Here is a 70,000-nt window from a genome sequence, read left to right as displayed (position 1 = left end):
GTATTGATACTATTACTTAAGTAAAACATTTGAGTTCTTTTTCAACCACTGGCCTTGAGTTTGGGACTTGCCCATTGGTGTGCCTTGGGCACAAAAAGTAATAAGAAAAAACATTGCTGTAGGCCATACATACAGCAGTACACTTCGATCAGTGGCTACTATAGGCTACTACTATCCTTTGCACTCAAAAAGATATCCCTAAACGTGTTGAGCACAGCTCAATGACTGCACCTTATTTTTAACCTTGTACTTGTGTTTCTGACAACTTAGAAATTGTAGCTGTAAAGTGAGACGTCAAACGGTAACGCGATCGACGTTAGGTGTTACACACCGTGATCTTCAACTTTTTTTTTCTAACCACGGGCAATTCTGAATATAATGCTCATAGTTTGAGTTACATACTCTGCATTTTCCCCCGGGCCTGACCCTCACCCCCCAACCTGCCCTATCGTATCAGGTTAGGAGTTACTGGAGCAGGGAGGTGACAGCTGGAAATGGTTTGGGGGGGGTGGGTGGGGGGGGGTGGTCCTGGGATAGTTTGTTTTCAGACTAGGCTTCGGGGGGAATGAGCAGGGAGAACGTGGATGACGGGACGCGTGGTACGTTTTAGCCGTCGGTTCGATGGTGCTGCTCTCCTCCTCTTGGTGCTAATAACTTTACTGCGAACCATGTCACAGCGAACATTTTGCAGCACACAGAATGTCAGGTTGGCTCCGAGGGATCACCCCCCCGTGAGCAGGCTGTGCCGTCCTGGCATGCCAGCAATGTGCCACTATCTGAGCCAGTTAGACACTGTGTGCTTTGAATTTTCCTGGAGCACTTTGACCCTTCGTGGGCTTAATTTCCTGGTCCGTTGTGTTTCTACACTGTACGTCTGCAGTGCAGAACTGGGGGTCTGGCACAACTAGGCTTTCTCACTTCACGCAATCCCTACTCAGATGGTGGTGGTGGTGGTGGTGGGGGTGCTTTTTTCCTTTCTTTATGACCAAATAAATCTGTCTGGTGCCAAAGAAAAAAAAAAAAGGGGATTAAAATTCCCCTTTCGCTGTCTTGAGGAGCCCAGCTGCACTGCACTGTTTGTTTTCCACAGCACCGTGCAGCTGCAGAGAGCGGTGCATTAGGAGAGGTAGGCCGAAGCTAAACAGAAATGACTTATTTTCGTTGGCACGTACGGTCCCCATTCACCGTGTGATAATTACATTGTGGAATTAGAGGATAAGAACAACAGTCTGGTTAACACCATTTTAATGTGGCCAAATATGCACTCTACTTAGATATTCCATACTGTAGGCACATTTCTAACCCTACAGTACATGCAACTCCCCCACGAGCTATTTCAGAGAACTAGCTATACCACTACACATTTAATGATGAGGTTCGACCTGTTGCATAAGCCTATTTACTCATGCTATATCTAATTTAAAATGTTTGCTTATCTCTCTGGCATCACACAGGGCTTGTGGGTCATTCTGCATAACCTGCCAGGAAGAGCGTTGTATGCATAAGGACGTGGAGAGAGGTGTTAAGTTAAGGTGAATCTTGGGACAGCTCGACTCCGGCAGGAATGCGGGGGAGCGAGTGAGACATGTCTGTGGGCAGTGTATTGTCTGTGGCAGTGTTGATGATTTCGTCGACTAAAACTATGACGAAAAATGTTTGTCGACTACCTTTTTTCACTGACGAAAACATAATAAGAACTAAATAAAAACTAGGCTACGATGACTAAAACTAAGACTAAATATATTGACAATTTCGTCGTCAAATAATAAATAAAAACTAGACTAAAATCCAGTCGAACTAAAAGAGAAGTCGTTTTATGTTTGGTTGGGCTCGGGTGTTGCGCTCTGAAAATAGCAGATCTACAAGCTCACATGTCATTTGTCCATGTGTGGTGCAGCCCTATGGAATGTATGGAATGCATAATAAAAACATATTTAAAATTGTGTTTTGATATATTAACCTTAGGAAGTATTAAGTTGGCTTTCAGTTAGCACATGCATTCCATAGGGCTGGACCACACGTGGACAAATGAATGACATCATCAACTTGCGACGGGCGTTGTCCCCCTTCAGTAAAAGATGAACTATTTCTATAGTAAATAGAACATTTTTAGTTACAGAGGGCAATTATAATGTATTAAGGCATATAAGGCTTATTCGCCAGTGATCCTCTTAATGAGCATTTGTCAGGAACAATTATATGAAGATAATGTTAGAAATGGGTGAAGTCAGTGGTTCTCAGCCTTTTCTGGATCAGGGCCCACTTGAAAATGTTGAAAGCATTGGCGGCCCACCCATCTGACAGATGCATTGTCAGAGCATGCCCACTTGCAATACCCTCGCGGCCCACCAGTAGGCCCCGGCCCACAGGTTGAGAACCACTGCCTTTAAGTGATTCATTCATTCATAAAGAAAAAGAAAATCCCATCTCTGCTGGTTCTCCTGCTGAAAAAGTGTGGGAAAAGCTGATCTATGGCAGTGATTCTCAACTTTTATAGGCCGTGCCCCTTGCCCCCCAAAATAATCATATTTGACCTGGGGACCAACTGGGGACCCCCCAAAATAATCATATTTGACCTGGGGACCCCCACCCTGACCAGCATTTGGAATTGTAGAAGTTGAGGCATTACATTTAGTTTGACTCGGTTCCAGTTCCACAAAGTAATATTGTGAAAATAGCTGATCTACGACGCCTCGCAACGCATATTTCTTTTTGCCTCTTTCTTATATTATTTGACAATTTGGCCAATGTTTGACCAGTTAGTTTGTTGATTACTTTTGATGCAGTAATGGTCTTTTTTCTTTTCTTTCTTTCTTCCTTTTTTTGAGGTCTTAAAAGCTCTCAAAAGTCCTTAAATTGTCACTTCACTGTCATCTGGGGACCCCCCAAAATCATGTGGGGAGCCACGTGGGTGTCCCGAACCACAGGTTGAGAACCGCTGCTCTCTGGCATCGGTTGGACTGTTCTGCTGTAGACAGTGATGGAAGAAGTACTCAGATTTGTTACTCAAGTACAGGTAGCAATAATACAATGTATATATATACTAGAGTTTCGGGGGGCTACGCCCCCCTCAACCCCAGCCGCGCACGGGGCCCAGCGTGGCCGTGTGTATATTGGGGGACCCAAATCGCCGGAGTGAAACTGTGGAAAAGTTTTTTTGAAAAAGGAAAAAATTTGAAGAAATAATATTTGTTATGTTTCAGGGGGTCCACAGGGGGTCCGCGGACCCCCTGATGGTCCACTGACCCCCCTGTGGAGTGTTGGGACGCGCGGGGACACCCCTGGAACATTGCGGACCATTTCGGTGTTTTTTTTTATTTCATGAAGGTGGTTGCTTGTTTCTGGCGCAGGCTGTGCAAACCTGGCAACCCAGCGCATGCTGCCGCACGTTTAAGTGGCGTAGCGTCATGAGGGTCAGTGGGGCCGTGGCTCGGTCAGTGAAGACCCTGTAGTGCGGATGATATGTGGCATAGAGGGGCAGATTGTAAATCCACAGAGGAAACATCCGTGGGCTACCATTGGTTCAGCGATGTGTGCGGTCGCCCTGCGGCCCCTCCTCCTCCACCAATGTGCAGTATTGAGAGCCCTGACGTCACAACAATTGGAGCGATGGGCACTGCACTGTGGTTGGTTAGGGTACACCTAGGGCCCAGGTAGAACCCAGTTAAAGCCTGCATGGGCAAACCCAGTTAGGACCCGCCTTGGTCCCACATAAACATGGCTAGTTGGGGCCCACCTAAGGGCCAGGTAGAAGCTACTTATAGCCTGCATGGGCATCGCAGTTGGGACTGAAGTGGATGGCGCTGACATTGCTGACATGGGGTCCATATGGTTTAGCCCACCTTGAAACCATATGGGAACTACGCTGGCATGCTGGCTGTAATGCAAACGCTGCATCATACCTGCAGTGTGTAGTTTGATGTTGTGTGTGTAGCAGATATACCTGCAGTGTGTAGATCAATGTCCATAGGAAAGTCAATGCCCAGCAGTGTTTTTTTTCCCCAGCAGAGTTTCTAGTGTCTCTGTGTCTCTCTGGAAGAGGTTGCACATGAACTCTGCAGCCGCACCGAGGCGCTCCAACACAAACACTCTGACATTAAGCTGCTTCACACAACAAACATCAGCACCACGCTGCTGTTTGTCCAAAAGACACAATATCTCCTCTCCCACCGACGTCATGTGTTCATTTATCGACAGCCGTACAGACTCCTTTTGACACATTTTACGTCGTTTATCCAGCTCTCACTGACTCTCCACATCGGGCTGTTATTTTGCTGCGATCAAGTCAACGATGTGAGAGATTAGCTATCACAGACGGACGGACAGGGGGTGAAACATAGTCTTGCGCCATGCCTTTCGGCCTGGCGGAGACAATAAAAAACCGAAAGTAAAGGAAATGGCCATTTCTGCAACAGAAGTAGTCAATAAAGTATGCTATGAAAACATCGGCCACATTGGCAAAGAATGTAAGAAAGAGGCAATCATGTAGAAAATAGCCGATCTCCAAGCTTACAAAGCCTCTCAACGTGAGGCGTTTCGAGCTTGTAGATCGGCTATTTTCACAATATTTACTTGTGGAACGGAGTCAAACAGAATGGGGGGGTCCCAGATCAAGTACGTGTATTTGGGGGGGGGGGGGGGGGGGGGGCGGCGTGAAAGGGTTGATAAACACTGCTCTAATCGGAGCGAAATTATCTGAAATTACTACATGACCATAATGCAGGCTAACATGCGTTGCACGGGGCGGTCCTGCCATTACGTTAGTTACTGTAGTTGCTGTGGAGCGACATAGTTCTCCAGAAGACACACACAAACATACACCATCTACAATGGACGAACTGAGCAGCAATATAGACATTCACCACACGAACGTGCATTGTTGACAAAGTGATTGCACAGCCGCTGCAGGCATGACAACCAGGTTAGCGTTAGCGACATGGCAGCTATCACAGCGCCCTGTCCGTCGTGCTGCAACTGCCTGTGATGGCTACAGCAGTAACAGCAAGCTGTCTGCGATGCCATTGTCTGGAGACTGCTGTTAGCGTGACACGACCAATGAGAGTGAGCGCTGTAGTTGTTGCTAAGATACGGTGGCGTCTCTGCCCCATAGCTTGTAGATCTCTCACACATGATTGGCGTAGGCTGCGTTGCCAGGTCTGACTTTGTGTCTAAGCAATGGTCGGCTTATTTTTGCGCGCCTTTGGGCTCGTTTGCATTGTGCGCACGGCAGCGCTTGTTTAGCGTACGTCAGCGCGACGTGGCAACGGACGTGGCAACGTGAAAGGTGATTGGCTGGTGAAAAGAAACACCCGACGTTACACCAGAAATGGTGCCTGGAGAAAATGGTGACCAAAAAAAAAGTTTGGAAAAAAAGGAAAAAAAACCCGCAGCGGCTGCGTGCTGTTGTGGTGATGAGGTCGTGCGCACGGTAAAGGGTACGAAGCTGGCTCCCCTTCCGTTTTGTCCGACATTTGGTGAGTAGAATTAATTATGTTGCGCGGTGGAAAAGCTGTAGTGAGCAGTGAGATGTCCCCTACGCGAGGTGTAAATTCAGCGCGGCCGGCGTGGCGAGTCAGTTGGCGAGATGTGGTCTGGCGGTGCGTTGTTTAGTCGATAACAGAGCTGTGGGGTGTGGACACCGAGGGTGCGGAAGTTGGTCGCCATTTATATAGTTAGATATGTAAATACTGTTACAAGTAAAACTCCTGCATTCAAAATTTTACTTGAGCAAAAGTAAAATGTATTGGCATCAAAATATACCTACGGTAACAAAGTAAAAGTACTCACTATGCAGAATGTTCCATTACACAAAGTTCTTGTTAATGTTTTAGAAGAATCATGAAAAAAATAGCAGATCTACAAGCTCACAGAACACGTTGCAATGCATTGTGGGTTTATAGCCTAAGTACAAAATAGGGCTTTAGTTGGTTAATGTTTGTTTTGTATTAATAATCTGAATCGGCAAAGTAACTACAGTAACTAAAGCTTTTCCAATTTTTGCAGTGGAGTAAATAGTACATTATTTGCAGCTGAGTTGTATAGTGGAGTAGACTTATAAATTATTTACATATGGAAATACTCAAGTAAAGTAAAAGTACCTCAAAATTGTACTGCAAGTTCAGTACTAGTAAATTGTACTTTCCACCACTGGCTGTAAAGGCTGACTGCAAAAGCAGTGGTGGAAAGTTACTTTTTACCATTGTGAGCTTGTAGATCTGCTATTTTCAAACATTAGTACTTTTACTTTTGGTACTTTAAGTATCTTAATGCCAATACTTTTGTACTTTTACTCAAGTAACATTTTGAACACAGGCCTTTTACTTGTAACGGAGTATTTTCATATTGTGGTATTGCTACTAGTAAAATATCTGAGTACTTCTTCCATCACTGTGCAAAAGTACAAGAAAAGAGTGTGACTGCCCAGCAGGTCTTGAGGAGTTCTCCCTCTGCTGAATACACTCACTCAATACCGCCTGACCTTGGAGTTGGAGTTGGCCAAAGAAGAGAGACAGTCTGAGCCCTACTCAATACTCTGACATATCCAATACTATTTTGCTCACAAGACTTTTTTTTTTCTCTTCTCCTTCTCCCTCCTCTGCCGGCACATCAATTTTGAGTACTCAGAGTTCTCTATGCCTCTCCTCCAATCAACCCAGCCTCCATTTCCCCGTGGAATATACTGCCAGCACATCAATTTAGTAAATAACAAACACGTTGCCCATTTCACCCCTCTGCATTTAATGATTACATTCAATGTCATTCTTACGTTCTGCCTGGAAAATTCTCTGCTCTGGATTTTTCCACCAGAAACAGAAAGTGTCTCTAGTTAAGGGAAAAACAAAAAAAATTCAAGTAGACATAACAATCCAGTAAAAACAAAAGTATACTTAAGTTAGAGTTAGTGATGATTTGTTACAGCCAAACATCATAGCCTCATCATCAGTGTCTCAAAGAGAAAATGAGTAAGTAACGCTACTAAATTTGACTTGTTTTTCCACAGCGTTCATCTCCTCCACACCCATATTTCACAGCTGTATAGACACAGTATCGGTACTCAGTAAGTACGAGTCAACTACTAGCAGAAGAACTGTTCTGTAATTCTAATGGAGCCAAGTTTTTATACACCAACACATAAAGATGATGACTTCCAGACCCAGCGCATTATTCCAACAGATTGTGTGCTGGACATGGTCTTTCAATACCTAGGAAAAAAATATAAGACTAATAATAAGTAATCCATGAGAGAGACGAACCCCCCTCCCCCCCATTTAACCCTTTAAGACCGGGAACGCATTTTAGATTTGAACCACTTTAACCATAATAGCAACCAAAATAGCAGATATACAAGCTCATAGCGCAGAACCGAGTGCCGCACTATGAGCTTGTAGATCTGCTAATTTTTTTTTATCATGAAAATTTTAGTTACAAATGTTCACTTAAAAAATATATATATATATTCAATGATTTGCACACATTTTCACGATTGTTTAAAAAGAATAGCAGATCTACAAGCTCATAGCGCAGCACTCGGTGCCGTGCTATGAGCTTGTAGATCTGCTATTTTTGAACAGCCAAATAAATCTTAAAATGAGACACAGATGGGTTCCCGGTCTTAATGGGATAAACTGGGAATAATATCTTCTCCTGTGTATTCGTAGAGACGAAAAGAAAAGAAGAAAAAAAAATGTGGACACTAAAAATATGCAAAGGACTTGTGGTGCAGTTTCCCAAGGCCAGAGAAAGGAAATAGACTGACAGTTTCTCCCTGACCTCTTCACTACCCCCCTCTAACCTTGTAACAACCCCCGTGGGGGATCCTGTCTCTATGTGTAAAACAGACAGTCAAAAAGCATCCTGGAAACTTTAGAGCTCCGAAAAAACAAGGGGACATGAGGAAGTCCAATAAGCTTGTATGTAGAGGGCTCAGTCAGGAGATAATCTGGAGGCCACACAGACCAGGCGCCAAGCCCATAGGACAAGCTCCCCTGCAAGCATGGGCTCCGGCCCTTTCCACAGAAGAGCAGTGTAGTCATTGTTGTCTTTGGAAAGTAAGCAGCTTTAGTGGGTCCAGTGGTGTGAAAGCCACCTCTCCTCTTGAGTGTCTGCTCCAGACCCGGTTGTTGACATACGGGGCAGGTGCAGCTGCTCTCTCTGACTGCAACACACACACACACACGCACACAAAACGCACAACACAACCACATGCAAAAGGCACAAACACTCACGGGCACACACACAAAAATACTGACACACATGCGCGCACGCATGCACAAGCGTTCGCGCACGCACGCATGCACACAGCTTGGATGTCACAAGACAGGGGTATATGGACAAAGACAAATCTGCCATTTTCTTTAATATCTCTGCAACAATCAGTAAGGCATTGCTGGGTTAACACAGGGGCCACAGAGATGAAAACAATGGCAGGATTCTTCTGGCTTGAAGATGGCTATGGGAAATGGCAGGGATGCCAATGCTGATAAGTGACTGAGGGGCTCGAGTTACTTCCAGCTGTCTGCAGCCATGCATGCCTCTGTGGAACGTATGGTTCACGCATAATGCAAACCATTTCATTCGCGGAACACTCATAAAAAAATCTGGCGGACATATTAAATAAAGTCAACAGCCTCTCACTTGCATAGGGTTTACATCACAGGAAAGCGCATCCAATCCTCCGAGGAGCAGTGCAATGCATCCCTCAGCTGAGAAAACACAGACTGTTAAAGGCACTGGACTCGTAACCGATCATGTTAACTGGATCAATAAAACCAATGGTTCGCAAAGTGGGGTCCGGGGACCCTGAGGGAGTTCCGGGGTGTGGGGGGGGGGGGGGGTCCCCAGCAAAATGAGAAACAGTTGAACAATTTAAGCCCCATTTTATACTTAATTTACACTATCAAAAATGACGTTGCATTGCAAGACGTTGTGAGATTATGCCACAGGCTGAAAACCCACCTCTTTAGGAAACACTACCCTGACCCTTCCTCTTAGCCTTGCCTACTTGTTGTCAATTATTTGTACGAGCTCTTGTTTTATTGGATCTTGTTTATTTGATACACTTATTTGTTTTAGCTCTTGCTCATTTGATTTTCCTATTTGTCTCATCTGTTTAAGAAAGTATAGGTAGCTGATATATTGCACTTTTACCTTAGCGCTTGATATACTCTTAGTTGCTTGTTTTAGAAGATAATGCACTTAAGACTTCTGGTGATTAATAGTTTTCTTGCATACCTATGTTAAATGCACTTATTGTAAGTCGCTTTGGATAAAAGCGTCTGCTAAATGACTGTAATGTAATGTAATTATAGATCTGCTATTTTTGCAAAGAGGTAAATTTCTCTATTCAATAGAAGTTAGAAGGACTGACTATTCAGATCATAGGTATCACTCCCCCTACAGTGCAGACAGTTGTAGAATTCTGTACTACATCTAATCAAACAACAACAATAATCTCTTATTGGGGGTCCCTGGCACAAAATGTTTTCAATGGGGGTTTTCTACGGCCTAATATGTATTCATATGGGAGTCCTTGACATTGACAAAATGTTTGAGAAGCACTGAATGAAACTAGTGATAGCAGAATGCCTGATGGACACAGCATCTGGACAGAGCCTGACTCTGGCATTGTGGATAGCAATTAGAGAGGTCGCTCAAGTCATAGCATCACTTAAATAGTTGTAGAAAGTAAATCATTATTCCTACTGTGAATTGGTGGATGTATATTGCCATATTTTGCTCTGTTAGTGTAGTGCAGTTGTACAGTACAACTGTACATTTTCGTGTGGTTTACATTTGTTCTATTTAAAGTGCAAGGCTTGCACGGTTTGTCGGCAAGAGGTAAATAGGAATGACTATAGCATATACTTCCTCACTGGCGACATGGAAAACAAGCGACACACTGCATTAGCATCACCTCAATACCATTGAGGGCCTCTTCCTGTCCATTTGGAAAATATAAGTATGTTTTCAAGAGGCCTCACATTCAGAAGGAGAGTGCTTTTGGCAGGGCTTTGAAGTTCTCAGCAATAATGCTCCTTAAAAGCATCTTCTGCGATACGGGAAAAGGCGAATGGCTATTTCAAAAGGCCTGCGTGAGCACTTCTTTAACAGCCATGTAAATTCAGAATTAGGCTATTTGAGGAGCCTTTCAATCATATTGCTGCAGTGTTTGGTAAAGCAGGATTGATGAGCCACGTTACGGTGTTGATATTTTATTCAATTTATGATGTGAACAAATATTATTAAAGAAATAAAGTTGACTGATTCATCGGTGTGGATCGTATGGTATTCAAAACGGTCAATATTATCGCTTTATGAGGACATCAGCACCTGTTGCTTCTCTTAGTACGTGTTTACAAGCTCACAGTGCGTCGCGATGTGACACATCCTGAGCTTATGGATGTGCTAAATTTTCGCAGCGCGACACCATCGTATGACAAATTATAAATAAAACAGGGCTTCAGTGGATAAGAAACGCCTACAGTTTGAATCACTGCACACAGTACACAATCAACAAAATTCCTGTCTTGAAAATAGGAACGTTTTGGAAAGGTACACTGTTTAAGCGTAACACAACACCAGAGAGAAGCAGAGGCGGGAATAAAATTTCAAAACATGGTCTTTTATTTTCCCTTCTCAAGCTCAGTTTAGTGTTTCAGTTACACCCTCCAGGCAGAAAAAAATTGTCATCTAATAGTGTGCTCACAGTCTTAAATGCCATATACGCCCATGCCCACCTGAAAAGGGGATCTTTCTGTGCAGAGAGAGAGAGAGAAGAAAAAAAAGGATATGAGGTTATTTTGGTGAGATGTGTGATTGCATGAGGCCACGAGGCACTCCCATCCAGAGTCAGCAATGATGACTGACTGAGGAGGTGATAGGAGGGAGGGAGGTTGGGATTAAGTACTGAGCTAATAGCAAAGAGGTGATGCAAAGCAGCTCAGCTCAAATCAGGTCCTGTCCTTCTTAGTTAAACAAAAGACAGGGGTTCCATTTAAAAGCTAGACTGTAGACTCTGCAGTGCTAATTAAATTTAACTTAAAACTGACCTGTACGGGTAAATTGACATTCCAGATTTTACTCCGCAGGGTGAAACACTTTTTTTAAACAATGTTACTTAGTGCTTGTTCAGTAAAATAAACTAAAGATAAAAATAGATGAAATAAAGTGGCATCATGCATTTATACCGGTGGAGGCTGTTCCAGAGTGTAGGGGCTTGATGGCCAAAGCTCGGTCACCCTTGGTCACCAACTTTGACAAAGAAACGATCAGTAAAGGCGTATCAGATGACCTCAGGTTACAAACTGGCATGTATGAGATTAGGAGCTCAGTTAGGTAAAACTAGGTGCCAGACCATGAGGAGCTTTATAAGTTAACAACATACACACTTATTGTGTTGGCAAACTGTCATCCAATATGGTTTAAAGTAAATAAATAAGTCATGATTTTATTTTGATTGTATCAGACCAGTAATACATAATGTGGCTAAAATCAATCACAACTTATGGGATGAAAGCATATCTTGATTCTGAAACCTGATTCTGATTCTGATTGTGGTGTGTGTGTGTGTGTGTGTGTGTGTGTGTGTGTGTGTGTGTGTGTGTGTGTGTGTGCGTGCGTGTGTCTGTGTTTTATCTCTGTGTGAATGCACATGCATGTGCTTTGTATATAAAATTGTACAATTGAAGCATACTATTTGTTTATTTGTTTATTGTTTGTTTAGCCTTTATTTAACAGGTAAGCTAATAGAGAACCAGTTATTTTGATTTAATGTTTTATTAGACAGAAATGTAAAAACAGCACGAGTACAGTCAAACACTTTGTCTAAAAGGATAACACCAAAAAAGTCCTTGCGGTCATGTTTTCATTGGGGTTCTAGGTTAGGTCTCAATTACTATAGTTATAGTTATAGTTATAATTACTATAGTGACCTGGCTGGGACACATGGCAAAAACAAAATACATCAAAAATATAACATTACAAGATAATATATATTTGTTTAATATGATAAGGCTCCAAAGTGATGTAAGCTTCAAAGACAATAACAATGACATGTCTTGAACTGATGGAGCCGTGCCTGTGTGAGGTGACTGGCCCTCCCCACACATTCAATAGTATTAGCTTTAAGGCTGCATGGGCAATATATCAACTTTATATCATATCATAATGACACTAGATATCGTCAGGGATTTTGGACATTGTAATAAGTCTTAAGCACAAGTCTTTTCCTGGTTTTAAAGGCTGCATAACTTCAGTAAAGTGAAGTAATTTTCTGAACGTACCAGATTGTTCTGGTGGTTCTATTATTTGCCCTCTTAGTTATTATATGGTCATTACTGATAAATATTTTGCAAAACTCTCATTGTGTGAATATCTTGTGAAAGCCCCAAAAGTTATTCCCACAATCACAATATCGATATAGCAATATTTGGTCAAATAAAAAGGTAAATGTATGTATGTATATAGTGATATTTGATGTTGACTATATTGCCCAATCCTACTTCAGGTTCAAATTGATAATTTACAGTAGATTGGCACAGGCAGATATGTCAAACACACTGCAACAGATCAGAGGAATGACATGAGGAAGTCTTTTACACCTCTCAAACAGTGAGGCACAAAAAGAAAACGGGGAAAAAATGTGATGGAGTTGGGCTGGGAATTACTGCTGAATTAAGCACCACTTTGATCAGAAACTGATTGACCGATGGTTGGCAAAACATGAAAGGATGACCTTGAATTCTCCAAAGCGAGTATGGATTGGCACACAGCACCTCTAGCTCTCTCTCTCTCTCTGTGTATGTCTCCCCAATACACATCCAAATCCTCATGCACACACACACACACACACACACACACACACACACACACACACACACACACACACACACACACACACACACACACACACACACACACACACACACAATGCACACAGAAACAAGTTAGTGGAATGGACAAGCATGTCAACACACACACATACACACACACACATGCACGCACGCACGCACACACACACGCGTGTGTGCACACAAGTGCACAATCCCTCTCTTTTTCACACTTATCCACAGTCTCCCTCTTTTCGCAGGGGGAAAAAATGAACACACAGTCACGTACGACAAGTCAGAGTTGAGAGAGCAACTTCAAAGTAAGGCAGATGCGGGGACAGCTCTCACTGAATTAATTTTCTGGCCACCAGTCGATCTGCCCTCGGGCTAAGATTGTGGCTGTTCGCATCTCTCCTGACCCCTCATCAGCTTCCAGTTAAGACCGATCCCACACTAGCAAGGGAGCCATAGAGAGAGGAGGAGATACATACAGTAGGTAGATTTAAAGGAGATAAAAAAAAACCTTCTACTGTACGACATGTAGTGGGTGTAAGGAATATAAAGCTAGATTCCATTTTCATCAAACACTCACTTAGCATAATCTCTGGAAAAGCTACGGCTCATTTAATTGTGCAGTTTAGCCTATGAATGAAATATTGAGGAAACTGAAGGTTTTCACTCAGAGGATACTAAACACTTAGGCTAAATATGTTCAGGTTTTCAATATCTGAAATTGTGTTAAAAAAGCCCCAACTTATTAACCACATAAACCTAAATACTTTGTCGACCGGGGTTGCCCAGGGCTCTATATTTGGCCCCTTCCTTTTTTCACTCCACTCCAAATCTGATGTTATATAGAACAGAACATTCACGCTAGGGTTCATGTGGTTAATTCTGTTATGTATCAAACTATTTTGCAAGCAGAGGTTTTTGAGATGCGTGCAGCGTAGTAATGCTATAATGTGCTTTACTTTTGGAGACAGCCAGCAATCATTTTGTAAGAGTATAGCCTAAGCATCATTTTCCTTTTCTTCAGTTGGTGATTATCTCGTTTTGCAATGAACCTTTTCAAATACAGGGCTATGAGAATGTCTTTTTTTTCCCTTTCTTTTTTCGTTTTTCATTTTTCATGGACGTGTCATATCTCATTGTCCTGTTACAGGTTACTGTGGACAACAGTGCAAATACTACATGCCAATGGCACTTAATAGCACACCACTGAAACTTGTGCATGGGTGAGAAGTGTCAATGTTTGAGAAATCATCTTGTTTAGATTCACCAATGACCTCTAATGTGTCTCATTGTGATGTTTTTTTATGTTGATTTGATTTAATATTTGATGTGTATTAATCATTCATAAGTGTATATTCTATATGAACACTGGATATAATGTAATTATGCCTCTTGGGACATGCGCAATGAATCCGTCATATTTCTCACTTAGTAATACTTATCTTTTCCCCAAACTTTTCTACTGTCTATGCTTTCACTCTTTTTTATTTTAGCTTAAGAATATAACTTAGGTGTCATTGCTGAGGGAAAGCGGGACGGTTGCATCATTAATTTGGATGACTGAAATGAACATGGCTTGTGTAAGCATCATTTGGAAATTGCATTCTATTACGTTCTGCCGCACACTGCCATACAGAAAGACAATGATATGTAGCCCGGAGGGCAAATATTCACCTGCGTGTGTGTGTGTGTGTGTGTGTGTGTGTGTGTGTGTGTGTGTGTGTGTGTGTGTGTGTGTGTGTGTGTGTGTGTGTGTGTGTGTGTCTGTAAGGAAAAACCCATTGTCCAAGACCACCATGCATTCGATTCATAGTAATACAGTATGCAACCACACATTGCTCTTAACTGAAACACACAAACACACATGCACGCGCGCGCACACACACACACACACACACACACACACACACACACACACACACACACACACACACACACACACACACACACACACACACACACACACACACACACACACACACACACACACACACACACACACACTGACACTGACACACTCACACTCACATTGACACACACACTGACTGACACGCACAAACACACACAAGCACCCATGAGGTGTGGGGTTCTAATGAGGCCCGTGGAGACACTGCTGGATTGTCAATCAAACCTCAGCTTGCTGACACGTGGTCGACAACATCAATGAGTTTCTCCCTCTCAAACAGAGGGAAGCCTGTCAAATTGCATCCGAAGCTAAGAGAAATCGGAAGTCCATAGGAGTTTTCGCTGAGAAAGGTGAGAGAGGGTATGAAAGCGGGCTAAAACTTAACCCGTCAAGAGCGGGAACACATCTGTGTCACTTTTAGATTTATTTGGCTATTCAAGTGAACATTTGTAACTCAAATCTTTGCTTCTGGGGGTCCCTGGAACAAAATATTTTACAAATGTTCGCTTTAAAAATATATTTATTCAAAGATTTGCAAAAATGCTCACGATTTATCCAAAAATAGCAGATCTACAAGCTCATAGCGCGGCACCGAGTGCCGCGCTATGAGCTTGTAGATCTGCTATTTTTGAATAGCCAAAGAAATCTAAAAATGACACAGATGCGTTCCCGGTCTGAACGAGTTAAGAGACAGACTCAGAATAATAGGTAACACGGCAGGAGATGTTTTGGGGGAAATGAGGAGGAAAACTTTGATTCCCGTGCCCATCTTGGAGTTTGCATTGCAGTTTTTCTCTCTCTTCTTGCATTTTAAACTCACATATCCTCCAAGAATTGCTAAAGTTTTATACGGCAAGTTCTTTTTGGACGAACAAAGAAAGTCACAAGGACTTCTTTCTGCTCTTTTTAAGAGTGTGTGCACTGCAGCAGAATCAGGACTCCAACCCAATTCCTCGAGTCAACAATGCAGCCATGTATTTCAGTGAGTCTATGGGGGCACTGAGCCAGGGCTGTCCTGTCAAGGTGGGAGGCCTGGAGATCCAACCTGCTATCTAACTTGCATGGTTTTCGCTACCAAGCCAAACCTGCTGTGACCGTGCTATAACAGGCCATGCTTATCCCCAGTACTGAAGGGCTTTGCCTTTCCCAGTGTATTGTTTTAGGACACACACAGACATGCAATTTGCATGGCAGTGTGCAATTATGACTTTCTCACTAAGCCTGGCCTGTCATTATAACACTGCTGAAGGCAACATGGGTGCCGGCGGTAGCCTAGACACTAAATAGGAATCACCACATGGCCATCACTGTAGTAGAAGGCAGTGCACACAACAGGGACAATTCACTCCGGTCTCTCATGTAACGCGGGTTCAAGCCAACAACACATATTTTTATTCTTAAGTCATTTTGCACTCATGCGTGCATAGCCTATATAAGTCCCTCGTCTTGTCAGTTGTGTGTGTTGTGATGTCTTGTGGTGTACCTGCACCTATTGTCACCAAGTCAAATTCCTGTCCAAACATTGTATTAGGGATGATTTATACACTTTTGCACGGCGACGTGTAAAATCGGGATGTAGTCTGTGGGTAAAGTCTTTCACATTCTTGCTTTGCCTGAATCAGCCTATAAGGATATAGTCACTTTGGGGTGAGTTGGATAGTTACTAAGCTTGTCCCTCTGCTTCTTGTAACAAAGAAAGTGAAGTTCCCTTCCCTTTGTCTGCCTGCATGATTCATGATACTACTACCCTGAATGACTAATAGACCACCCTGCCAAATGGTTCTTACACTAATATTTAGAAGTTTCCTCTCATGATTTATACGGGCTGTTTTAGAACTGTTATGATTTTGATACATAGATTTGATACATTTTAAAAAAAAAGTTATTAATGCAAACCTAATATCAATAAACAGCAACAAAATAACATTGACTCAAACAGCCACGGGCAAAATATTGATACATAGGCTAATAATAATAATGATAATAATAATAAGTGTAGCCTAATTTTAACACCATAACTGTGTGCATGTAGTTGAATTGAGTGTAAAATAATGCATAAACATCCATCATGAAGCAATAGTTATTTATTTATTGAGTCTGTAAAAGTATTCTCTATGAGATGAAGAAGACATAATAGCCTTTCTGTCTATAATATAACCACTTTATTCCTGTATGATGATGAAGCTGTAATTAGTTTTATGGTTATGTTGGGTTGCATGCTGGCTGTTTGGGGGTTAAGAATAGCTGATCTACATGGTGCTGGTTGAATGAAGTGTCGGTTTTCAGCTCAAACTCCTCCTCTACGGTTCTTCCACTTCAACAACCAAGTTGTTTGGAGCGCATTCCCCGGCAGCAATGTGGAGGGAAACAGCTATTTCGTCTAGCTGAAAAAAATAATCATTATTATTATTGTAATTTTTTTTTTGCAACCGGTTTGCTACTATTTTGGCCATTTATGGGCTTCGCGCTTTGTAGGGATATTATTAGTGAAACGTTTGCTGAAACTTCGGGGAAAAAAATAACCGAGTGCTCAAGAAGTCAAGAGAACAGTGTGATCGCCCCGTGGGTTTTACAGTAAAGAGAGAAGAGACGTCCCGTCCTGTCTTTTTGTCTGTACTATTGTTGCTACACATGGATAACAGGAGGTGACCGGAGCGTCATTCAACACTAACCTATCAATCTGTTTGGACGCTTGTTTAGAGTTCATTATTATTATTGTGTTTCCCCGGGAAGGGATCGCGTCTCATTTCTTTCTTCAACGAGGAGATACAACACAAGGCTACAAGTTGATACAAACTAACGAGAAGGACAAACTTTTTGTCTGAAGTTTAAGACAAGTTGCAGCATCCGGCTATTTGTTGAGGACTTCACGGTGGATTATTTGGAAGAGAAGAGATCGTCATGGAAAATATGCAGAAAGTCAGCATGGAGCTTTAAAAATGCACTATTGATTTCAACAGTTTTTTAGTTTTTAGGGTTTTGACTGTCAAAGCGATTTTGGGACTAATTTCTTTAGAGCTGATAAAAAGTGTTATTGTTAGATCTAGATCGCAGTGTTTATTTACCTTTCTTTGAGTAGCTAGTGTACTACCCATTTCTTGTCCCCCCAAAATGCCACAATTAAACGGAGGCGGTGGAGATGATTTGGGGGCGAATGATGAGATGATCTCCTTCAAAGACGAAGGGGAGCAAGAGGAGAAAATATCCGAGAACGTGTCGGCAGACAGGGATCTGGATGATGTGAAGTCTTCTTTAGTCAACGAGTCTGAGAATAACAGCAGCTCGTCGGATTCAGAGGTAAGGAGTTTGGCACAGAAATGAGTTGCTTGTTGCACACTTTTTATTGCCAATAAGGGTCTTGTATAGTTGTATATATAATATCTAAAGTTGCTGTTTGAAGACTTTCACTATAGTCTCCTTTCCTTATCAGCAAGCGGAGCGTCGCCCCCAAACCAGACCCGACTTAGAAAGTTACGAGAAAGCCAGAGATTACTTCCATGAAGGTAAAAAAAACACACAACAACTCTGGATTGTTAAAGTATGCCTTGTTTGTTTGCATGCTTTTCCCCTCCTGGTGCTTATTTATTATTATTCTGACATTTCCTCGCTTGTTTTGTCCCATATTATACACACAGCACTAAGGAGACAGCAAGATGGTGGATTTTTCAAGAGTCCCCACTATCCTGGCTACCCATTTCTAATGATCCCAGACCTATCCAACCCATACCTGCCCAATGGATCACTGTCTCCCAGCGCAAGAACGGTAAGAAACAAGTGAAACAAATTATCCAGATCTGTCTGGTCGTATTGTTACTTTGTAACAATCCTTCCCTCTCTCCGTCCACAACAACCACAGGGTCATGCCTTGAGAAAAGTTATTTCTGCACAGTATGTATCGGACCGCCATATTTCTCCCCAGAGTGGCCTCACAAGGAGTAACTAAACTACTTCTTTGTTCTTTGGGGATGTTTCCCCCTGTGCTGCCACCCTTCTGTTTTGACAAGTTCACATGAAGCCCAAAGTTTTCACACTTGACGTGTGTGTGTTGATTTTATTACAAGTCGTAGCCCTATTTGGGAGCGTTTGTGTCTTGACAGCCTCGGCTATACTTCTCGTAGGCTACACTTGTATTATGAGTGCTTTGCCATTTTGATTAATTATAAGACACTCATTAGTTTTAGAGTTGTTCAGTTGGTTGTCACCTACAAGTGCATCCGAGAAGCTAAATGTCTGAGCCCTCTTTCATAGGCCTAGGCTACTACTACCAGTAAAAGGTCAAAAATAGGCTTTGCATGAAGTCATGCTGTAATATTATTATGAAAATGCTTTTACACACATACGAATTGCATATGACATCAGCAGAGCCAGTTGTGAAACGTATTAAGTGAGCTTGACAAGGGTGGCAACCATGCAGATGTTGTTTATGGTGGGTTTTTAAACTAGTATAGTTGTTGGAATTTATTGCCTTTTGGTTGACCATTAAATCAATTTGTGGTGTTTTAAGTGAGGCAAGAGATTAGCTCTAGCCATAGATATGCATCTAGCCAACAGCTGAATTACCATGTTTTAAACACAATGTTTCACTTAAGTAGAAGTGCTTTCTGGACATGGCCCTACAGTAAACACACATTTGAACGTTTCCACATTGATATATATTTTGTATGCACAATGAACCTCTGGTGCATGGACACTAGACACGTATTATACAGTAATTAATTATGACACGGCGCATAGATCACTGTAATAACATTTGAAAATGGGAGGGGGGGGGGACTCTAGATACTAGGTCAGATAATAGCTTTACAATAGCATTGAATCTTTATTCCATTGAAATATGTAAAACATGTGGTGTTTTCTATAGTATGTGCAAGCAATCTAAAATGCATTTGAAGGACATGAATATTCAAACTTCCTTGAAATAACCCATACTGGATTACTCTGTTTCTCAGAGCATGTCCATCCCCCAAAACCTGCCCCCAGCCCAGCCCTCCCAAAAGAAGAGAAAAAAAACAAGCGCTTTCGTTAGGACCGGGCACGCATTTGAGTGAAAAGACCCCCCCTCCCTATCTCCTTTTCACTGTTCCAAGCTCACCCCCCCTGCCTCCCCTGTACCTTCCATTCAATTAGAAAGGCGTTAGTTGACCATTGTTATTCTGAACAGGCTTGATGGCTTCATTGGAGGTCTCCATCGGGGCTCATTAACTAAATGGCTACTCTCCTCCTCTCACACTAGGTGCTACATACCTCTGTGGAGAACCTCTGTCATTTGTTTTTGGGTGTTTTTTTACCACCAGAGTTTGTAGGAATAATGTGAGTGGCGTACTTGTGCTGCTGTGATAGAAATGTGTTTTTTATTGCTGGCGTGCTGATTTATTTATCTCCCTCCAGCAATGATCAGATGTTTTGTTTCTTCAGAACACTATGGCAACTCTTTACTATTGACGGAATAGACTAATAGGCTGGAGTAAGTGCCTAAAAATGTCAGAAAGCCTTTATCTTGTCGTCACTTTGTTTTGTCTCTGTGGCTCATAGAATTTAAAATCCTTTCGCCCTCCTTGTATGTATGTGTTTTCAAGTCTTCGACAAAGCAAACATTGGAATGAAGGGGAAAAAAATAGGTTGTTCTCATTGCTCACTGCAAGGTAACTAATAATTACTAAGGATTTAAAATCTGGTGGTTAAAGCCCCCATATTATAGAAGGAATTGAGAATGAGGTCAACGGGGCAGTCTGTGCCTACTATGTCAATCACCACCCTGGTAGAAAAGAAAGCAAGCAGACAATGGCTGGCATACTTTACAATGTATACCAAACTGAGGCATCTTAAGCTGTTGGAGTGTTTGCCATGTTGCAGCAAGGTAAACTCACTCCTCGCTGAAAATGCTGTGAATTTGAATGATGAGACACATTGAACTTATTACCTTTTTTTCTGCGTCATGCTCAGAATGTGATAGATTTGTTTATACAAATCACTGGAGTTCAGTGGCAAGCTTAATGGAGAATACTGGAGACAGTAGGATTTAGCGGGGAATATTTGCCACCAGCCTGTGCAAACATTGGGTGTTGGGTCAACCAGTTAGTTTAACTAATGAGCTCTACTGTGATATGTACACTCTCCCTGTGTGTATATCTGCAGGCTCTCCTAATTGGCTGACAGAATAGGAAGGTTCCTAACTTTAGGAATGCATGCTTTCTTACTCTCCCTCTTGAATCTGTTTACAACTCCCTCCGGCTGACATCTCAATAATGACATTTTATTTTTAAACAGGCGAAACCTAGAGGTTTGCATAGATGAGCCACATGGCTCATCGTTGCCAACCGTGACCTTCTTTGGCCACCAATTTTAACCATATAGCAGATATTGAGTTAAAGACACAATGTAGGAAGTTTCACGACCTTCTGTTGTGATTTCACGATGGCACAGTGTATTGAGTCGTAGCGGACGGACTGACACGCACACACACAATATGTTTTAATATGACATTACTCATGAATATTAAAAAGAGCATTGTTGAGTGTTCCTTTCCAGTCGATTCTATAAGCCTTCGTATGTGCTCGACAGTCAACACAACTTTGCATTTCTGCAGTGTGCTGCAGAATTACAATGGCTGGTTATGGTTTCAGACATAACTTTTTTTAAGTGTGGATGTAGCAACCCCTATCATGAGCAATGAGAGACAGGCCTAGATGGGATCAGCACAAAGTTCCCCCGAGGGGCAAGCATAACTGATTTAAAGCCTGTTCTGAGTTGACATTCCGCTGTAATCCATCGAGACTGGAGGAGGAGGAAGGTTTTATGCTTGGAAAGATGTTCCACCAGACTTTTGCCTGGTGTGTGGTGGAGGGCCAAGCCAGTCCCCCCTCCACCCCCCCCACCCCCCTTGGGTTGAGAGTTGTCAAAATCCCAGTCATTGTTTTGAGGTGTGGTCTGGAGATTCATTGATATGGTTTTCTTTTTTCACTCGCTTGCGTCTAGCGCAGGATTAGTGCAAGGTTTAATTGCCGAGCACAGACTGCTTGACACCACCTTCTATCAGCTTCATCAGCAGTCTAGATAACTCTCCGAGTACATCATCATCAGTAAAGAGTGAAATGTCTCTTGTGTGTGAGATGTGGCAAGTAAGTGAGAGGGAGGTTTAGTCACTCAAATATATCTTTATCAAACACACAGTGGGGGCTCTCTCAAGATCCCATGCATGGGTCGGTGAATAGAAAAATGTTTCGGGATTGAGCCTTGAATGGGGAGCTTGTATAAGTCTGAACATGTTAGAGAGACTACAGTTGCATGCCTCTCTGACGTCTTTTTTTCAACCATTCTTTCTGTTGCTTTTGGTGCTTAAAAATGTGCAGACAAAGAAAAGTCAACAGCGACATTGTCCTGTTGAATAAAAGAGCCTCTCCCTGCATAAGCAAACCGTGTTTGTGTGGAGGTATCTTTTCATCAGGTTACTCACTTGGCTTTTCCACTTAAGCCCGATATATATACTTAGTTGTGCGCGGGGTGTCGCACGCTGAAAATAGCAGATCTATAAACTCTCAAATGTGTCTCGCTGCGACGCATTGAGACCTCGTAGAGCTGCTATTTTCGTTGCGCGGCGCACGCACACGCGCAACTAAGTATAAGGCATTACTTTGCTGTGTATGTGTGTGTGTGCGTGCGTGCGTATGGTTGTGTGTAAGTATGTCTGTGTGCATGCACTGGTGAGCATGTCTGTGTGTATGTGGGAGGGGGGGGTAGGGGGTGGATTTCAGGTGAGGGTCTGTGGATTCTGTGCAACAGAGGGAACAGTGTATGGAGCTTACCTTCTGACAACCCTCAGTGTTGTATGCCACTGCTGAGAGCAATCCTGAATGTTGGCGTGCAAATATTTTTTTAACCAAGGACTGTGTCAACAGAGCTAACATTTTTGACTAAGTTTATATTTTTGAAAAGATTTTTTTTTCTTCTTTTAAGGCAAACAAATCTACATCAATTTAGTCTCACCGTTCAATTAAAAGAAAGATTGCAGCCAGTGTCCAAAAGGCCCTGAGCTGGCATACAGTACGTCTTGTTCCTGGGTGATTTATTTATATGTTTTAAATTATTTTAAGACTTGAGGAAACTGATTAATGTTTCATTTCTTTGCATTACATTACCAGCAGTTTGACTTCATGTTATATACACACACACCACAAAATCGCTGTGAGTTTACGACGCAAATGTATTACCGAAAAATTACTATGTTATATCACGCAAGTGGAATTAAGGTCAGTCACCAGTTTTTAATTACTGAATCGTAAATCAAAGCAATTCAATTAACTCATCAGTGCCTGATGCAATTATAGTGTCATCATAAAATATGAATGCAAGTGTTAACGTTTAGCATCTTCTCAGCTTTACAGTTTTGAGTTCAGAGTTTTGTGTTTTTTCAGCAAAAGAATTTCCACACCAAAAAAAGAAAAAAAAATTGTCACAGGTCCACAGTATGTGTCAGTAGAAGTTATAGTTGGGGAGAGAATACATGCTCGTCAGTATCTGTTGCACGTTGGACTTTCCAGAATGTTCCTGTCCTGCTTCTCGTCTTGTGTGTTGTATAGGAAGGATCGTGGTGCGTAGGGCTTTTGCATTTCAGACCTCAGACTTGGGGAGCGAGGCTACATGTTCCCTTTCCTAACTGCACTTGTGTAGAACTTGTGTGAAATGGTGTCAGTCCCTGTCTCTATCCCTCCCACCCCCCCTCCCACCCGCCTCTCTGCTCCGGTCTCTGTGGAAAGCGTGAGCTGGCGTCAGTTCCTCTCGCCACCCGTAGCCCTGCTAGTGCAGTACCACCTACCCACCCTCCCGCCCGACATTAGATATTCTGTTTATAGCACTCTCTGGCTTCTCAAGAGCAGGGCCCATCAGGAGCATCTCAGCACCCTTTGAGGCAAGGATAACCACCCCTCTCCCCTCTCCAGCCGCAGACTCCCTGCGTTCAGTGACATCAATGAATCCCTTTGATGTGCCAAGATGAATATGTGTGCAAATGTGTTTTTATCAATTTATGTGTTTTTCAACATTCGTTATGTTTGGCCGGTGCTACTGTGCAGTTTGAGATCTTGGTACACTGCTTTCCCTAACTCTAAGGATATGTTTCGTATTATTATATATACCTGAGTTGGTTTACAGTGCGTACAGTGTGTGCTTTTCCTTAGTAGGAAATGTGTCATTTTTAAGGGCACTTTTTGAGAATGTGTTGTGACAACGTCCTGACAATGGGAGATGAGCTGGAATACACCTGGTCCCCGTGTGCTGCTCATTCATTGCTGCGCAGTCAATTATTGAAGAGAATCACTTTTTTATGCATATAGTCATTTGCGACTCATATCCACCACCACACACACTTCATATTGTTAGCGTATTTCTAATGAATGCAGTCCTCTCATTTCAGATGCTCTCTTTTCTGTCATATGCTTGGGATGGGCTGTCATGGGGCTCTGAGAGTTACAGGAGTTAGACTCGCAGCTCATCGGAAAAACTGCTCAACTTCACTGTCAGGGCCGTGACTATAAGTGTAGTTTCCCCACCGAAAAAATAGAATTTCCCCCTCAATGTCAGACAGGTGATAATCATCAAAAGTGAAAGCACAGATTGTCATGAAAATAAGTGATGGACGGAGGTGTACAGTGTGTGTGTGTGTGTGTGTGTGTGTGTGTGTGTGTGTGTGTGTGTGTGTGTGTGTGTGTGTGTGTGTGTGTGTGTGTGTGTGTGTGTGGAGGGGGAGTATATATGCATGTATCAAGTGTCATGTGAATACCAGCTCAGTAATGTCTGCTCTGTGGTATATAAGGGTAGAGGCATGGAGAACGAGGGAAACAGTCCCTCTAGTTTTATCAGGGGGGTCGGGGGTTAATCAACCTCACTCCCAGGTGATCTGGACTCTTGTTTGATTGATGAGAATTGTGGGTGTGTGTGTGGGGGGTGGGGGGGGTGTTTAATGTCGGGACATGCTGCTATAAGGCTGTCCCCCAAGTATAAGTAGCCACTACATGGCCGCAACCCTCATTGTTTATTTCATATAAAGAAATGTTTGCCCTCTATAATTGTACCTTAAACTCTTCACTCCGTGCTAATAAAACTTGATTGTACAGCAGGAAGAAAAAAAAAACTCTAAATAGGGTTTCATCAGTCTGGTATTCCAAACAGCTGTTTTCAGTTTAAGCAACACAGGCAGCAGGAGAGAGAGTGAGAGAGAGAGAGAGAGCGCAGGGAAAGAGTAGAGATTGTTGATGAGATGATGTATGTGTGTGTGTGTGTGTGTGTCAGTGTGTGTGTGTGTGGGGGGGGGGCATAAACTGGGGCAGATATGGGCCTTGCTATCCCTTTGCCTGTTATCCTGAGGTGGGCCGGCTTCCAGACCTTGAGGCACTTACTTATCTGAGGGATTCTGTCTCCCACAGAGCGTGGGGCTACTCCGCCACGGACCAGAATGCTTTGCTGCCGTTTCCCTCACAGCCACAGCCCAATCAGCCGGCAGCGGGGAGGCTATCAGATCATGCACATGTAGTATCAGCGACACTCAGATTTTTATCAGGTTTCACTTTAAGTTCACACATAGGGCATGGAAATGCTTTCTCTTGGGCTCTGCGTTTTAAGCAGTCAAACTGGTGTGAGTGTGTTTTGGTTAAAGGCCATGTCGTATACGGGTAGAATCAGCGAAGGCTCTTCGGAGACGTCCGAGGTGTACTAAATAAAGCAGCGGATGGATATCAAGTCCAAGGATGAGGTTAGTTGACAGTGAGCAGAGCAGCTGTTCTTCTGGTTGGAGTTATAAATCAGTTTCGGGCTGCTTCCCACTGAGCACGTCCCCGTAACGGTGCAGTGAGTTTTTGGACTGCTGATTCAGCTCCCAAGGCCTCTTGGTAGATGGGTGTCAGGTCAACGCGTTGCACCTGCACACACTCTTATGTGCAACCTATGTACTCCCTGTGATCAGCTGCATGGATCAACTTTTCTGCTCCCTGATAAAATACCCCCGCCCAAGTGACACTGAACAGGAACACTCACGGGGCGTGCCAGTAACTGACCAGATAGCGTGCTGACCACATAATCGCAATGTCCCTGGTTCACTTCTAGCTGTGTTGCTTGTCCTTAACCCCCTCTCCCCGCCCTCACTTTCCTGTATATCTGTATATCTACTACCGTCGTATCCAAACTGGCCAAGATAGTGTAAAAAAACATATGCACACAATCAAAATGTTAAGTTGCAACTGACGTGCTTGCTCCATAGTCTCAACTCTTGATTTAAAGCCACAAGTAGCTAAATGTATTGCCGTAATTATTACATTGCCATGATTTAGACGGAACACTTAGGTCCTATAGGGAGGTATGTGGATGTTTCCCGGTTTTATGAGTATGTAGAAGCACACCACATATTTCCATATGATCACTTTTATGAGGTTTGTCTAACTGTGCTCCAGGGGTGCAAGTCGCAGAAGCATCGGGTTGAAAAGGTCAGGGGATGAAGCAGGATTTGGAAAAATGTTCTTGGGATAATATATGTACTGTACATACATTTCAACAATACGCCTTTTGTCTGCATGCTTAGTCCCAGTAGTGCTTATGACAACCAGGCAGGAATCGAAACAGTTCTTCAAGTTTACTCTTCTAGGTTGAGTTATTCTTTATGTTGTTGGGAGCTGTTGTCCTGGCTGACACTGATAATGACTTTGCCTTTGGGTGCCCTTTGCTACCTCCAGTAACCCCCAGTAAACCAATTGTACTTGTTAATGACTCACAATGTTCTGCAGCGTGTCGAATTTGATTAAAGCCAGAGCAAAGACACAAGTCATCTTAAAATGTGTGTAGCCTCCTTATCTCCAGCCACACTTGTGGATCCTGTTAGAAGAAAATGGGGCGGGGGGGGAAAGGGCAGTAGTTTGGACAGTAGTTTTAGTTTTCCTCAGACACGGATATTCTTTCGTTAGTGGGATTCCCCCGTGGCTTCACTAAATTATTGATAGGATCGATGTTTTGGTTTATTTATGTTTTTTGTTTTCCCCCCCTTGTTGATACACTGACACAGGGGTTGAATTGGATGTCTTCCAGGTTTTCTTCTTTTGTTGGTTTTGAGACTTATGCCTATTGTTAAACTCAGCGCATTGTCTAAAGCGATATTGTTTACTACACAAAACACAAAAGATTTCTTCTCCTGGAACATCTTGTTTTGAAACACCAGTCCCCGGTGTGTACTGGTATATATAAGGTGGATCTTCCCCCTGTATGGGGGTGGGTGTGGGGGGGGGTGTCCTGCACCTCCACTGACATAATCCCTCATCCATTTACATGGCTGGATACCAAATCCCTACAAATGTGACTGACTTATTTGCTTCAAATTCAGAGTAGCTACATTTGGGGGGGAAAAAAAGGTCTAATCGGCCCTATATGACATGGAGTAGGCCAAGGAGCCCTTTTGTTTGATTTGTACATGGGCTGGAGGGCTGGCTATTGGAAATCCCTGAAGCAGGCTTTAGGGGCAGGTCTGATTCTCGTGTGAAATGGGGAAAGGCTCTATAGCTCTCGGCTGACTTGACTGGGGCTGTATGGGTGTGTTGGCAGGGGGAGCGCCGGTCATGAATGGGGTCTTTGACTACCTCAGACTTGCCCTGAAAGGCAGGACAAAGACCCTAGGGCAACGGCTTAGAGCCTCACAGCTGAGCTACAGAATGCTCAGCCCCGTCTTCCTCCCTCTCCTTGCCTGATTTAAATACTACAGTGGCTTTCAGCGTTCTGGGGATGATGAAGGCTCACATTCACCACTGCCACATTTGGCCATCAACTTTTTCTCTCGCTCTGTTTTTGTTTACAATATGCTAATGCCAAGGGCCCGTTTACGTAATCCATTCTATGGATTCCTTCAAAGGGTGGTGAACATGCACCAGTAAGTCTCTTCTTTAGTTTTCGTGTTTTCATTTTGATACTTTCTCTTTATTAACTCTGTTAATACTCGCTCACACGGACACAGCTCGTATGAATGAAGCTGTTCAGAGCTGTGTGGATTAATGAATGTTTTTTTATTCATGCTAGATGGAGATATTGGCGAGTAAACAAGATTAAATTATATATAGAACTCTAATTAGTAGCGTTGCTTGGATTGTGTGTGATAAGAGCCGTATCTTCATTTGGAGAGTTTTGAAGAGGAGAATAAATCCCCATAAATCTTTTCTACAGAGTTAATGGGTCATTTGAGTCCTGTCCAGACACTCTCTCCCCATAGAGTGTCTAGTTTCAGATGTCACTCAGAGCTTTGTTTGCCCCCCAGGGTGAAGGGTTAGAGGTCAAGGTTCGGGGCCAGTTGGCTGAGTGGCCACCAAAGCCCGGTCTTCCCTCAGCATATCCGATCCCCTCGTCCTCCACACACCACCACAGCCTACAGAGCAGATCCCCTCCTTCCAAACAGCCTACAGCGACAATAAAGGGATTAATTTTCAACGTTCGAGTTTTTCTTATCATAATCGGCTGCATAAAATTCATCTTCACCTAAGCTGTCAGTGATGCCTTTGTCAGGGATGTATAGTTCCGTACAAGTTAATGATGCTAGCTTATAGAGGCTTACAGAGAATTTGTACTTAGCCATTTCCGACAAGTGTTGGACGTGACGTGACCTAATTTCAACTGAAAAACGGGTAGACACTTTTTGCACTTAAAAATTATGTCATTTTTGCTGTATGACAAAATTGTGGGGTGAAGTATGAATTAGTGTCTTAAGCCTGATTTATATGTAATCGTGCAACTGTGTCCCATGCAAAAAATATATTTAAAAAAATATATTATATAATATAAATGAGGAATTAGTGGCTCTGCAGATTGTACAATTGTACCATTGCAGTTTTTGTGTTGATAGAGTGTGCTACATTTGCTGTACCACGACTATTGTTGGCTTTCCTCTATGTTTTCCACGAAAACTAAAACAAAACACTTCCCATTAATATTGTTTGCATTATATGAGAGTTCCTATTTGTGAAGCATGTGCGAAGACATTCTCACATGTCTAACCAGAGCAACAATTCTTGTCTTGCACCTCTGCAAAATCTCACACGGGCCCTTAAAAAAAAACACGTTCTCCGTCTCTTTGTCCAAAAAACACCTCCAAAAGTTTGCAAAACGCAGGAACCTCGCCCCTCCAAAGCCCCCACCCACAATCTCAGCGTCTCTCTCCGCCCCGCCACCACCCAAACATGTCCTCCAGCCAGGTTTATTATGCCGTTTCACGCAGACCAAAATTGCAGCTGCATGGAGAACAATCTGGAGCACATTAGCTTAGGCGCTGTGATTTATAAATTGTTTCTCAGGCTATAAATCCCTGCTGTAATTGTGCACAAGTTCCCCTCTCCCTTTTCTCTGTCACTCCCCCTTCTTTCCTTCACAAGAATTCTCTCTCTCTCTCTCTCTCTCTCTCTCTCTCTCTCTCTCTCTCTCTCGCTCTCTCTCGCTCTCTCTCTGTAACACAGCTTACAGTGCTTGGGTCATCACTAATTGTTTGCAGAAGTGTGCAGTTTGGATTCAGTAAAGTTCATTGCATTGTGGCATATATTTGGCTTTACGGAGACAAACAGGGCTTTACAGAAACGTTTTCCTATTTTTATGCTGTTCATAAACGTTTTTCTGTGACACACCATAAGCCATATACTTATATATCCAAAATGGGATAGCCATCATGAGCCTTTGTCCATAGCTCTTTTTCTGTGGTTCAGATTCTGCATTCCTGAATACTGTGTAATTGGTAGGGGCCTCTCCTAAACTCCGTCCCTGGAAATCTGATATTTGCACCAGCCCCTGATCATAATCACCTTGCCCTTCTCATCACAATGTATTGAGATTGGAAGATAGTAGTAATAGTGAAAACTGAATGCATGTATATACCACATCCAGCCTTGAGCTTATATTGGTGTAATTAATGCCATAAAGATATTTGTAACCAACGTTGGACCCTAGAAGAGCAGCTTGTAAAACTCGCAAAAATTCAATTTGGTCCAATATTGATTGAGAAAAGGAGTTTACTGTGTGTTCTAAGGAAGGTGAGGGTTCCTTGCATATGTTTGCCACTCTATTGTTTTGCTTTCAAGAGACCTGGTGAACCTTGAAGAGGTACGGGACCTTGTGACCCAGCCTCGTCTTGCTTTGTGTGTGTTCCTCCTGAAAGCTTCCAATGGACGTTTCAAAACCCTCCACAAAATTGTGAGTTTGAGGCAAAATAAGCGAGGGTTCTTTATGGAAGCTGCACCACTGTATTTGTAGCCAAGCCTACATGATATCATGCAATCATGACCTAGCGCTGAAGTCCAGTATGCATGCTAGCATTATGAAACCGAATCCTCTTCAATACAGCGAATGGCTGTTACAAGTGTGTCAGATTATGAAAAATACTTCAGCTCCTGCCCCCCCGCCCCCCAGACCTCTGAACCCCCTGTGACAATACGCTTTGCTAATTTTGGAGGAAAACAAAGGAGCCACGAAATGTCGTTTCATTTTAAGCGCTGAAGCTGTAGTTGTTAACGACTTAAAAATGGATTTGTGGATTCAACGAGATCCTCTGCAACAAACAGTGAGATTCATATCACAACTGAGTTGTGATATGTAATCAGACAAGCGTAATCCCCCTTGTCTGAAGCAAACATGTCAAATGTTTTAGTTCTCGAAACAAGACCTTGGACTTACTGAAAAGCCCTTTATTTTGATGTCTGGCTTGGGCAGTGGTTTGCTAGAATATTGGAGAACTGGCAACAATGAGATTTTAATAGCTCCCAGCACTTGTGATACAATTGATCTCATAGCAAACCTCTGGCTCTCACAAAAGCATTTGTTTATAGTGTGGATTTCCCTTGGGATCAATAACGGTCTATCTATCTATTATCTGTCATCGAGTGTTTTGTAAATGTAGCCAAAATGATGCAACCAATGAAATGGCTGTATTTAATTTTGTTATTATTAGTGCGTGTGCTCGAATCCCTACAGGACAGGCTGTGTGAGGATACCTGCGGCATGTGAATGTAGAATTTGAGTATTATGAGAGAGTGAGAGAGAGTTTGAGGAGGCCAGAAAGTGCGGGGGGTGGGGGGGGTGGAGTGGGGATAGCAGTGGGGTGATAGGGATGTCAGGCAGTAAAACTGAGATGAGGCAGGGCCCAGACTCAGGGGCCTGGAGATTTGTGCCTGCTCTCAGAGCAAACACAGGAGGCATCTGCAGGCAGCTGTGTATGTGTGTGTGGGGGGGGGGGGGGAGGGGCTGCTTGCTGCTCAGGACAGGGGGTGGAGGCGTGGAGCAGAGTGGTGGTGGTGGTGGTGTTGGGGTGCGGGGTGGGGGGGGGGGGGGGTGAGGGGTACTTGCAGAGTGAACACAATCAGCCCTCTGTTTTCATAAGACTTGTGGTATGTGAGAGCAGAAACAAATGTGTTTAATTTAGGCCCTTTTTCTCTCTCTCTCTCTCCTTCTCCCCCAACGCCCACCCGTGCCCACCCCAGTTTTTCAAACTGACTTTTTCCTTCAAGATGTCTCTCATGGCCTCCTGCCTCTCTCTCAGCTGCTCTCTTATAGGAAGTTTTTAAAAAAGAAACCAAGAAAAAAAGCCAAGAAAAAGTCACCCAGTGTGGCCCGTCCAACAAAAAAAAAGGGAAAAAAAGAAAGCACGTTTGGAAAAGTTGGCAGACACGCTGTTGTTTAAGATCAAATTTACTCTTGGGGGGTAAATATTTATCTGCTGTTTCTGGAAAAAAAGCTTATTTTTATGTTTTACCTAGAGGTTAGAAGTGATTACTGTGCTGTGGTATTTGCCCTGTTGTGAGTGTGTGAGCATGGTGCACTTATTATTGCCCCCTAACTGCCTTGGCAGTCTGAACACTTAGCATTATATTGGTAACCCATGCTGTCTCCAGTCAATTTGTGTTTCGGTCATAAATGAAAAATGCAGGACTCGATGGTGTGTCATTTGCGTAGACCTGTACGGGACGTGCACGCGAGCGCATACACACACACACAAACGTGCACACATGCACACGCACACACACAAACGTGCACACATGCACACGCACACACACAACACAATCTCAGTTCTATGTTGAGCTTTACCGTAAACATTCAGCCAACCACTGCTAACCACCACATGTTCTGGAGTTAATTATACAGAGGTTTACGGCTGTGAATTTCAATGAGACTAGGCTGCCTCCCCAAACAATAAAAACTTGTGTTCCTGTATAACTGGACAAACAATGCCAGAGGAAGCGATGAGAAGGGCAGACAACATCTCTGACATTAGCGGTGCTGCATGGCTTGACATTAGATCACGCTGACATTGACATATAGCGGGAGTGGTCCGTCACAATTGAAAGCATGTCCCCCAGGTATGGAAAACCACATAACTGACTTCATGTAATTGACTTAAATAGTGTCGCTGCCTCCTCTCTGTCTTTATGAGAGGGCCCAGCCTTTACCAGATGCATGATTATTTTCTTGTGGGTCTAATTACACATTGAATTTTATTTGACCTGCTGTTGTGTTCTGTGTAAGCACAATTGCCGACTTATTCCAAACTTTCACCTCGGCAATGGCTGAATAAAGGACTTCTATTCCTTAACTACACTTGATTAAAATTGCCTGAAAGTAAATGAGATAGAATGCGAACAATGGGCTGCTTCATTTAAAGAGACATATTAGTGGGACTGTAACGCACTAAAACTCTGGATACAGGAAGCCATAACTCAGGATCACGTCAAGCAAAAGGAAGAAAAAAAAATAAACCCAGAAACAAATAATTGCTTGAACTGCAAAAATGCACACTCTAGCTGAAGTCACAGCCTTAGCCCCGAGACAGAACGTTAAAGAAACTTTTTAGGGGAGTTTAACTTGGCCTTGTATTCTGGTAATGCAGTTTTACTGCTGAAGCAGCAGTAAACTCACTCATTAGACTTTTCAAATAAACTAATGTTTGCAGACCAGTTTGGCATTGTTCAGAATACGCATGAGGCAGTCATATGACACCAAATAAGCTCATTGAGTTCAGCGGAGTCAAATCATTGGAATGCTGTCACATTCAGGCATTTCTTACACAATAGCCAATTAAGCAATATCTGCACAGCAACACAAATTGCCGCTTTTTAAAATAACACATTGTGCAGATGTCATTTTTGGGGGGGATAAAACTTTCACGCCACGCTTTTCCGAGTTACTTTTACGCTTGACGTAGATTAGCAGTGTGTGAGATAAAAAACTCCATGGATGTTATATATAGACAACTGTTGAGTGATAGGCATAGCATGTAACCGGTTGAGAGTCTTGTGTTTTTAAGACCTCCCTCACGCTGCCCTCCTCGCTTCCCTCTCCTCTCTCTCTCTCTTTGCACTAATAGTTCTTTTGTGTACAAGAGCATGTTAAGAGGCCAATGAGCCTGGCCTTAATAGGCCACGTTGCCATAGGAACCACTGCACTCTGGATGTCTGACCTTTGACCCAGTTTTTTACTGGCTGTGAATAAGAGTGCAGGACAACCGACCAGGTCACAATGGAGGCCCAGCGAGCGGAGGGAGTGCCCCTGTCACAGTCACTTAACTTCACTCCTCTACGGACTAATGGACACTTCAAATCTGGTAGCCATTAGCCGTATGCTAGTTTCTGCGTTGCGGGACACAGCGGGCTTCCCAGGGTTAATTTTATATTAAAAAAAAACCTGCCCTGCCATTCTGTGGCAGGAGTTTTCTCTTGCCAAGTAATGAGCCAAGTGATCGGATACGTCGGGGCAAAAGTAGTTTTTCTGGTTTTACGAGTGCCTGTGTTGATTTGAGAGATCTATAAACTTTGAGAAAATATATATACCTCGTTATTTTGCTGTCTTGTTTTTGATACTGTGTTCTTACTCACTCAGATGCAGGTTGCCGGAGCATATTGTTGACTAACGTCACCGAACCCGCAATGTTTTATATGCAAGATGTAAATACAGGGTGTCTGTATTTGGGCAGTATAGATTTATTTTTTCCACCAATTATGTTGGCACCAAAATATTTTTTCCGTTGTTATTTTCTCTCTCTCTCTCTCTCCTTGTGTCTTCCTTCGGTTCCCCAAGATTGTTTTCATTTATAACTTCCTCCCTCAGTAATCTGCCTCATAGTGGTCTGGAAAACTGGGACATGCATTGCATTCCCATTCAGACATGTTGCAGAGGGGCCAGAGAGCAGCAATTGCGGGTCTGACCAGCTCAGATAGCTTGTTGTTGTCGTTTCCCCATCAATTAAACACTAATTAGCACAATGAGTGTTGGGGTTTGCTTAAGAATTGTCCACGTAATTGCCTGTAATGTCGGCAAACAATGGGTCTTAATGCAAAACCCCATGACAAGGGCGGAGAGTACTTACTGCATTGTCTTTGCGTTCCCCCCACAAGTTCTAATTGTATTTCATGCATAGATCAAGTTAAGGTGTCAATGGCCCTGCATGAGCAGGTGATCTCAGCTGAGCAAACCAGGGAGGGACTGTTGTGTCGCGGCTTGACGAGGCCATTGTCTGAAGTCGCTGTTCATATGGGCAAGGGGAGGGTAATTATCACCTCAGCCAAACAGCAAGCTGTGTGGCCCATTTGTTTTCTGTTGGGGGCAAAGGAAAACAATGGGGAGGGGTTCTCCACACGGTAGGTGATTGACATTATCTGCTGGAGCAATCCATGGAGGCATTCCGGCTACCCTGCTATTCAGGAGAGAGAGAGAGAGAGAGGGAGGGAAGGGGGGGTGAAGCTGTTGCACAAGGTTTAGGTCTCGCCTGAAACAGCGGCTCGCATACCGTCACTCTTTTGGTTGTGTCTCTGTCGGTCCTGTTGGCGCTTCACTTTATGGAGTTCCATTCGTATTGGAACAACATGTATAGGATCGCCACAAGTCACCCCTTTTCTACAATGTAAACACATCACTCTATGATGTATTACAATTTAATTATGTCTAAAAAAAGGTTAAATTCATGTATTTCATCTATGACTCACCGGTGCTAGTTTTAATTGGACCGCGAAAGGCTGGTTCCTGCTAGCTAGTTCTGATGCTAGCTAGTGACAAAGTTTGGGATTTCCCCCCCCCCTTTTGGCAGAGTCTCTGACTTAGTTTGACAGCAAATGTCCAGACATCTGTCTCTCGTCCGTGCTCTGATGTTGGCCGGCAGTGTGGCACCACACACTTCAGAGTTGACAAAGACTGTTGGCTGTGTTTTCCAGAGCTCTGTGAGAGCTGTGTAACAATTAGAACCCGGCTCTGGCAAGCTGCATTGCCCACAGAGCATATGGCTGTATTCTCTCTGTTAGAAAAACCAAAGGGTTCTGTCGTGGCTTTTGGGAAACAATTCTGTGGCATCCTTTTTGCTACCTTTGTCGCATCTGGGCCTCTTAACAGTAGCGTATTCTATTTATGTCTGTTCTGAGTGCCGGAGGCGGTGGGGAAATCTGGAAGACAATTAGAAAGTGATGGAAATCGATGAGCTAGTTGCTAAACTTCACTTTATTTACAGAGTTCTCTCAACGTTCTGTCCAACACTGTTTAACAGAGCGTTCCGCTCCCATGCTGAAACAAGCATCTCTATGGGCCTCAGCCATATGTCTGTTCAAATTGTGTTTGTTTCTAATTAAATAAGGGCATCTGCAAGCCATTACTAAATGTCCCGAAGTTTAATGCAAAATGTAATTGCTCATATTAGTTTATCTGCGGTTTCAATCTTTCACAAACATTTAATAACACTTCGGCCATGGGATAGGCAGGTCTTTAAAAAAATCGGTTTCTAAGTGTTTCCTCTTATTTAAATGTCCCGTTCAATCTCCTTTTCTCCCCACCGTGTGCCTCTCTCTCTTTTTCGTGCTTTTTTTTCTCACAGCAGAAAGCAGCTTTACAGTGTTATAGAAGTTTCCGCTGAGTAGCTTTGGCCCTGGATTTCTTACCTTTTGTTTCCTCAAAACTGCTCTGAGGACTGTACCCAGACACCCTGCCACTGCGTCTCATGTGCCACTGAGCAGTGTGCTCTGCTATGGGCTGTTGACTGTGAAGAGTGGGAGCTAATGTGACATTCTGCGGTTGGCACCTGGGTGGATGTTTCAGGGTATCTGTGAGCGGTTGCTCCATAGGGCACACACTGGCAATTAAAAAAAAGTAGGCGCTTTAGAAAAAAAAAGAAAAAAGTGCCCGGGGGCATGTTCCTCAATCCTGGCAGAAGCTGTCAAATAAGGGGGATGGATGGGGAACGGAGAGACGAGGAGGTGGGCATGGCCAGGATAGGACCAAACGCTCACAATAGGGCTCGTTTCATTTGTGGAAGGACTCGTGATTGACATAGATTAGACAGGGAAAAGTGTATTGTTTTGGGGTTTCTCTCCAGAGAGTAGCATTCATTAGGCATCATGCACAGAGCAGAGTACAGTTTCAATAGGGAGCTAGCAGCCTCTAAAAGCAACTGGCTCCTGACAGTTGTATGGACTAGGGCCCATTAGCTGGAACCTACGATTCAGCCTTGAGCAGTATGGTGAAAATGAAGAGGGCTGATGTCAACTCACAGAATTTCCCCCCTTTTGGAAGGGAAAAAGGGTCCCCTTCCCTCCCCCCCACCCCCTCCCTCCCTGCTCTATTGGACTCCAGCTGTCAGGAAACAATACCCGCTGCCTGCTCCGACAAACTCATTCCTGAAAATGTTTTTTTTTCTCGTCCTTCTCTCCCTTTCCCCCTGCTCGCTATAATGTCTTTTCCATTTTTAACCCACGGTCATCCAAGCTTCCTTCCTCCTTACAATCCCAGAGTGATGAATGGAGCTTTAAAAATCAAAACGTTGAATGCATGTGAATTTCTCTTTTCTCAAAATTTTAATTGTCAAAACTTTGCTTTCTGCTTTCATGGCGGTGTAATCGCTATTTCAAAATGACTATAATTCTCATCTTTTTCAATGCATATGCTGTAGGTGGATGTCTTTGTGCAGCAACTTAAATCCACTCTACATTCATGCTATATAGGAATTCTGTTAAAGTGCCTTGATTGCCTGCAATTCATCTGCACAAGATGCATGATGTCATAAAAGAAACAAAATACTTGATAGTTGAATTCCATGCCCGAAAGGCAACTGGAATTATACATTATGATATATCGCTATTCGCTTTTAATCTACATTGTGTCTTTTTTTTTTTTTTTTTTTTTTTTTTGAAAATTTATTGGAGGATAAATCCCTTGAGATGTATCATCTCGTCTTCCAGGGTGTCCTCAGGCACAACATACAAACAATGACAAAAAACAATCACAAAACATTCACTAACGACAAAACATACACATGAGACATACACATAAGGGCTCTCACACCATCCCAGACCGTACTACATCAACAACACATGTCATCTAAAAACTGAAAGTAAATAATGAGAAAATAAAAGTAAAAAGTGATCTAAATACAATCAAAAACAAAAATCAGAAGCAAGAACAGTTCGTTTTAAGTGAATCAAGTAAGGACATTTTGAAAACAGGAAATGAAATAATTGATCTAATTGCAATTGGTAAATTGTTCCAGTCAGTAGGAGCTTTAAATTTAAAAGAACGTCTCCCAATTTCTTTTTGTATACCAGGTGTAACAAAATAAGGTTGTTGAGTGTGTCTTGATGGATAAATTGAACTGTGTGGATGTAAAAGCTCTTTTAAATAAGATGGATAATTAAAGTAAATACATTTGAAAACAAAAAGCAGCCAATGAAAATGTCTCCTATCACGTGGCAATAGCCAATTTAGCGTATCATACAGTACACAATGATGTGTACTGTAGGGACACCCAAGTACAAATCTACAGATATTATTGTGGACTACATTTAATGCATTAAGATGGGTCTCTGAGGTGTTATGATAGATGATGTCACAATAATCAATGATAGGGAGTAAAAGCTGCTGAACAATGTATTTTCTTATTGGAATAGTAAAACAATTTCTTGATCTATACATTAATCTGAGACTATTATTTACTTTACTCCTAACAGAATCAATATGATGTTTAAAGGATAATTCAGAGTCTAACCAAAGGCCTAAGTATTTGAATGTCTCCACTGTCTTGAGTGGTGATCCATCTGCAAAATAAATAGTAAATTCCGAGGATGTACGTTTGAGAAAGTGCCTAGAACCAAACAACATGCTGTACGACTTCTTCTTATTTAATATGAGACAATTATTTAAAAGCCATTTTTGAACCAAATTAAATTCAGATTGCAAAGAACTTTGAATTATAGATATATCAGTATCGGATGTATAAATAGCCGTGTCATCAGCATATAACTGGATGGAACAATTGGTGCATATTTTAGGAAGATCATTAATGAAAATCGAAAAAAGTAAAGGACCTAATATCGATCCTTGCGGAACACCTTTTTCAACTACCAAGAAATCTGATTTAACTTTATTAAAAGAAACACACTGACGTCGATTATGAAGGTAGGAACTAAACCAAAGTAATGCCTGTCGCGAAAGGCCAAAATCATAAAGTTTATCCAAAAGAAGATAGTGATCAACTAAATCAAAAGCCTTAGTTAAATCAATAAAAATAGAACCTAACAATTTACTATTGTCAATAGAGGAGTATATATCATCACAGAATTTCACCAGAGCGGTAGTAGTGGAAAAATTAGAACGAAAACCTGATTGAAATGGGGATAAAATATTGAGATCAGTAATATATTTAGATAATTGATTAAAAATTAGCTTCTCAAATATTTTAGCCGTTGAGCAAATAATAGAAATAGGTCTATAATTATTAACCTCCAATGGATCACCACCTTTAAAAAGTGGCGTAACCTTTGCGCATTTCCAAATAGATGGGAGTTGACAAGTTGATAGGGACAAATTAAATAAATCTGCAAGCGGGAAAATAAGAACTTGGGAAGCTAATTTAATGAACTTGGCCTCTAGTCCGTCTGGACCAGTGGCACATCCAACTTTAAGTTCTGAAATCACTCGTGAAATTTCTATAGGTAGTATACGTCTAAATGAAAACGAGCCATTTATAGGACTACTAACATGATTATTTAAGTAAGGAGAATCAAAAGAGTAAGAATTACCAACAGAGGAAAAGTAACGATTAAAAACATCAGAGATAAGAGCAGGGTCTTGGACAACTTCATTATTTACACGTATCTGAGTAACAGGATTTTTGCTTGGATTAAGAATATTCTTCAACCTATTCCAAAATTGTTTTGGATTATTGAAATCTTGAGAGAGTCCATTTCTATGATAATTCGCCTTTGCATTTCTAGTCTGTGTCTTACAACTATTTCGCAATTGTTTGTAGAAGTCCCAATCAACTGAGTCCCTAGTAGATCTATATTTTGCCCAAGCCATATCTCTGCGTTTAAAGAGGCTTATCAGATCTGAATTGATCCATGGTAAATGTCTACCTTTAACTCTTACTTTTTTCCACGGGGCATGTTTGTCAATTACTCTCCCAAGTTCACTTAAAAGAAACTCCCAAGCATCCTCAACAAAAGGTATCAACTGAAACCTATTCCAGTCTATTGCAACCACATCCTGAATAAAATTATCTGTATTTATGTTTCTACACTGTCTCATATTTATATATTTTGGAGGAAGACGTGGAATACTTATCTTCCAAACACAATATATTCCAGAATGGTCACTAAAACAGTCGGAGAGGACCCCAGATTTAACAATCCTATCTGGATGTGAGACAAATATTAAATCTAATAGTGTTGATGTTGTTTCAGTAACTCTGGTCGGCTCAGTGATAAGTTGAGTTAAGTTTATGTTGTCAAATAATTTTTTCTCATTTGAGGAGAATCGAGGAAGCCAATTCCAATTAAAATCACCTATACAGATTAATTCCAAGGGACAATTAAGAGAGTTAATTGTGGACAATATAGATCTACTAGTTTCCACAGGAGCCGATGGGGGCCTATAGAAATTACCTATGATCAACTTCTTGTTTTGATGAAAAATTAACTTAACAAAAAGACAATCAAAATTCAACGAATCAACTTGGGGAATTATAAGTTGTGAATTCAGACTAGAAATGACATATGTTGCCACACCACCTCCTGCTCTATCTCTATCTGTTCTATACAAAACATAGTCATTTATCTGGATTTGTTCATCAGATATAGTACTACTTAACATAGTTTCAGAAAGAGTGATGACATTAGGCTTATAGGTAGCTGCCCAGACTCTCAACTCATCAATCTTTGGAAAAATGCTTCTGATATTAAAATGGATAATTTTTAAACCTTTAACTGTATTCATGCTTTAAATCAGAATAATCATGACAGAGTGTATTTGTGACAATTGCATGTAGACATAGTTGGTCAGGTGGAGGGATGAACAATGGAGAGAGCCACACAAAAACACTACACTCAAATACACATCTACAAGGACAAAAGACAAACACAAATCTAACAAAACAACGAATAAACAAAATGTCTTCATCCCCAAAAGAAGAAGACTGCAGATTAATACACTGCTGAATGAACAGTGCATTATGAACAAAGACCTACCTCTCATATTATGGAGAGGCTCCCAAGTTCATTTACATACATCTAAACTTATGAACTTAAACCTTAAGGGAACAGATGCAGGTAAGTAGGTGAGAGCCAGAAGGGATCCGATTAAGGCCCCTACTGCACAAATACAATCAAAGTTGAACCTCTGGTGCCATCTTGGGATAATAGTAAAAAAGAGAGAGAGAGAAAAAGGAAAAAAAAGAAAAAAGATTCAACCTCTAGCATCCTATTAGGTTTCCACGGAGGAAAAAAAATGAAAGGATGTATTGTGACCACCAGGTAAAAAGTTTAGTTCAATTTATTTTGTTTAATATAATACTTTGTGCAAGCAGTAATCTCCCTCATTAAACAGATGGATTGAAATAAACTCCTACTTAAGACACATTACAAAACTCTCCCATATTGACAAAAAAGGTTCTAGTTATAGTCCCTACTGATCCGTAACAAACTACTCTCTAAATAAGCCAATTTATAGCTTCCCATAAACTATGTGACAAAGTAGAAAATTAATTACAGTGGGAGAGAGAAAGCGAGAGGGGAAAGAGAAAAAGAAAGGCAACAAAACAACAACAAAAGAGAGAGAGAGAAAGAAAAAGAAAAGATAAGGCATAAATCAGAAAGACAAACAAAAAGTTATGTCCTGGCTCTAGTTGTGAACCGAATCGAAAAATAAATAAAAATCACGACTGAGCACTGTCACCATGTATGTGCGTGTCGTGGGTGCGCGTTTGAGAAAGCACGCGCAGATAGTCAATCAGCGTCCATTACGTAATTTGTAACTGTGAGTGAGAGTATGTATGTGCGCGCGTGTGAACCCATACAGTTGAGGCGACAGCATAACTTGCGTGGGTAAGATCGGCACAGAGCTATTAAAGATAAGCAGATGAGGGCTGTATGTGCGCGTGTGCGTGCACGCGCGCGTGTCTCCCACTCCGTCTATGTCCGTTACTGGACTGTTTTGTAACCATGTCTGTGTGTGCGCACTGTGCGTAAAGCTGCACTCCAAAGTGGCCACGGTTTAATCCTCACCAGCAGGGAAGAGAGAGTCGTAGAATTTCTGGGCTTCCACCGGGCAATCGAACACGCTCCTTCGGCCCTCATGGACCACCCGTAGACTTCCGTTGTCTTGTGTAGTTATCTTGACATTCTTTTTCCAAAAGGAGTGCTTCACCTCGGCAAATGAGGCTCGCTTTTTAGCGACGCTGGCTGGCAGATCGGGGAAGAGTAATATAATATTCTCACGAAACTTGTTTTGCTCTCTTCTGCGCCTCAGGGCACGCTCTTTATCCTGGAGATAATGAAATCTCACGATGAAGACCCGTGGCTTGGATCCAGACTCTGCATTGCGGGGAGGTCCTATGCGGTGAGCTGCGTCCAAGGTCGGGGGGGTGGTGAAGCAATCTCCCAAGGCCTCCACAAAGAAGTCGGCCATGAACTTGACGGGGTCTGAACCCTCCGTTTGTTCAGGGATACCGACCACCCTCAAATTAAAACGTCTACCGCGCCAGTCCAAGTCTAATAATTTAGACATCAATTGGTCGTTGTCTGACTTTAGTAGAGAACATGATACCTCTAGCGCCGTTATACGATCGCTATGATCAGACAGTGTAGTCTCCATGTCAGTCAGCTTAACGGCGTGGGAGGCCGTGGTCGTTTTGATGTCATCCAGCGTGGCCGAGATTGGCTTTAGTGCCTCATCAAGTGTCTTTTTAAGAGTTGTGATTAAAGTAGCACCCAGTTCCTCAATTAGAACAATGCGGAGTTTCTCCAGCTCGGGAGATAGCACAACCGGAGCTTTGCTGCGGGTAGTCATGGCGTCTCCAAACACGTGTACAGGATCACAAACTTAGAGTTTTACCCTTTCCTTTTTTCCTTATTTATATCTCTTTCCTTTTGTTATATCTGAGTGAGAGTTAAGGCATTTGCCCGGGTTTAGTCCATTTATATAACAAATAAAACTTAGGAGCGTCTCACGCTGCGTCTTCACTCACATACTCAGCCGGACGTGACGTGAGTATTTGTGTCTTCATGAGCAAGAAGACATAAGCTAAAATACAATACCCATTTAATTAATTTGAAATTGTACCAGGCAGAAAATCCACATGCATGTCAATCTGCTGTATCCGGTGTTTAAACTGATTCACAAACCAGATGGCTTGAGCTGTGCTAGTGCAGCCTTGGCTCCATGCTATCATGCAGGAAAATAAAAAAAAGAAATCCGGTTCAACTTGTATCAAGCAACAACCTTTCCTTGTCGTTGCACATCAGGGCCCTGCTGCGTAGGACATAGTACATGTAGTACAGTACATAGGATGGGTGAGCCTCTATAAGAACAACTGTTGGTAAACTTTCACAAGCAAGAGGGGGGAAAAATAAGCTTACATAATACTTCATAATGGGAGGTGATCTTGATCCATTAAGACCTGGAACGCATCTGTGTCATTTTAGATTTCTTTGGCTATTCAAAAATATTTTTGAACATTCTTGAAAATGTGTGCAAATCATTGAATATATATATTTTTTAAGTGAACATTTGTAACTCGAATCTTTGCTTCCGGGTCGGCGGCCAAATACATATAATTTTGGGCGTCCTTGACTTGAAAAAGTTTGAGCACCACTGACATAGAAACATACGTTTTTCAGAATACTGTTAGGATTTAGAAGACATTTTGTAGAATCGGCCTCAGGTCTTCATGGCTTAAGCTCGAACATAAAGTATAGGACGTTTTTATTTTGATAACAGCATTAAAAATCGATTATAATCGGGTATGGGGTCACAAGGACAAACAACGTGAGCAAAATAGAATAGACCAGACATAGCCTGGACAAGTCCACACCCAAAGTCTTTAACTTCATCCTCCTCAAGATGCGGCTTCCTTCCAGCTGTCTTCTTCCCACCCGCTCAGCGATGGGCGCCCACAGCTGGACTCTTGTTTTTCCTTGACAAACGGCAATTTCACAGTCCTCCAGCAGTCCACTGTGCTCACATTGCTCTCTCTCTCTCTCTCCCCCACCCTTCATGCCAGAGAGCCGAGCCCACTGTCTGACCCCGGCCAGCAGAATGGGTCTCATACAGGTGTCTGGTAGAGTTATGGCTCTCTGTTGGCTCGCTTTACACCATTCATTACCCCTCATGTATGTTCTAGGGAAAAAACTGCAACCCCATACTTGTTCACTCTCACAGCAAATAGTGAAGTTTGTCCTGTGAACGTACCAGAACGTCTCAATCTGTTTTATTTGGCGTTACTGCAGCAATGGGCGCTTTTAGGAATGCATGGTGTTTAATCTTTTTTTTAAAACACTAGTCAGTGGATAACGTAGCATAATATACGGCATGCTTTGTGTTACATAAGCAAGCGTCGTTGTCTCATATTGTTTCTTCCATTCTCACCCCAACAGTACCTGCAGATGAAATGGCCTCTCCTGGACGTCCCTGGATCAGCGGGACTGAAAGACTCCCGCTCTCCAACCCCGGGGCATTTAGTAAGTAGATACTAACACTCCTCCTATCTGTCCATCTGCAGCACAGCCACCTCCACCACCACTACTACCCCCTAGCAACAACAGCACCTGCAGGCCTAACTATTGCACACTGCACAGCCAGCCACGCCTGTCTCTCTGTCTGTCTGTCTGTCTGTCTGTCCGTACCAACAATCACTCAGCTTGTTGTAAATCATCCACGTTTGGAACCACCTAGACCATTCATAAGCTTTCCCACACAGGTGCGAAGCAGTCATCATGATGTCTCTTGACTGAGAGTCTACACACACAGAGAGACACGGGTCTGCTGAGGTCCCGCATTGTCTAGTCACTACACAATGTGGGACCTTAGCAGACCCGTTCTCGGTGTGTGGTTTTGCTGTGAAGGCTGTGTCCTGCAGGGCTGCGATAACATTAGATAAACAGCAGTCTAGATCAGTGGTGGGAAGTAACTAATTACATTTACTCAAGTACTGTACTTGAGTGAAATCTTGAGGTATTTCCAATTTCCAATACTTTTACTCCACTACATCTAGAGGCATTTTTTTTAACTTTTACTCCACTACAATTATTTGAAATCTTTAGTTACTAGTTACTTTGTAGATTTTGATTATTATTACAAAACATACATGAACCACTTCAGCCCTATACATTTCGGCCATTTGAACGACACGTTGTGAGCTTGTAGATCTGCTATTTTCAAAAGATGCTTAAACATTTGAAAACCTGAAATGAGACATTCTGCATAATGAGCACTTTTACTTTTGGTACTTTAAGCACATTTTGGTGCCAACACTTTTGTACTTTTACCCAAGTAAAGTTTGAATTCCGGACTTTCGCTTGTAACGGAGTATTTCTACATTGCAGTATTGGGGCGGCAGTGGCTCAGGGGTAGAGTGGGGTAGAGTGGCCGGGTAGTGTGAACTGGAAAACCGCAAGGTTCCCAGTTTGATCCCGGGCTGGGGCGCTCCCCTAGAGTTAGTGTCGAAGTGTCCTTGAGCAAGACACTGAACCCCTAATTGCTCCCGATGAGCAGGTTGGTGCCTTGCATGGTTTCCTCCGCCATCGGTGTATGAATGTGTGTGTGAATGGGTTAATGGCACAATCAATGTAAAGCGCTTCGGATAGAAGCGCTATATAAATGCACCATTTACCATTTTTTTACCATTTGATACTTTTACTTAAGTAAAACATGTGAGCAGTACTTTTCCCACCATTGCCTGAATGAGAGTATGAACTGGAGTCCCATGCTCCTGCTATCACCTGTCAGATCACATGCGGAGTGATCTCTGCTAGGGGAAGTCGTGTTTAGTTATGCATGGAGGAGAGAGAGCGTTATAAGCCACCCTTGCTGTGCTGGCTGTGGGCAAATAACCGCTGTGACTCAGCCCCTTGACCTTACACGTCCTGGCTAGACGAGTCCTGTTTAGTTTGTGGTGGATTCGTCGGATCTCATAAGCACAAACGATGCAAACAACAAAGTCTCCATTGAGGGCCGGTCAATGGGAAGCTGTTGTGAAGGGGAGTGGAGCTCGCCCAGGGGAATCCAAAGCTGCTCTGTGGTTGACTTTCAGTCTCAATTGGAAACCAATTAAAGATATTTTATTACAATAAGTGCTGACCCCTAAGTGACTCGACGAAGCATGGCTGCTGGGTTGTCTGTCAGACAGAGCTTCTGTTTAATGTTTTGTTCCAGCCAATTGCCTTTATCTTATTTGCTTAATGCATAACATTATGAAATGCATGATTCTTGCATTGTAGGACAGCAGAGAGAGAGAGAGAGAGAGGGAGAGAGAGAGAGAGAGAGAGAGAGAGAGAGAGAGAGAGAGAGAGAGAAAAGAAAGTACAAGGAGCGGGTTAATGTCAATTGAATTAGGCGGAAATGAAAGAGGCCATTGAAGACTTGATGTGGAGTTTGAGGACTCTAGTTGGATTGTTTCCACTCTGCGCTGCGATGCTTTGCTGCTGCAGGATTGACTTGAAAGGAAGCTTCATTTGGTGCAGAGCGTTGGCTCCCTGTCACTATTTGTTTGACCTTTATCTCAATTGAACATCATTGATCCAAGAAGGTCAATACGGACAGAGGACATTGTGTAGATTATGCCTGAGAAATTGAATGCGAGTTGTTGAGCTGTGTGTTCTGTGAGAATTTTTAATCAACCAGCCTCTGACTTTGTTGGTTGTGTAATTCATATTTTAACCCCGTAGCAAGATACCTTGTAGTAAACTATTTAAACTCCTGTTTGGGACTGTATAGGGCCCTATATGGCTATCTCTGCAAGACTTACAATGCTGTTAGCTTGATTAGCCTTTCATTATTGCAAACATATTTTATTGATAATAACATCATAATAATAATATCATGATAGAAATACAAAAGAATAAATATGAATGGTGCTTGCTTACATTCATTGAGTGTAATTCACTCAATGTAAATAAACATGAATGCCTAGCACTGTATACTAGTTAGAAGGCTATTTAAATATCATATAATGTTACTGCTGCTGTGCCAAAATTACATTGCAAGGCTGAATATATATACATATATTGTGTGTACATAGACAGACAGTAGGTAGCGCCTATATATCCATGCAGCTCAAATGAAACATTTGTGTGACGCTCGCTGACCCCAGGATGCAAATAACATAATTGTTTACGCTGCTCCGTCAACTCTCTCTGAAGTTCAGAGAGAGTTGAAACATCATGTGAACTTCCAGGAGGAAGTGTTTTCACGGCCCGCGATCCGGTGATCTCAGCAGAACCCCAGAGGGTCATTTGATGTGTGTGTGATGGGAAGTTTTTGTCTGGTGGTACCACCAGGCACGGCGCTGCTGCTGCTGCATACCCTGGGCACACGGAATTAGAATGTGTATAATAACACCCCACTGTGCCCTAACCCCCCCACCTCCCCCTCTCCCCCTCACCCCTCCACCCACCCACCCACCCCGGGCCAGAAGCTCACATGCCCCTCTGGTGTGCGGCTGGCTGACAGGGAGCCAGGCTGATTATGTGCTCATTACCCCACCAGAGGAGACACGGGAGTGGGAGGGTGAGCAGAAGGCTGGCTCCCCAGGCTTGCAGGCTCCCCAGGCCCCCCCCCCCCCCCCCCCCCAACACTGCACTAATGAGAGCAGAGGGAGCGGATGGGTGCCCACGGGGGTGGGGTGGGGGGCGTGGGGGGGGAGCTAAGGATTACTGGCCAAGGCCAACAGGACCCGGGGAGGAGAGACCTGAGGAGAGAAGCGGGGCAGGAGACCCCAGTAGGGGGTCCTGGAGCTACTGGTTTAGGGGATGGGACGATATGAAAATTACATGTCACGATTATTGTGGCAAAAAAGTATTTGCGATTAACGATATTATCGTGATAAAAAATGCTTAGAATGCCACTTTTATTCAACCACTTCCCTATTCTGGGGGGTAACGTTCGGCAAACATAGCCGATCTACAACGCGTTGTGAGAGCTTGCTATTTTTGGTGAATCGATTTGTGTAGCGTGAAATAAGAGCGTACCAAATGCACTCTTTACAGGTCTGTCATATCAAGTATAAAGGGTTTACGTGGTACTGAATTTGCAGCTCAACAAAAGCGAATTCATCCTAGTAGTGTATGACGGAGGACAATTTCACGATATATTTTTATCTCTGCGATACGATTACTGTGAGCCCTACGGGGCAGGGTCCTTCATGTGATCCTGCAGTCATATTCAAGCTTGTGTTACATCTAATAATAATGATTACAAACATATTAGATCTAATATTGATTTTGAGAGATCTCTGCAGGAGAGCTTATGCAGTGAGTCATATCATGTACATGTGGTTCCTTTAACCTCGTTAACCACTTAAAGCCTATTTTGTACGATGGTGTCACTCTCACGCGACAAAAATAGCCGAGGCTTATTAAAAGCTTTAAAAGAAGGAACGTTTGGACCTGCCGTAAAACATGTAAATACTATTAAAGTAATACATATTCAAGCTTGTGTCTAATAATATATATATATATATAGAGAGAGATGTTTTGTTTTTGTTTACATGGTGGCTGGTGTGATTTGATCTAATTGATTAGGAGGAATATCTGTAGTGACTGAGAGCTCCACTTGTAGGCATATCATGTACATGTGGTTTTAACCTCATTAACCACTTAAGCCTTATTTTATACGTACGATGACGCACGATGGTGTCACGCGGCGGAAATAGCCGCGTGACACAAAAATTGCTATTTTTGAATAATAATTTAACCCATTAAGTCCGGGAAATTTTAGATTTTAGCTAAAAAGCATAATTTTACTTTGGCTATTAAAAAATAGCAGATCTACAAGCTCATAGCGCGTCACTTCGTGCCGTGCTACGAGCTTGTAGATCTGCTATTTTTGAAAAATATTGAACGATTTAGCAAATCTTTGAATATATATATTCTTTTAGCGATTTTTTTTTACTTCTGGGGGTCCGTGGAACTAAATATTTTGAGATGGGGGTTGGCAGCTAAATACATATAATTTTGGGTGGTTCTTGACATGAAAAGGTTTGAGCACCACTGACATAAAAAAAAAAAAAGTTTGTCTAGAATGACATGCCCAAAATAGGGATGCCAGTTGAAAGTGGTTCATTTGAGTTTTAGAATCACTATATGAGCGGCTAGTGTCATCAGTGCCTTCTACCGGACGAAAAATACAGCGAGCCTTGAGATTATGATGACACCGACGATGAGCATCATAACGTTCATTCAGCGCTCCTCCTCCTAGATTCTGACACACGGCAAATCCATTTGCTAACGAGGAACCTGCGTGTTTGACTTCTGCCCTTCCTCGCTCACGGTACGGCGGGGCCGTGTGGAACGGGAGACAGAGAGGCGTATATATACAAGACGTAGAAATCAGAGCCTTCTGTGGGAGTGAGAGTCGAGGGCAAAGCTGTCCTGTCACTGTGCAGATTGGGTCCATAAGGCCTGTATGCTAATCCGGAGCCCACTCTGGCTTCCGAGATCCTCAATTATTCAACAGACAGGTTTGTTTAGCATTCAGTTGGTATTGCTTTTGGTAGTAACGGTGGTTGTGATGGTGATTGGAGCGTATGTGTGCTGCGGGGGGATAGACTGGGAAAGAGGGGAACGAGCTATTCTAACGGTATCCCTTACCACCACCACCACACATACAAACCATATACACACACACACATACATGCGGGCACCCCAGCAACTCCCATATCAGCCTCTGTGTTCAGAGAGCTGTCTATTCATGAATAAAACATCAAAAGGCGCTGCAGGCCCAGGTGATGCAGTGTGTGGGAGAGAGACTCAACCTTGTCAGTCCAAGCAGCAGTGGCTGAGCTCAAACTGAAGAGGAGAGAGAGGAGAACAAGAGGAGAGAGAGAGAGAGAGTCGAGGAGCATAGAGGAGGAGGAGGTGGCTGATCATGTGTATTCATATAGCAATCATCACGCCAACATACCTATTACAGCCATGTTGATAGTGCTGTCATGGTCTGAATACTTCCTCCGCTGAGGTCATTCAGCAGTGACTCACGTTAATTTGTCCGGGAGGGACCCATTCTACGTGTCATTATGTGACAAGCGCTTGACTATTATGTTGGTTTAAAAGGAGCAGTGACACTCTAATGAGGTAGCACTGACCCGAGTGACTGCCCCACCATCACTTATCAGATCAGGGCCCTCACATATGGGCCGGTCTGAACTTGACAGACACAGAAGAATCCTGCTCTCTGTTTCAATATTGTATTAGTGGTGTGTGGAGTCATCAAGACCAACAAGAGACCTGGTCTTGTTGTCAGCATGTCATAAGTCACTTTAGTCACCCAAATTTTTTAAGCGAATTGAAGTGCTTGCATGGTCCATGTGCAGCATTCCAGAGATGCCTTTTGTTTCCCCCTCAAGTGTCCATGGTGCTGTTTTCAACACATCGGACACATGACAGATTTCGTTGAGATGCTGAGTGACGATGAGGCAGCTTTTAAAAAAAGAAGAAAAAACATTTTCTTTTTTGGTCCGATTTGGTCCTTACTCTTCTTGGCCCACATTTCTTCTGCAGACCTTTGACTTGGCGTCCGGTGAGAGTTTCCCATTTTGCATTAACCCATTAAGACCTGAGGCCGATTCTACAAAATGTCTTCTAAATCTAAAACAGTTTTCTGAAAAAAAAACTATGTTGCTACATCAGTGGTTCTCAAACCTTTTCATGTCAAGGACCCCCCAAAATGATATGTATTTGGCCACGGACCCCCCATCTCAAAATATTTTGTTCCAGGGACCCCCCAGAAGCAAAGATATGAGTTACAAATGTTTGCACGTTTTGCACACATTTTCAAGATCTTTCAAAAATAGCAGATCTACAAGCTCGTAGATAATACTATGAGCTCTTATATCTGCTATTTTTGAATAGCCAAAGAAATCTAAAATGACACAGATGCGTTCCCGGTCTTAATGGATTAAGCAATGAACATCCAGGGTCCATGATGAAATCAAAGGCTTCGGCAAGGCCTGAACTGAATACTGATCTGAGGTCTGCAGTCCTGCTGGGCCCACTGCAGATATACAAGAGCTTCTTCCTCAGACATGTGGAATGTGGATCTGAAATTCAAGATGCAGTCAAAAATCATAAGGTCATAGAATGTGTCAGTTATCGCACATCGAGCCCATGAATGAATTTAAACACAAACAAAGTGAGCTTTTCTTTAACATGTCAATGTTAAAGAAAATATGTTACTGAAGCTTAATCAATTTACAGTTATTTATTATTGAATAACACATCCCACAAAGATATTGAGTTTGGCGTTATATCCCACTGAGCTTGTTTTTAGTATATGCCTTGTCATATGTGTGTGTGTGTGTGTGTGTGTGTGTGTGTGTGTGTGTGTGTGTGTGTGTGTGTGCGCGCATGTGCATGTGTGTGTGTGTGTGTGTGTGTGTGTGTGTGTGTGTGTGTGTGTGTGTGTGTGTGTGTGAGTGTGTTTGTGTGTGTGTGTGTGTGTGTGTGTGTGTGTGTGTGTGTGTGTGTGTGTGTGTGTGTGTGTGTGTGTGTGTGTGTGTGTGTGTGTGTGTGTGTGTGTGTGTGTGTGTGTGTGTGTGTGTGTGTGTGTGTGCGCGTGTGCATGTGTGTGTGTGTGTGTGTGTGTGTGTGTGTGTTGTGTGCGCTTGTGTGTGCGTGTGTCCGGCGCGCATGTGTGTGTGTGTGTGTGTGTGTGCCCTTTAATGACCGTAGAGAATGGTCACACTGCTGCTGACCGACTCCACTCCCGTAATATGACACAGCGCGCTCTTATTATTCTAACCTAGAATATTAGTGCCGTTGACCTTTCCAAAGGCGATGGGCAGAGGTAAAGCAGCAAGTTGTCTGTGATGAATGGCATGGGCTTAAAGGAGGGGCCGATTCTAAAAGGCATACGACACAGTCAGACCCCTCTCACGTCCGCTTCCTGTTGGCGTTGACAAACAAGGCTTGGATTTCTCAGCATGCCAGGCATTCTTTTTCACCCTGTCTTTCCTGGCCGTTTTGAAAAGGCCTCTGAACCTCCCACCCAGAAATCGCCTCGCAGAAAGGCACACAAAGCTGCAGGGTTATTCAGTTTGTTCTAAGCTCTCTTCCCCGTCGGCTGTTTGCCTAGTAATTCAATTCAGATGTGCAGGATCCAAAAACATGTTTGCTTGAATGAAATCCACCCCTCCACCCACATTGACCAAGGACTGTGCTTTTCTTAGCGCCGTTCCAAGTTGGACAGCCCATCGAGGTATTGCCACCTCTGCCTCTCTTAGCCCCGAAAACCTCTTAACCCAATTAGACCGGGAATGCATCTGTGTCATTTTTAGATTTGACCCTAAAAAAAGCATGATTCAAAAATAGCAGATATACAAGCTCGTAGCGCGGCACTGAGTGCGGTGCTACGAGCTTGCAGAACTGCTATTTTTTTTAAAAATGTTTTAATGAGTGCAAATCTTTGAATATAATGTTCTCTTTTAAAGCGAACATTTTTAACAACAATATTTGCTTCTGGGGGTCCCTGGAACAAAATATTTTGAGATACGGGGTCTGCGGCCAAATACATATCATTTTGGGGGTCCTTGACATGAAAAAGTTTGAGAACCACTGATATAGAAACATATTTAAAAAAAAACTGTTAGGATTTAGAAGACATTTGTAGAATCCCCCAGAAGCAAAGATTTTACAAATGTTGCCTTAAAAATTAGTATATTTTCAAAGATTTGCACACATTTTCAAGATTTTTTTTAAATAGCCAAAGCAATCTAAAAATGACACAATAATTCTTTCCCGGTCTGAATGGGTTAACAGAGAGACACCTATTCTCTGCACTGGCTCAGCAACCTTTTTTTGCTATTTTTCATCTCCCTGCTACTATGTCGAGCCTGCTCTAATACCAGAATCCCAGTGTTGTTGCTTTGCGAGCCGCGAGGGTACGGCTGCACTATGTTGCAGGCCAGTATTTCAACAAGCACGTCTATGTAAAGAGCATGATTTCTGCTGTCTGTCAATGCAGATACCATCTGGTTCCAGGTTTGCTCTGTATCCGTCCTGTCACGTAGATGTTGTTTATATTTAAAACACAGCTCATGTTCCATGTGGTTTCCTTATTACACCTTGCCCATGGATCGTGAAGCTGGAGCATATGAAGCTGTCGCGGGTTTGAGAGGAATATTACCCCTACACATAAAGCAACTGAATGAAGGTATTGATGGATCGCGGCTTTAGTTTTACACCAACACACCGAGCCACAATTTTTACATGACTGCGTTTTGTGTTTGCTAGAACTTAATTCATTAAGCAAGGAGTTAATACGTTGGTGCTTGACTTTTTACAGTGTTTTATTTATTTAACTGTGAAACGGCTCTGACCTAAAGTAAGGAGTTTTCCTTATGAGCTTGCCGTCTTTGTAAAATGTTGACCATGGTATAACCTCTCCTCGGTCGGTATAGTGACTGGCTCAACAGGTAGGAGGCAAGTCGAAATGCATTTTGCATGTGTAGTACAGTCTGCACACTCGATTGTACGTCACAGTTCTTTTTCGGGCCGCTTTAATTTAAATGAATACCGGAATTGTGATGTTGAAAACCGGTGCCTTTAAACTTATAAAATCTGTTCAAAGCAAACACACGATTGGTGCATTCCAGAATATGAATTATTAATAGGGCATAATTTCAAATTCTAACTGAAGTGCTTCCCAAAAATGTGTTGGCACCCAGGTCTAGAGGTCTCAAACAGCATGCACAATATAGGGAAAAACTCAGGCACATTGTACATGAAGTAGAGCAACAAAGCTCAACTGAAATATACATGACATGTGGGATCTGGGGTTTCAATCTCCATAAAGCTTTTTTTTTTTCCTGACATCAAATTATATCAAAGCCTTTTTTTTCTGTGTTGTATGAAATCTTGTTTCCGGGCTCACCTAATGTACTTTCAAAAACATATTGACCTTACGCGCTCTCCAGGTCTTTTTAGGGAAAACATAAAAAGCTCTGTTCTAAGTAAAGTGATCTTAATATAGCCTTGTTTCACTACACCAGTAAATATTTTCTTCACTAGGGCTGGCATTACCAGAATCAAAGTACGCCTTCTTAAGACGTGGGCTGGAATACGTTTGCTAAGGCTTTAAAAAAGAAGGTAAAGGTTGGACCCTGCCTTAAAAAATAAATGTAGCAGAGAGAGAAAAAAAAAGGCACGGCTAAAAAATTGGAACAATTCTCAGCAGCGTGAAGTAAGAGAGCGTACAGAAGTCTCAATGCAAACCTTGTTCCCTCCCAGACCACGTTGGAGAGACGAGAGGGTGAGGAGGGGGGGGGGGGGGGGGGGGGGGTGGGGGAGGGATATTGAAGAAAGGTTAGGCTGGAGGAACAAGACTCCTTTCTCCCCCCCACACCACCCTCACCCCCCCCCACCCCCTGACCCTCCCATGTGACAAGTTGAGCCAACAAGCGCTCTATTCAGCGGAGCAGCCAGGGGAAATGACTGCGAGGCTAAACACTACCCTAATGAAAGTAGAGACGCTGGTTATTATTATTGTCTTCATCATCATCATCATCATCATCATCACCACCACCATCATCATCATCGTTGTCATTGTCATTGTCCAGACCTGGCCAGGGTCTGTGAGGGGGCGATTGGGCCAACACAGTCAATCAAGGGTCTGGGTTTTCTCACCACACCATGGAGTATTGTTAAAAGTATCTTTAATTAACAACATCAAAATAAAAATAAAAGTTTCATGATGGAATTTCTTTATTCCGCTCTCTCCGTCATGGCCATTTTTGACATTTTTGACATGACATCGTTGTTGTCATGACTTCATTAAGATTTTGTTATGAAATATCCAAGATATTCTGTTCTGCGTTGCCATCCACTTTCTATATTCCTATAAATGGATCGTTGTGGAAAATGTGGGATTGATAATCTTTCCAGTTGATTATGGATAGCCTTTTATTCTTAGCCTCGTTTTGTGTGTGTGTGTGTGTGTGTGTGTGTGTGTGTGTGTGTGTGTGTGTGTGTGTGTGTGTGTGTGTGTGTGTGTGTGTGTGTGTGTGTGTGTGTGTGTGTGTGTGTGTGTGTGTGTGCGTGTGCGTGTGCGCGCGCGTGGGCGTGCGTCTGCGTGTGCAATCTGTGCATGAGGTGCTGGTGTGACTTCTGGACCGGCGGCGCTGTTGTTTTGCTTGTTGGGCTGAACAAACAGTTCTCTCCTCCACTAAATGACTGTAATGGTCTTGGCATGTGTCCGCGAGGCTTTTTAGTGTTCCTTGGTGCTGGTCCAGATTGCATCATAATACGGCCTGTCACATTCACATGCAGAGTCTGTTGTTGATCTGTGGAGGGCGCTACGCTCAGGATAGTTCAGACGCATGTAACCCCATGCTACTTAATGGTGACACAGTGACCTGCAGGCAGGGGTGGGAAAAAGTACTAAAATGTCTTACTCAAGTAAAAGTATCAATACTGCAATGTAAAAATACTCTGTTATAAGTAAAAGTCCGGAATTCAAAATTGACTTGAGTATAAGTACAAAGCATACTTAATAGTAAAAGTACTCATTATGCAGAATGTCCCGTTTCACTAGGTTATCATATGTCTAAAATGTATACATATCTTTTGAAAATAGTCGATCTGCAAGCTCTTGAGTTTGTAGATTGGCTATTTTCAAATTGCCAAAGCTTAAATGGGGCTGATGTGGTAAATGTATGTCTTGTAACTGACATGCATCAGTTATATAACCAAATCTACAAAGTAACTAGTAACTTTGTTACTACAACATTTGCCTCTGAGATGTAGTGGTGTAGAAGTAAAAGTACTGAAAACTGGAAATACTCCAGTAAAGTTAAAAATACCTCAAAAATTGTACTTACATGTAAGTGGCGGGTTCGAATCCCGATCCCAAAGAACCTTTGCTGCGTGTCACTCCCCATCTCTCCTTCCTCCATGTCCTGTCCAGTCTACTGTACACTATCAATAAAGGCTTGTAAATAATACATGTACTTTACACCACTGACATGTAACACATATGCTTGTGTGACTCAGTGACCAGCGTGTAATGTACAGCCTCCACTACTGTAAATGCATTGGGAGAGTTTTCAGATGCTTCTCAGAGATCAACACGTCGGTGCATAACGTGTTACACATAAGCCCCCCTGATGAACAGATGCATAATATCAGATGATATCACGTGCCGCTAGTGTTTTGAATACTGTGTTAGCCAGAGGCGTCAGAGAGCCTCCGTGCTTATCAGCTCCTCTAACCCCCTCTCTCTCTCTCTCTCTCTCTCTCTCTCTCTCTCTCTCTCTCTCTATCTGTTTCCCCTCTCTCTCTCTCTTTCTCTTTCACAGTCCAACAAGGTCCCGGTGGTTCAGCATGCCCACCATGTCCACCCGCTGACCCCGTTAATCACCTACAGCAACGAACACTTCTCTCCGGGCACGCCGCCCTCACACCTCTCCCCCGAGATCCTAGACCCAAAGACAGGTATATTTATTACGGACATATTTTTTTTTTGTGTTGCCAAACCATAAACCCACTTAAGCCTTTAAAACCAGGAACGCATCTGTGTCATTTCTTGGATTTCTTTGGGCTGTTCAAAAATAGCAGATATACAAGCTCATAGCGCGGCACCGAGTGCCGCGCTATGAGCTTGTAGATCTGCTATTTTTGAAAAAGCGGGAAAGTTTGTGCAAGTCTTTGAATATATATATTTTTAAAGCGAACATTTGTAAACTGTTTTGTTCCAGGGATCCCCCAGAAGCAAAGATTTGAGTTGAGATTTGCACACATTTTCACGATTTTTTCAAAAATAGCAGATCTACAGGCTCACTGAGTGCCGCGCTATGAGCTTGTATATCTGCTATTTTTGAATAGCCAAAGAAATCAAAAAATGACAGACGTGTTCCCCGATTCAATGGGTTAAGCCTTATTTTATTTTGGTCTTATGAAAGTTTCACGCTAAAATAGCAACAAAACAAAAAAATAGTAGTTCCACAAGTTCACAATGTGTCACAGTGCCAGGCACTTGTGGATCTGCAATTTTGGCTATTTTGGAAAATACACCCAAAAATAGGGATGCCAGGTTGAAAGTAACCTAATTTGGACCATTATGCAACAACCTGTGCAGAACTTGGCTTGTCTCCAGACCATGGATATATTAGGCTATTTTATCACATTGATGATAACATTTCTTTCCCATATTAGCGTGTACATTATGCTTCAGCTTGTTGTTGTGATTGCGGTTGCCTGCAGGTATTCCTCGGACCCCTCACCCATCGGAGCTCTCACCCTACTACCCGCTGTCTCCAGGAGCAGTGGGTCAGATCGCACATCCTCTGGGCTGGCTCGTGCCTCAGTGAGTTACTCTTATTCATTGCACTTTAATTTTGTAAAAAAACTGTTGCATTTGGAATATTGCGCATACATTTGGATTCTTTGCATAATTCCATTCATTCTGATGATACTTGTTGATAGTAGAGTATCGCGTTGATCTGTTCAAATAAAATCTTGAGTACTAATATTCCTTAATCGATTTGGTCTCAAATTGTTGGCTTACTTGAAACAAGTACTCAAGTCTAGGTTCTTTAATGCAGTGATTCTCAACCAGATGATAGTGAAGTGACAATTTAAGGACTTTTAAGACCATTCCTTTATCAAAAGTAATCAACAAACTATTCTAAATATAAAAAACATCAAACATTGGCCAAATTGTCAAATAATATAAGACAGAGGCAAAAAAATGTGAAAATAGCTGATCTACAAGTTCACAACGCCTCGCAGCGTGAGGCGTTGACAACATTTATCTGTGGAACCAAGTCAGGCTAAATGTAGTGCCTCAACTCGAATATGATTATTTTGGGGGGGTCTCCAGTTCAAATATGATTATTTTGGGGGGTCCCCAGTTCAAATATGATTATTTTGGGGGGTCCCCAGTTCAAATATGATTATTTTGGGGGGTCGCGGCCTGAAAAGGTTGAGAACCACTGCTTTTTTAATGTTAGGCCAGCAGAATATAATATACTGTAGATATTAAAACGATCAATAAAAAGGAAAGCGCAACAAATTGGTTAAGAGTAGTTCATTTTGGATTCTAGCAAAGGGAGCGAGACTCATTCCTCTGTGTGACTTCTTGAATGACGTCACGCAGCTGATAGCCAGCAAATCAAACTGAGACCCAGGGATTTCACTGTAAGGCTGTTATTTTAACTGTTTTTTATGATCCATAATGTAGGTGCAGGTGTACCATATCAAAACAACAATAAATCATAAAAACATTCGAGTTCACCGGGATAAATCCTGAACATTTATGTGTTTTTTGCTACGGGGTGTTGTAATCAATTGCAACGGTGCTGTTCCGCAAGCAAGGGGATTTGAGCTGATGAGGAGGGGATTAGTGCTGGTGGGTTTTTGGAGTCTGTCAGCTGTGTTTGATCCACCTCTCTCACCGGAGCCTATTCTCTCTCTCTTTCCTTCTCCAGTGGTGGAGAAAGTACTCAAATGTTTTATTTAAGTAAAAGTATCAATACTTTGTTACAAGTAAAAGTATTCAAATTCAAAATGTACTTGTGTAAAAGTATAAAAGTATTGGCATCAAAATGTACTTGAAGTACCAAAAGTAAAAGTAGTCATTATTGCGGAATGTCCCATTTCAAGTTTTCGAATGTATCAAAATCTTTAGAAAATAGCGGATCTACAAGCTCCCAATAAGTCGCATCGCGACGCATTGTGAGCTTGTAGATCGGCTATTTTCAAATGGCCGAAATGTATACTATATAGGGCTGAAGTGGTTGCTGTGTGTTTTGTAACAATAATCAAAATCTACAAAGTTACTAGTAACTAAAGTTTTCAAATAGTTGTAGTGGAGAAATATTTGCCTCTGAGATGTAGTGGAGTAGAAGTAAAAGTATTGGAAATGGGAAATACTCAAGTAAAGTACAAATACCCCAGTACTTTAACTTGAGTACATGTACTTAGTTACTTTATACCACTGCTTCTCTCTTCCTAACTTTGCCTCTCTATTCCTCCCCCTTGCTCTCTCTCTCTCTCTCTCTCTCTCTCTCTCTCTCTCAGGCAGGGCCAGCACATGTACTCTATCCCCCCGGGGGGTTTCCGTCACCCCTATCCGGCGCTGGCCATGAATGCATCCATGTCCAGGTGAGTGGATCGTGTTCGAGCGACACCCCCACATTCCCAGAGGGCGATATCTAATATGTAGAGGGTTATATGACAATATGCTGTAATCACGTTTAACGCGCATGCTTTGCCAGCGGTTTTAACCCATTAAGACCCAAAAATAGCAGATATACAAGCTCATATGAGCTTGTAGATCTGCTACTTTAGAAAAATCTGGGAAATGTTTGAATATGTATTTTTTAAAAGCGAACATTTGTAACTCAAATCCTTGCTTCTGGAGGGGTCCCTGGAACAAAATCATCAAGCTCATAGCGCGGCACTCGGTGTCGTGCTATGAGCTTGTATATCTGCTATTTTTGAATAGCCAAAGAAATCTAAAAATGACACAAGATGGGTTAAACAAGTACAAGGGGTAAAATACAGTTGAATACATGCAAAAAAAGGCCCTTCTTATCATTACGTGTTTCCACTGAAGCAAATGTTTGTTTGCAAAGTTTTGAAATATTGCAACATGTCAGATATGCGGTTAGGTGTGTTTCCGTCCGTTCATTCACTATTTTATTGCATAATGTCGTTATTGACAAACCTTTTCCACTGTTACGTGAGCAAATTATTTCCGACACTGAGGAATTGTAGGTGAAATTTGCCATTATCTTTATTCCATTTACAATATGATACTAGCGGAAAAAAAGAAAAGAAAACATTGACGGCAAGGCTTCTTTTGTTAAGCTGCCACAGCAATAATCTGAGGAAGTAAGCTTGAATATTATCGATTATCATTTAATATCTCCATGGAAGAGCGTAGGAATGGAATATCGGGTGAAATTACCCCGTAAGATAGGACAGATGTACTTTCTATTTCAGACACCTAGACCATCAGATGATGTGACAGTCAGTGGTGTCAATTAAACTACAAAGGAATTTGAGGTCTTATAAGTCTATCTGAGACAGGTTGAGCCTTTTAACTTTTTTCTTGAGAGCTAAACTTCCACAGCCAGGCCAATCTCCTGAGCCGCTCGACTACACACACACACACACACACACACACACACACACACAAAGATGAAAGGGCCAAGAATCGATTAGGACAAATCAAAGCTCATCTGAAACTACAAGTCCCTTCAGACTTAACTCACTGACCTGCTGTCAAACTTAGAGAGATTTGTAGCCAGCCTTCCGGTGTTCATATGAGATGAAATATTCAAAAGGGTCTCTGAGCGATCAATAGTATTTGTAGCTCCGGTCGAAGAATGAAAGAATGAATCCACTGGATAGACACATCGCACACTCCATAATACACCTGAAGGACATTGCATTATTATTTTACGTAAGATATTCCAGGTTTAGTGTCATGCTAGCCAGGCACTGCTTTATTTGCCCTAAAACATTGAACAGAAGAGAAATAATCTTCGATGAACCCATTAAGACCTGAGGCCGATTCTACAAAATGTCTTTCTAAATCCTAATGTTGCCATATCAGTGGTTCTCAAACCTTTTCATGCCAAGGACCCCCAAAATGATACGTGTTTGGCCACAGACCCCCATCTCAAAATAATTTGTTCCAGGGACCCCCAGAAGCAAAGATTTGAGTTACAAATGTTCGCTTTAGAAATATATATATATTCAAAGATTTGCACACATTTTCACGATTTTTCAAAAATAGCAGCTCTACAAGCTATTTTTTTATAGCCAAAGAAATCTAAAATGACAGATGCGTTCCCGGTCTTAATGGGTTGAAACATTAACCACAGAACTTGGATTAGGTAGAATTAGGTGCTGGTGGGGTAACTTTGCTATAGTGCAAAGTAAGATTTCTTTTTAGGGGTTGAAACCTGTGTAGCACAGCAGATTCTGTTAATGTTAACATTCTGAGTCTCACTATATCGTCCGTTAGTTGAAACAGCTGTGTGTGATTTATCAAGGGCTAACCATTGGTCTGTAAAAACATAGGCAGGCCTTGTTTTATCCCCAGGGGACAACAATGGCACCCCCTTGTTAGCATAAGCTAAAATATAAAATCTGGCTAAGAAGAAATGGCAGTGAAAGCACCGTATCACCTGCAAATTCCTCAGATATTTTATGAGATTACATTGTTATGTCGACTGCCGCTATTGTTTGGTCCGTGCCTCGCTGTTATTGATCTAGTGTCTTTTAAACCCGCAATAAAAATCATGTGAATGAAATTAAAACCAGCAAATACACAGCGTGTGCATCTGTCATCTGTGTACAGGGCTATGCCTTATAGCGTCCTTATCGAGGATGCTTGCTTTATCGTGCCACTAAGCCTTTAACTTTTACAATGGCTTTGTTACACGTGGAAAATCTTAGATGTATCAGGTAGCGTTGGACAAGTTTAGCTGACACCTTCATCCCTGAGGCAACACGGGACTGATGATGCTGCATGATGTGTTGTAAAGGGCTATTACAATTATTTATTCAATGTTTTACATGGACCATAATGCCTTGCAGTAGTCTATAACTGTCTATAACAGTTCCTGGTTTAGCGGTACATTAATAAGAACACATTGCAAGTAGGTGTGTATTGCAACAACAAAAAAGTGACAAATGTGAAAGGTATTAATCTATACATGTCCAGTTTATTTTTTAGTATATTGTGAACATGTCTATGTATTAAAGGAAAATACTATATTGTGGGGTCTTTAAAAAAAAAAAGAGAAACGGATTAGCGCTAAACCGGAACCTGCTATGGACATTACTTCCGGCAAGCGTTATTAGAGGAGATTATCAAGGAGAAGTACATTAGGGTATTATGATTATGTAAAATTATGTAAAACCACCCAATAGGGTATGTCCTAATATGACAGTGGCTGAGGTGTGCAGGTCTTCGGTGCAAGCCAGAGACAGGATAATTGCTTATATCGTTAAATTGAAAGAAAAAAAAAGAGATTTGCGTGGCGTATGGCAGGGAGGGAGGGAGGGGGGAGGCTGCCTCCTGCAATCCTCAAGCACAGGGCAGTTGTGTATATTGACTTGTATGACAGTCTAGACGTTTATGAGATTCTTTTTTACCTTCTTTTTTTCTTAAGCAGTGAACGATTTTCCATTGTAACACGTATTTAACAAGAATGCGTGGCAAGAGGTGCGTGGAACTTAATTCCCCCACCGTTGTCCACTACAATGCTCCATTGTGTTAACAATTGGAAAAGTAAGGGAGTCGCTTATGTGAAGGTGCTCTGTGCGAGCGAGAACGGCTGTCGAAGGCCCTCCATGGTTTTGGAACGTGGTGAGGAAAGTGGTTTCAGGTGTCGGGGGGCCATGCTGTCGCCATGGCAACAACACACTCCACTTTTCTCCAGCCGTGGCTGAATAAAGGGGCTTTTGAAAAAGTCTATATTTGAACAAAAACCAAGCATGTAGCTCATTGTGTCGTATGATTTACGTCTAGACGGACCGAGTTTTCACACTGAATTTGACCTGACGGCGGTGGTGTGCAGCAGGACCATAACGAGGCGGGGCCTGTTCGAACTTTTTTTTAAGCCCAGGGTTAAGCACGTTCAAACAGGCTGTCCTTATTTTGGGGCCATGTCCACTTTGGACAGAAATGGTCAAAAATGGTCAAAAATAGTTGAAATGGTCAAAAATAGTTGAAAGTGGTTTAGTCTCTCTGTGGGCTGTGTAAATATTTAACCAATGAAAAGTTGGTTAACAAGAGCTTGTGACTAAATCATAACCACATTGGATCCATTGGAACACGGGTTCTTTTTTTTAACCGCAAACCGACGCGCTTTTTCACTATCTTCACTATTCGTCATATGACGGAAATAGGGTTTAAGTCAGAGGTCTTCAACAGGGGGTCCAGGGGACCCCTAGGGGTCCTCAGAGCTACTACAGGGGGCCCGCCAAATCTTTGTGTGATATGATATTTTTTACATTAACCACTTGAACCCTAGCATCCCTTTTCTGAGGAGAACTTTAGCCAAATATAGCAGATCTACAAGCTCACGTTGTGAGCTTGTAGATCGGCTATTTTTGGCAAAGAGGTATGGTGTAGAGAGGGAAAAAAGAGCAGACCAAGTAAAAAAAATAAAATAATAATCTACAACTCAATTTTATTCATAGAGGGGGTCCTGCTTCATCTCTCTCTCAGCTAGGGGGTCCTTGGCCTGAAAACGCTGAAGACCCCTGGTTTAAGTTGTTAATAATGCAGATTTGTGGTATAACGTTAATGGTCGTTATAACGTTGTCTTTGTTTCCTCGTTAGCCTGGTGTCCAGCCGTTTCTCCCCCCACATGGTGACTCATCACCCCCAAGGCCTGCACCAGACGGGCATCCCGCACCCCGCCATCGTCTCGCCGGCCATCAAGCAGGAGCCCAGGAGCGACAACATCAGCCCTTCAATGCATGCGTAAGAGTCCTTCTATAAGCAGTCCCTTTACACCAGTGGTTCTCAAACCTTTTCATGGCAAGGACCCCCAAACTGATATATATTTGGCGGCGACCCCCCCATCTGAATTTTGAGAAGAGAAGATTTGTGTTAAAAAAAAAGAAAACACAAAAACATTTTAAAGATTTTTCTAAAAGTTTCTAAAATAGCAGATGTACAAGCTCACAGTGCGGTACAAAGTGACGCGCTGTGGGCTTGTACATCTGCGATTACAAAAAAACAAACACGGTAACACCTTTTTCTGGGGACCCCCTGGAACCCCTCCAAGGACCCCTGGGGGTCCCTGGACCCCACTTTGAGAACCATTGGCATCAGTATTTTGTGCGCACTAAATTCCCAATACAGAGGCAAAATATATATATATTCCCACCTTTTTCAATCTGACAAATCTCTATTTTGAGCATGTCATTATAGGTGAAATGTTAATAATGCTAATAATACTTTTCTTTCTAATTAAGATGTTTTCCACATAAAAAAGCGGGGGGGAAATCTACAAGCTCACAACGTGTCACATTGTGACACATTGTGAGCTTGCAGATGTGAATACAGATGTGCCTTAAGATTTTGACTTGCCCATCGGTGTGTGCCTTGCTTGGACATTAAAACGTTTGAAAACCACTGCATTATTAGATACATCCTTTCTTCATTGACTCGTGCTTTACCACCAGTTTGTACTGTATTTGTCATTATCTCTGAAGCAGCTATGGCTATGGTCCCATCTCAACGTATTTTGAAATGCCTGGTTTCAGCAGAAAATCCCCGGGGCCGGCCAAGAAGGAGGAAGAGAAGAAGCCACACATCAAGAAACCTCTCAATGCCTTCATGCTCTACATGAAGGAGATGAGGGCCAAAGTAGTGGCTGAGTGCACTCTGAAAGAGAGCGCCGCCATCAACCAGATCCTAGGGAGACGGGTGAGCACAGACACAATTAGAAATCACTTTACTGTATGAGGAATGCTCTATGGCACCTGGTGCCATGTGAACGCCCATCACAAAAACACATAAGAGTGGACCAAATAGTATTTGGTCAGTGGTGTAAAGTAACTTAAGTACATTTACTCAAGTACTGTACCGTACTTCTACTCCACTACATCTCAGAGGCAAATGTCACTTTTACTCCACTACAATTATTTGAAAACTTTAGTTTCTAGTTACTTTGCAGATATAAATGATTACATTATAAAACATACATTAACCACTTTAGCCTTATTTTATACCAAGGCTATTTTCAAACATTGTAGTTCTTTCACCACTGTATTTAATACATACAATTGACAATTTAGGCATTTAGCAGACGCTCTTATTCCGAGCGACGTACAATTGCAACATCAGAATTAAGCAGAGGAAGCATGAGCTTTCAATAAACAACAAGGTAAATAGTCATATAAGTAGAGTGCAGACAGAAAGAACAATGGAGTGCCTCAAAGAAACTAGGATACCAGTTAAACAATAAACCTAAATGTTTGTCTAAACAATATGCTATCTAAATAACTTTCTTAACATTTGTGGTCAATAAAAAAAACTAAAATAAAGTAACAGAAATGCATCTACACCAGACTCACGTTAATGCGATAAGGACATTGCAGGACATGCTGTTCTTTAGACAACACCTCTAAAGACAGAGTATCTCAGTAGATAACTGTGTGTGTGTGTGTGTGTGTGTGTGTGTGTGTGTGTGTGTGTGTGTGTGTGTGTGTGTGTGTGTGTGTGTGTGTGTGTGTGTGTGTGTGTGTGTGTGTGTGTGTGTGTGTGTGTGTGTGCGCACACAGGGAGTAGTGGAGGGGATTGGGTGTGTGCATTTGCATGCGTGTTGCTTGTAGGCAATTGTGTTGGCATATATGTAACCCTAACACAATATCCACTGACTTTTCTTATTCCTTTGTCTGCAGTGGCACTCCCTATCAAGAGAGGAACAAGCCAAATACTACGAGCTGGCGAGGAAAGAGAGGCAACTACACTCGCAGCTCTACCCCGGCTGGTCAGCCCGAGATAACTATGTGAGTGGCTCTTCTCGACGTATTCCGTCTCTCTCAACCACCAGCTAAAAAAAGTGGGCTCCATAAGTGGGATATGTTCTCCCTTAAAGCACAAGACTATTTTAATTGTTTCAAGTAATGACAAAAACTACTCTTTTGTTCTCATGGACTGAAGCGGTTTGCTTGCACTTTGTTAGTGAGACGTTTTCTTTTCTTTTTTTCTTACAACATTGTTGTGTTTATCTGTGCAGGGAAAGCGGAAAAAGAGGAAGAGAGATAATAAACCAGACTCAACACCAGAGGGTAAGGGGCTTTTCTCTCCTTTCTGTTGGTCCCTTCTTATATAGTGGAACAAAAAACAACACAAAATCTGTATAAAATAACCTTACAGTATATATATATGCTTTACTCAGCTTGCAATGCCCAAGGAATTGGTCCAAACCTAGCATAGGTCCAAACAACCTGGGACACAAACTCCCTTTGTTTGGTTTTATGTATTTATTTATATATGTACTGTATTTATTTACTTTTGGCATGGGTCATTTCCTTCACTAACACTTCTCTACTAACTCCCTCCTCCTCCTCTACACTTTGACAAGCAGCATATGAGGTTCAGTGCTAATAGTGGCAGGTACGTCTGCTAGCGATGCAACAGTAAGACCATCGCCATCTGCTCCACCCACGCCCGGTCTCATTTCACTGTTTCACTGTTATCACCGCTATTATGTTGAGTTGGATCATGGCGGCAGATTTATTTCCATTCTTAACACATATATAACGCATATATATATACAGTGGCCGAAAACGTACTAACATTTTTAAGTAGAGGTATCAATACTGCAATGTAGAAATTCTCTGTTACAGGTAAATGTTTGGAATTCAAAATGTACATGAGTGAAAGTACAAAAGTATTGGCATCAAAATGTACTTAAATTACCAAAAGTAAACATAGTCATTCTGCAGAATGTCCAAGTTTTAAAATGTATGAAAATCTTTTGAAAATAGCAGATCTACAAGCTCACAATGCGTCACAGGATCGGCTATTTTCAAATGGCGGAATGTATATAAGGCTGAAGTGGTTCATGTATATTTTGTAATAATAAACAAAATCTACAAAATCTACTTAAGTAGAGTACTTAAGTAAATGTACTTAGTTACTTTCCACCACTGTATATATATATATATATATATATATATCGTCGCTGTCGAGTACGTGCACGATACGTGTCCTCCTATGAATTCTGTCGTACGTCTTATTCATTTGAATCTAACGTGTGGTTTCGTGAGCCTCCATCGCATATCATCCTCTGTGTTGTGTCGACCCCTCTTCCTGTTATCCAAACGAGCGTTGTTGAGGGACTTGACTCAGATTTTAGGCCAACGGTAAATTCATAATTTACAGCACATCATAACATTGTTTATCTCTCTCTCTGCCTCTCTCCTGCAGACTTCTCGATAAGGAACAAGAAGCAGTGCGTTCAGTACCTGCCCTCGGAGAAGATGTGCGACAGCCCCGCGTCGTCCCACGGCAGCATGCTGGACTCTCCCGCCACGCCGTCGGCGGCGCTGGCGTCTCCGGCCGCGCCGGCCGCCACCCACTCGGAGCAGGCCCAGCCGCTGTCTCTCACGACCAAGCCGGAGGGACGCAGCAGCATGCACCACCACCATTTCCCCCTGCACGGGAAAGCCCCCGGGTCCGCGTCATCCACCTCCTCCTCTTCCTCCTCCTCCTCTTCCTCCTCCTCTTCCTCCTCCTCCCACCACCACCACCACCACCCCGCCATCTCCATCCATTCAGGTAGCCACCATTCGACCACGCCCATTCTCACCCGGCCAATCCCGTTCACCTCCCTGCACCCCTCCATGCTCTCCCCTCCCTCCCCGTTCCACCAGGCGGCTCTCCACTCCCACCATGCTCTGTTCCAGTCACAGCCCCTCTCCTTGGTTACCAAATCGAATGACTAAATTTTGTTCAAAAACATTTTTTTTTGTCCTCCCCCATTTATTGTGCTGTATATTGCTTTTCTTTTAAAATAGGTATTAGAGCAACTTTTTTTCTAAATAATGAGAAGGAAGAAATGTTATTGGTCAATATTTGATCGCCCTCCCTTTTCTACATCTCTCAATGAATGAAACAAAATGTATTTTTTGTAAAGTTTACTGCAGAACTGGTTTAATTTTTTGATGCATTTATCCAATGAACCTCTTGTATAAAAGAACCAATGTACATAAAGTTTCTTTATAAAAAAAACAAAAAAGGAACAAAAAATACCTTTTCTTTTTAGCCAAAACTTGATTAATGTTAGCATTAAGTTTAATTCATAGTACTGGCCAATAATTGCAGCCCCCCTTTTCAATTCTGAAGTGTGTGCCCCTCTTTGACATGTTAAATAAACATTTGAAATTGTTTCTTAAAAAGAAATGTGTCAGTCATTGTTTTTATGTGTACCAGAAAACACTTAAGTGGCTTAATAAGGTGTTCTTTTTAACAAGCCACTGTGGGCTTGGTTATTATTCCCATAATTGTAACCACAGCACTTTTACATGTTGATAGCAACTGCCTGTTTTAGCTGTTTGGAATGTAGCTATAGTAAGCATCGCTATTTTATTAGTCATAATGAAACCCAATGGAAGTCAGTGGCACACCTGTCAGTGGTTTTGTAATTATGTTGTTTAACAGGCAAATTTGTTAGCAGACATAAATGATTTTTAGTAGCCTGCTTGTCTCTCTCCAGCTCTCGACACGGAACATCTTCATGAAAAAATATTTCTGATAGTAGAGTCGTACTCAAGTTTAATGTTTAATAAGGCAGATTTAGGCTAACCACATTGGAAATTTAAAGGGTAACAAAATTTGAAGGAAAAAAAAAACAGACATCTGTTCCTTCCTGGAAGATACAGTTCCATAACAATGACAAAAAAAACAGGTCAGTCCCCCCCCCCCTCTCGCCCACCCCACCCCCCGGCACACCAAAACCGTGCTCGCTTTCCCTGTTTCTCTTGCACTTTTACTGCTTCTGTATTCACCGTTTGGCACACTGCTAAGGCTTTAATTAACTCGGAGGTAATGGGATGTAGCCCCTGGGACCTCATTAGGCAATTCAATTAGTGAAAAATACACAAGGTAGGTTACAGTTTTTGGTGGCGTTGGAGATGAGGAGCGGAGCCAGGGATGGACCAATTATCCTGGAGCAGGGGGACTGGCCTGGAAGTCCCCTCAGTCGGGGATCTGGAGCAGTAGGGTGTATACCACACAACACCAACCAACAACCAGACAGATGGTACTTGGATCTGCCCCCATTCGATTGCCATTGAGTTTATTCAGGCTCATTCGGTACACAAGTTGACGGACTAAAGCTTGCATAACACACAAGAACTTTATTAACTATTCAACGCTGATAGTTTTTTTAATGCAGGTCAATTTTGATAACTGAATTTGAGCAGGAAGATATCCACTCTACATTGTGTGATGAGTGGAGATGTAGGCGTGAATGTGGATAGGTTCAAGTTAATTGTCAACGTAATTTTTTTATAGGCAATTTAAGCAGTTTTTTATCATTACTTTTTGTTCTATCGTTGTGGAACAGCTATTACTGTAAGATTGTTTTGTGGTTAATACACTGTTTATAGAAACCACATTAACCACATAAACCTTGGCATTTGTATTTTTGGCAGATTGGCAGAATTAATTTTTATTTTATTTTCAAAAATAGCAAGCTCACAATGTGTCGCAGTGCGCCATGTGAGCTTGCAGTAGATCTGCTATGTTTGCTATTTTCCATACAAAAAACTAGGGGCGAGGTTGGGGCTTAAGTGGTTAATATGAATGTCATAGGCCTATTTGTAGGACTTTGTCCAAAAATGTCACTGCATACATACTAATGATGATCGCTCGTTAAATATGGATCAATCTTCATCAGAGGATCATTATCCTTCCATGTTGTCAATAACAGCTGAAGGACCTGTGCCTTCAGATAGGCAATTTTATTCTCTGGACGTTAGTCCATTAAGACCGGGAAAGCATCTGTGTCATTTTAAGATTTCTTTGGGCTACTCAAAAATAGCAGACATACGCTATTAGCTTGTAGATCTGCTATTTTAGAAAATGTGTGCAAATCTTTGAATATATATATTTTTAAAGCGAACATTTGTAACTCAAATCTTTGCTTCGGGGGGTCCCTGGAACAAAATATTTTGAGATGGGGGGTCCGCGTCCAATTACATATCATTTTGGAGGTCCTTGACATGATAAAGTTTTTAGAACCACTGATATAGAAACATATATATATTTTAAAAACTATTAGGCTTTAGAAGACTTGATGGGTTAGACGAGAGACGGATGGAGTGCCGCTCACCGAGGATGAGTCTCTCTACTGTCGACTCTAGTATATGGCCCTGCAGTGAGATACCAAGCCGTCAGCCTTCCCCATCATCCCCATCATCCCCACCCCCGTGTCTTAAGGAATCATTAGCCATAATAAGTCTTTGCTTGTTTGCCTTTCTGTCTTACATCATTCCCGGCAGAAGCCTTGGTCTCTGGTGCCATGGCTGCCCACTCTCAGCTACTTCACCGATCCATCACTGAAATTACAGGTAATGAGTTGTCAAAACAGCCAGGCAAGCTGCCTGCTCAAGGCCACACATCCTACTGCTGCTGCGGCGTTCAATTCTCTATAGATAGTCGCCCCATTATGAAGCTTCAGCCTCCAAGAGAAAGGACTTCAAATATACTGGCCGTTTCGTGTTGTTTTGAAGCCATGGTGGTGTATTTCCGCTTATTGGATTTTTCTTACTCGTCTGCCACTCTCGTTTTTATTTTTTTATATTCACGTACAATGTTTGGGTGTTGATTTATTGAAGGAGATGCCTTAATTTCAAATACGATTATTATGCTGACACTTGTAAAAATGCACTGCACATACGCCCATTATTTTGCTCGCAGTGTGTGAGTTGAAACATTCATTGCTAAGAAATGTGTGCAGCGTACAGTGTTGACACCTCGTCCATGATTGATTGAGCTGATGGGGGTGAAATAAAACTCGAGAAAGTTATGAAATAATATTCAAACTGAAATTGGGTAGTATCTGGGTATTATGATTCACACGTTGAGGCACACTAAAATTCTAATGCATTAACTGTTTATTATCTAATAATGCATTTGGTTTGCCTCTCTACTCGACATCTGCCATGTAAGCACTAGGTCAGACTTAATACATGTTAATTTTTGCTCATTAAATTCTTGCAATCTCTTGCCAAGGTTCTTATTCGGGCTCTCCTTTGAT

The 70,000-nt window shown here is 42.3% G+C and overlaps 1 protein-coding gene across 4 annotated transcripts; it reads left to right on the top strand.

Annotated features, from left to right (window-relative positions):
* Positions 1-17,101: 17,101 nt before the first annotated feature.
* tcf7l1b (transcription factor 7 like 1b) lies at positions 17,102-67,122 on the top strand. Of its 4 annotated transcripts, none has more exons than XM_084056309.1 (12): positions 17,102-18,042; positions 18,176-18,248; positions 18,381-18,508; positions 43,641-43,724; positions 55,553-55,688; positions 56,457-56,559; positions 58,275-58,358; positions 62,560-62,703; positions 63,495-63,654; positions 64,632-64,739; positions 64,970-65,021; positions 66,166-67,122. In XM_084056309.1, exons 1-12 carry the CDS (start codon positions 17,857-17,859, stop codon positions 66,681-66,683), a joined length of 1,776 nt encoding a protein of 591 aa, XP_083912435.1. In that variant the 5' UTR covers positions 17,102-17,856; the 3' UTR covers positions 66,684-67,122. The 4 variants fall into 4 exon arrangements, with proteins under 4 accessions (XP_083912435.1, XP_083912434.1, XP_083912433.1 ...); XM_084056308.1 differs by having other exon boundaries at positions 63,492-63,654; XM_084056307.1 differs by having other exon boundaries at positions 63,444-63,654.
* The last annotated feature ends 2,878 nt before the right edge of the window (positions 67,123-70,000 follow it).

The sequence above is a fragment of the Gymnoscopelus microlampas genome (genome assembly GCF_963454915.1).
Source record: "Gymnoscopelus microlampas genome assembly, chromosome: 4".
NCBI classification, from domain to species: domain Eukaryota; kingdom Metazoa; phylum Chordata; class Actinopteri; order Myctophiformes; family Myctophidae; genus Gymnoscopelus; species Gymnoscopelus microlampas.
The sequence above is the reverse complement of the archived record's forward strand: the minus strand, read 5'-3'. Positions and strand labels throughout refer to the sequence as shown.

Coding starts and splice junctions, on each gene's coding strand:
- tcf7l1b (XM_084056306.1), top strand. CDS start 17,857: ATGCCACAATTAAACGGAGGCGGTGGAGATGATTTGGGGGCGAATGAT. Junction 58,359..62,559: donor ATGAATGCATCCATGTCCAG/GTGAGTGGATCG, acceptor TTTCCTCGTTAG/CCTGGTGTCCAGCCGTTTCT. Junction 64,740..64,969: donor GGTCAGCCCGAGATAACTAT/GTGAGTGGCTCT, acceptor TTATCTGTGCAG/GGAAAGCGGAAAAAGAGGAA.